The sequence below is a fragment of the Pinus tabuliformis genome, chromosome 8 (assembly GCF_031772625.1).
Source record: "Pinus tabuliformis cultivar Carrire ecotype Pingquan chromosome 8, CPIR1, whole genome shotgun sequence".
Lineage (NCBI taxonomy): Eukaryota > Viridiplantae > Streptophyta > Pinopsida > Pinales > Pinaceae > Pinus > Pinus tabuliformis.
The window spans coordinates 1,883,187,448-1,883,259,536 of record NC_142294.1 but is presented as its reverse complement, the minus strand read 5'-3'; the positions used below and the strand labels follow the sequence as shown (position 1 = coordinate 1,883,259,536).

The 72,089-nt window shown below is 37.7% G+C and overlaps 1 protein-coding gene across 1 annotated transcript; it reads left to right on the top strand.

Moving 5' to 3' along the window:
- Positions 1–23,199: 23,199 nt before the first annotated feature.
- On the top strand, positions 23,200–57,467 carry LOC149243920 (adagio protein 1-like). The gene is given in 3 exon segments (XM_089374660.1): positions 23,200–24,250; positions 55,406–55,911; positions 55,914–57,467. Coding segments are annotated over 3 exon segments (1,863 nt in total). The 5' UTR covers positions 23,200–24,002; the 3' UTR covers positions 57,023–57,467.
- Positions 57,468–72,089: the final 14,622 nt, after the last annotated feature.

The following is a 72,089-nucleotide window of genomic DNA, read 5'->3' as shown; positions in this document are numbered from 1 at the left end:
CTCTGCATTCACCATTGAACTCAGTTTGTAGGCCATACCACTAAATTCCAAGTATTCTTGGGAAAACCAGAATGACCCTTTAAATTGAAAGCATACAGTCCAATTGAAAGATTAATTAATTCAAATTAATTAATATATTTGCCTAAATTGAAGAGTAATTTACTTGTATACCCCAAACCCTTCATTTACATACTGTAACTACCAACCCATTGTTCCAAGGCTTCCAAACTTTACATCTACAGCCGCTACAAGCCTAATTCATACATCTACTCCTAAATATGGCTTCCCAGACCTCTCTGGATGTGAGACCTTTGTCAACCCCTCACCTGGACATTGACCACCTAGCATTAGCAGACAGGGATTTTCAAATAAAAGATATTGCTTCACCAACTTACCTCCTAAAGCTCCATTGCTCGAGTAAGGACAAATTCCTAAACTAGAATTATGACATCCACCTTTGGGAATCTATTTACCCAAATATTTGTTTCCAAAAGTGCACCCTTTCCCAGATATCATCCATTTTTGTCATGTCTGCTATATTCCTAGCCAAATAGCTATTGTTGCCCCTAACCAGCAGCTGTTATTTACCATCATTGCAGAGTCTATTAACCAAATGTTGCAGGTCCAACCAAGCCTTAGTGAGACCCCATTGTCTATTGGTGACTTGCTAGACCTCTATGTCAAGCTAGAACTGGCTAAAATAGCACAAATTTTCTAGACTTTCATCATAGAAGACCACCATACTCCCACAGATATTCCTCCTTATGCTACCACCATTTTTTTAGAGAGAGACAGATAGATTATCACCATGCTCTCTTGCATCCTAGGATATACCTCATATGAGCATGTGGATGAGGTTATCCTGGCCTTTCTTTCCATCTTCAGCCCAGGCAAACCTCCTATTGTCATGTACAACTATTCTCAATTCATTGCACACAAGATGCATGAACAGTTCACCAAACTGCCAACTGAGAGAGTCTTCAAGTACTCCTCTGTGTTATTTCATATGTTTTTATATTATTAATCAGATAAATTCCCTGTCAGCATCCTTAAGTTGGATACCAAGGGAAATCCAAGGTCAGTTATTTATTGGACACCCTTGATCCAGAAATACTCCACTGCATTCACCTGTAAGGATTTCATCGATTCATTTGTCCATCCAGTCATGAACATGCTGATCAGTAGCCCTCAGCCCATAATCAACCAAGAAATCAAAAGGGTGTTATAGTTGTCCAAGAACAATAAGGTGGGAGAATTGGTATCTATACCAGAACCACACATAAATCAGAGTTTATGGATGCCAACTTGCCCCTTATAAACTGCCCAAATACCTCCCTATGAGGATATTTGCACTGGAATATTTTAGGCAGATCATCGATTGAGATGAAGTCAACTTCCTAGCTGCTAGGAAGAAAACCCAATTTAAAATGAAAAACCAATTGGGCCTCTTCATTTGCAATAACGAAGAGGCTGGACCAGAGGCTGACAAGATATTGCAGGAAATGAAATTCAGGAATAGCTTTATGTGGCAGTATGACTCTGTTGAGGGCCAAAAATGTCTACCTCAACATTGGGGGATAACCACCCGGTCCGGACCTTAAAGCAGCTCCTTTTCCGTTTGGGGTAGTGGCTCCGACTGGTTTAACCAGTTCCAGTTACCTTCTCCCTATCGCTATTGGTTTATGATGTGTCTTTAACTACCAATAGACAGGGGTATTAGATCACTTCTTCTTGGTGATTAGGCAAGAGAATGACCCTTAAGCTAATGTGGGTTCAACCAAACCTCAACTAAGATTTTGCCTCTTTGAGAAGAGAACTTAAAAGAATGTATAAATTAATCTAAATGCAAACTTATTCTAAGATGCAAGCAAAAGAAACTTTTCCTAATCCTATCTCAATTAGGCAGATATAGATCTAACTCAACCAAGAGCAAGATATTTAAAGTATTGGGATTTAAATATGTCTTGTTTATAATGAATATCAAGTTAATGAAGTAGTTCAATTAAATGACATTATGGATACCAACACACCTCCTATTGAGACCTCTTAACTAAAATAATCAATCAACAACACTAAGGAAGAAATTCACAAAAATGATATTGATTGTTAAATCAGTAAATCCAATACTTAAACAATAATATGCAGAAATAGTTCACAACACATTACTATTTAATAAATCAGTTTTATAAAATAGATTTCTGAGTAAATAGTTACTCAGAGATCAGAATTTAATCCATAAGATCAGAGATATATAATAACAACGTTGAGACAAATTACCCATATTGACAAAAGTGCACAAACATGAATAAAATGACACATCCCTGTTATCAAAATGAAACTAATATTTGAAACAATAGTATTAGAAATACCAATTTATTGAATCCATTTCTTTGACCCTAGTCTTCAACAATCCTTTACATTGCTTGAACTTCTGCTTTCAAAGCTAGAGCCACATTAGTGCAAACTCTGCCCATCATACATAATTTAAGATACAAAAGAAAAAATCCTCAATAATCCCCAGATCTAAGATTTTCTCTCCTCCCTCCTACAACTCTAAATTCCTATTGCAGAAATGCGTTTAGAAGTCCAAAATTGCATAGGAAAGCAACCCTCTATTACATTCTGCAATCTGCCATTTATAATATTTCCAAAGGTATTTTTGAGAGGAGAGTTTGTTGAAGAAAAATTGACCAATCCAATTCTATTTGCTCAAAATTCCAATCTTTAATTGTTGGAGCATTCTCATTGATTAAGATCTTTTTCTCCACATCCCTTCTACTGCTTTCCTGCAAAAAGAAATCAAAATAAATTAAGATGCAACAATAAAATCAAAATATCATTTCTGGCATTAAAACAAATCCAATCAAATTCAATTTAAATAAATAATTGAAAAATAAAATATAAGATCTCTATTAATGCCTGGGATGGTTTAATTGGCCAAGGATATCGTTGATGAATGAATTTGCATTTAGAAGAGACTTGGGCAAATGAAAATGAAGAAAATAAAACTCAGAAATTTATTTTTTTATTTTTTTTATTTTTTTTTGTTCGGAACTAGATTTTCTGTTTGATTTTCAACCCAATAAATGACCAAATCTGTTAGTGAAAATTCCTCAGAAATGTTCTCCTTAATTTTATCTTTCCAATGAGTCGTCTTGGGCCTCATTTGGCCAAGTAAAACTCAATCTATAAGCCTCCAAAGTTGATGAGTCAAATTTGACATAAATCTTGAAATTTTGTTGCTAGGCAAAAAAATCAATTTTTTTAATTAAATTCTAATCTTAAATTAGTCTTTAATTAATTCTAATTTAATTATTAATCATAAATTAAATCAATTATTTAATAAACTATTTATTAATCTAACTAACTAATATAATTAACTATTTATGAACATATTATTCTAATTAATTAACACATTAAATATTTATAAACTATTTAATGTTAATCTAAATAATAATTTTACATATTAATTAATTTAATATTTAAATATTAAATATTTAAATCAATATTAAATTACCTACTCCATTACCTTTTAACTCATTCGTATGAATGAGTTTAAAACTCAAAAAACAAATGAGTTATGAAACTTTGGTTAACGCTTGAAGTCCTTTTCGCAATCGGCAATTGGGAGGTGAGGGAGTTGTCGAGGTTCTTTAAACTTGTTACATGCGAAAGCTCTGATCCTGTAATAAAATTTTATTTTATTATATATTTTACCATTTCACTTTATTCTACTCACGTATGAGTGAGTTTTGGAAACTTCAAACAAAACTTAAGTTAATGCCTTTATGTTTTTTCTTAATCGGGAGATCGGAGATCGGGAGGTGTCGAGGTTTTTTAAAATTTGTTGCGATTGAAATCTCTGATGTGATCTCCCAATAATGAATTTTAATATTTATATAATTTTTTGTTATATTTGTCTATTTTTTTGTTTTATTTTAATGAAGTTTAGTTATAAAATTATTTAAACTACAGTCACTTTGAAAATTAAAAAAAATAATAATAATAATAATAATAATAAAATAAAATAAAACTAACTACAACTACTTTGACATTTTGTTTTTTCGAGATCAGTGATTTATTTGAAATATTGGAGTAAATTACTAAAATCTCGTTGCTTCATAATTTGGTTGTGTAAGTAAAAAAATGAAAAATGTTAGTAGTAACTAACTAGGGGTTAATATTTAAAACAAATGCATTATTGAACTAATTTAATTAAAAAAATGAAATATTGTACATTGTACGCATTTTTAACTCCGGCGACATAAATGATTAGACTTCAAAGGAGTGCCATTTACAAACCAGTTGACCAAATGAGGTGAAACAAGTATCAATGGGAAGCTTATAAAAAAATTGATTTTAACAAAGCAATCAAAAACGAAAGTCTAAAAAATGAAAAATTAACAAAAGCGTAGGATAATCAATTAAATAAAAATCATAAAAGGTATTTAGCCAAAAAATTTATAGAAAGGGTCCTCATTATTTGAAGTGAACAAGTAAAAAATGGGGGGGTTGTGTCTTACCACAACAGACCCTCATGGGGCCATAAACAAGTTAAGCATCAAGGTCAAACTGGAACCTTTCATCAACCATCCTAGACCGGATATTGAGAGATTTTCCAACCAATCAGAATGGTTGGAAAACACATTAATTGACATGGATAACACAATAGTGGATGTAGAAAATACACTGATTGATGTAGAGAACTAGGGGAACCCATGAATATTCCTCCTGTCTTACAGATCCCAGCAAATGAGGAGATAAATCCAAAGAGAAACAGGGAGGAGGGTTTGAGTTCTGCTATGGAGACCACATATGAGCATTTTGAGCTCAAAAAAAGTCCCAAGCTGAATCCTGTGACTAAACAGGAGGAAACTATTGAATTAGTGGAAATCATTGACACTGAAACAATGGTGGAAAGAAGCAAAGCCACAGCTGCTTCAGGAGAAACACAGCAGCCATCAACATCTAACACTCAACTGATTGAGAGACAACTCAGTGTTGATGTTTCTTCTTTTACCAGGCCAGCATACAAGGAAAAAGATATCAAGGACAGGTACAAGGAGATCAAGATCAGAAATGAGAAGTTAAAGGCTAAAACATATGCCCAATAATTCAAGCACACACCAGCTAATCAGAGCAGGTTGATGTTAGCTTTTGATATCAAAGCAGGCAAAATGAAGGTGTCCTTTATGCAACCTACTGTTCAGCAGCCAAAAACATATGCTGACTACAGAAAAACTGATTTGAAGTGTTGGCAGGGATGTTCATCCCACTGACTAGATAGAATTTCATAAACAGGCTAGAGAGATAATCTACTCCACCCTAACAGGAAAGGCCATGGCTGCACACAAGTTGTAGAATTCACTAGACAACGTTACAGCCCAATACAAATTGGAAAAGGCCTCCTCACAGGCCAAAGACAACAGGATCAAGTCATTGGAGGACTTGGTAATTGAGTTGGGCCATGATCCAAATGACATCAAAGCTGTTGAAAAGTTGATTAAGAAGAAGAATGAGGATATAGCAGCTCTCAAGAAACAACTAAAGCTGCCTCATTTAGAACACCCACAAACAAAAGAGGTCCTGGAGAGCCAAACAAATCACGAGGAGATGATGGACCTGGTGCTACAATTGAATGATCAGCTGAAGGAAATGGAAAAGGAGTTGGATAGCTTGATATAGTTAAAGCAAGTTAGTCCGGAGACTGCCCTGCTACTATTATCCCAATAGTTACTACTGCAGTACCTTCCACTTTGGCAGCATCCTTAGCTCCTACAACTCCAATGGCTACAACACTGCCAACTTCTACACTGTCTACATCAGCAACAAGGTCAACAACAACAGGGTCAACAGGTGATGAGGCAAGCAGATTGGTCAAGGCAATGGAAGACATGTCCATTCAGACCACTGAAATGAACAAGCTCAAGGAAAAGGTGACTAGTCTAGAGACTGACTACAAGCTTGCCTAGATTATGCACAAGGAAGAAGTGCAGAAAGCCACCAGGATGAATGAAAGAATAAAAAACTTGGAGAAGGAATTAACTTTGAAGGAACCCCTTGGACAGGCTAAGGAACAATTGTGGGCCAATATCATTAACTCTGTAAATGATATTTGGCCATCCATCAAAGTAATTTTTGAGCAGGTTGACTTAATAAAATAGGCTACAAAAGTCATACAGAGAGTAAAAGCAGAACTGGGAGACATGCCAAAGGAAGCTGCAAGGATCATTCACTTCCTCAACTCCAAAAATAAGTATGAATTGCGGGAATTAGAGATACCTAATAGAACAGGTACAATATTGGAAGTAAAAAGGGTCCTCACCAAGAGGAATTTAATGTTAAACCTTGAAGATAAGTGTCAAACCATGCAGTTGGCTATACACAGATTCATGGTTAAGTTTGAAGTTTTGAGGCAAAAGGGTTCGCCCAATCCCTTGGTTATAAACGACAAGTTGATGACACAAGAGGACTACAACAGAAAAATCAAAGAAGTGGCCAAAGATCAAGTGAATACTTCATCTATGAAAGGAATGCCAACTGGCAAGGTCCTATACCAAACTTTTGAGAACTTGTTTTACCTTCAGCATGAGGTAAAACACCTTTTTGTGAATAAGCCTACTTTTTTTTTTTTTTTTTAACAGTAACAGTTAAGGGTTGATTATATTCATCTTGGCTTGAATGCCGATAGAACTATTACAATGGGAAGCTCATTGCCTTGTTGCTGCTTTCTGCAGAGACTAAGAGTACAATTGAAGCTTGCGGAATTCCTAATTGCTAAAGAGTCCATGAATTCCAAATCAGAAATTTCCCCCACTTGAAGATGCAGACAAATTTGTTTAATAACCAGCGATAAAACATGGCAGAGATCAGATTATGGGATTGGTTCCCAAGTTTCTTTTCCGTCCTTCAACTTAGTTCCGACAGGAAGGAGGACAGCTTTATTGGCTTCGCTGTCCACCTCTTTCTTATGAATTCACAACACATGATAATATCTCAAGTTCTGAAAGTGGCTTTCCAATCCTTTAATTCTGGTTATCATTCTTGCTAAATTGAGATCCAAGACTGGGGAATTGGAAACCATGGAGTTGATGATGATCTGGGAGTCTCCTATAATATTGGCATCTTTTATGTTTAATTCTTTGAGGATCTGGAGACCTTGAAGGAGGGCTAAAACCTCCGCTTGGATGCTGGAGGCATAGCCAAGGCCCCAGGAAAAGGACTGGACTTTTTCTCCTGATGGATTTAGAACGATTCCTCCTGCTCCCGCTTTGCCCGGGTTACTCTTTGCTGCCCCATCAAAAAAGAGGGAATGTCTCTCTTGCATTTTGATCCAGCTTTGCATATCATTTTCAGATTTCCTTAACTGCCAATGTTTAATAGTAGGGATGTTTTTGTCTGCTGGCCGGACTTGGAGGCCGAGAGTCAATGCCCAAGCAATGTCCTGCTGACTCAGATTAGAGTCATCTTTAGTATCCGCCAAGCATTCCTTAATTTGACATTTAATTTTATTTTCCAGAATCCTATGATTGTGCTTTGTATCCCTGAAAGTTCTTCTGTTACGCTCAAGCCAGATCTGCCAGCTTGTGATCTTGGGGAGAATTGCCCACGCTATTCTGATAACCTGGTTTTTAGGGGCAGGACCTGGATAATTGAGTGCCCAAGTAGAGAAGAGGCCTGTCGTGGTGCCAGGGAGCTTGAGACTTAGATGCGGGCTGAGGGAGGACCAGACTTTCTTGGAGTATGAACACTCGAGGAACAAATGAGCCGCTGTCTCAGTACTTTCTCTGCAAAGCTGGCAAATGGAGGGTTCGTTAATTCCTTTTTTCTGGAGGATATCGAATGTGGGTATTTTGGTGTGGCAGAGCTGCCATGCGAAGAAATCTATCTTCGGCAGAGATGGAATACACCAAACGCCGCGCCATGGAGCTGGATCAGGTGGTGCGTAAGGAATCTCATTTAGTTTGTTATACCCCTGATCAATTGTATATCCTTTGAGACTCATGCCCCATCCCTTCTGATCTCTTGTTCTCCTGTTGATGGGCGCCATTCCATGGAGACAGTCGAGGAGAGTGTCCCATTCTTTTACCAACTACGTCGGTCCGTTGAATTGAATCCAGCCTGCCCAGGAACCATTGTGCCACTTGGAAATGTCCCACATCGTGCGCAGAGAGTTACTGTCCATCCAGCTGCGCAACACGTTCAGGGAGGCTCTGGTTTCAATCGGCTCTTGATTCATTATACGATCGCTCAAGATCTTAATCTTTTTACTGCTACCTGGAATCCAAAATGAGTGATCAGTTATTAGATGAACAGCTTTTGCGTGGAGCTTCAAAAAGGTCGAATTGGGCATTTGGATGGCGTTTTCTAGACACCTGGTGCGGGGGCCCCTGAAGTATTTCTTCCAGATTGCAATTTCATCCCATCTCGGGTTGGGTGCAGTGATTTTCCAAAGGATCTTTGTTGCCATTGCCACGTTCTTTTGGCAGAGTTTTTTAAATTTTAAACCCCCCTCCCACAACGGCTTGGTTATGATCTCCCAGCTAATTAAAGGAATTTTTTTCCCATTATTTTTTCCTCCCTGCCAGAAGAATCTCCTGATGAATTCTTCCATTTTTTTGATGATAGTTACCGGAGGAAGGAGGGCAGTGAACTAGAATAGAGGGAGACTGTGTAGCACTGACTTGATTAATACTAATTTCCCAACAGTGTTTAACCTAGTGTAACCCCAGGCTTGGATTTTTTATTTGAATTTTTCCAACTGTGGAAGCCAGTGTTTACATGATAGTTTTTTGAGGTGCACAGGTAGTCCCAAGTATTTGAACGATGCCCAGGAAGAAGAGGCTGCAAAGCCCAAGCATCTTGAGATATCAGACAACGCCCTTGATGTAATGTTCCAACTGTATATATGACATTTGCTCTTATTTACAGCACAGCCTGTAGCTTTGCTAAGTTCATCTAAAACCCCTTTGAATTTTGATGCAGAGGAGAGCGTGGCAGGGCCCAGGAGTAGTGTGTCGTCCGCGAACAGTGCATGGTTTATATTTTTTGCCCCTCTTGCGATGCACAGTCCGTTGATATCTTGATCTTGCATTCTTTTGTTTAGCAGGAAACTGAGGACGGAAGCTTGGATGACAAAAAGCAGAGGGGATAGAGGGCACCCCTGCCTTAGTCCTCTTGAAGCTTTGAAGAAATCCGTGGCTCTTCCATTCACTAATGGGGCGATCCATGGCTCTGAGATGCATGCCCGGATCCATTTGATGAACTTTTCTCCAAACCCGAATTTATTCATAACATTTAACAAAAACCTATGATTTACTCTATTAAATGCATTGGCTAAGTCGAGTTTGATTGCCATACCTTTCTCTTTACGTCGAAGACTTGAGTGAATTTCCTCTTGGACGAGAAGGTAATTATCCACGATCTGCCTTCCTTGGATGAAGCCTCATTGATTCTCAGGGATTATTTTGGGAAGAATGGGCTTCAATCAATTTGCTATTATTCTGGTAATTAATTTGTATCCAATGTTACATAGAGAGATCGAGCGAAATCTGCTGAAGGTGTTGGCGCCTTTTTCCTTGGGAATAAGGGCTAAGAAAGCAGAATTTGTGCTGCCTCCTATCTTTTGAGTATTCTGAGATTTTTGCACCATTCTGAGCAAGTCCTTTTCTATAACCGGCCAGCAGACTTGAAGAAATCTAGCTGTGAAGCCATCCGGCCCCGGGGCCTTGTCCGGATCCATATCAAAAAGGGTTTTTTCCACTTCCTCTTTGGTGATTTTGGCCTCAAGAGATTCCTTTGTTTGCTAATTTATTATAGAGGGTACAACATCTAGCGGATCTGAGTTTTGATTCGGATCCTTGTCCTCACTATACAAGCTTTGGAAGCGTAAATACGTTGTTTTCTTTATATATTCAAAATCTTTATGAATAACATTATCTGCTTTGATCTCAGAAATAGAGTTATGGCATTTCCTTACCAGGGTTTGTTTATGAAAAAAGGCAGTATTCCTATCCCCAACTTTGAGCCAGAGATTGCGAGATTTCAGCCTCTAGAATTCTTCTTCAGCTAGGCAGGCCTTGTGATAGCTTTGCTGCAAATGAGATTCCTGTTCAATCACCTCCTTAGTAATAGTTCCCTTCTCCATGCTCTTTTGGTGGGAATCCAGCAAGATTTTCAAGGATTTTCTTTCTGTGGTCGGATTAGACAGAGTTTTTGCCCATCTTTTGAGATCCCCTTTTAATCTTCTGAGCTTTTCTTCCCATATATAGAAAGGCGAGCCTTTGACCGCCTGGTTCCAACTGTCCTTGACAATTTGCATAAAGGCTGGCTCCTTAATCCAAAGCGGGCTGAAGCGAAAAGGAATAGGGCCCAGGTCCAGATGGGCTAGAAGCTCAAGTTTAATGGGCTTGTGGTCCAAAATGCTATTAGGAAGAATGAGCATTCGAGGTTCTAGTCCTAGCAGCAAAAAGGAACTTTGAATAAAGAATCTATATAGCCTGGCAGCTATGTGGCCTGGGCCTAATCTTTTATTAGTCCAAGAGTACTTACCGGAAGAGGGTTTGATATCCAGCATGTCCCAATCCTGCAAGATATCCTCCGCCCATTCCCTTGCTGGATCTCGTACTATGCTGCCTCCCCTTTTTTCGAAAGAATGTAGAGTGAGATTGAGATCTCCAGCTATTATGATATTCTCCATGTTTACCAAATCAGCTTGTTGTCTTATGGAATCCCAAAACATTTTTTTTTCCCCAGCGATTGTTGGAGAGTAAAAATTAAAAAGACAAAAAATTTCCTTGGAGACTAAATTATGCATTTTCAGCAGTAACCAGTGGGTATTTCTAACCTCGAATATGACTGCAAATTTACTTATATTCCATACAGTGGCAATTCCTCCCAAGGCACCTCGGACAGAGATTGCTCTTGCTTCACTTTTATACTAGATTTTCTTACTTGATTGGATGAAGACAGTGTCTTCCAGCTTTGTCTCCTGGACCAGAAGAATGTTTGGGTTTTCTGTTCTGATTAAATTTCCGATTGCTTCTTCCTTAGTTTTGCTCCCCATACCTCTGCAGTTCCAGGAGATAATCTTCATTATTTGTGTTTCTGATGGGCTCCCTTGGAGCCTTGGATCTGACTTTTCAACATCTTTGACTTTGGTGCCAACAGTTTTTCCAATGTTGGTTGGCTGCCCTGTAGTTTTTCTCTGTAGGTTTCCTGCTCCCTTTTTTCTTTTTCTGTTTTCTGTCCTCTGGTAGATCTTCTTACTGAGGTTTGAGACTCACCTATTTCCCCTTCCTCTTATGATTCTTCTGTTTCAGGTTCTTCTTCCTCCCCTACTAGATTCTTGCCATTGGGATCTTTGATGGAGGGAGAGGGGTTACCTTTTTCTGGAGGAGCTGATTTATGGCCTTCAGTCTCCTGGACCATTTCTGTTTCTTTTTGGATCTCGATCTCCTGAGTGCCCTATGTTTGCGAACTTAGAGGGTCGAATTTGTTTTCTGACGCAGTCTTGGTTGGAATCTGGTGAGTAGAATTTCGATGGTTCCCTATGCCAGAAGGGCCTCCCTATTTTTGATTTTTTGGGTGAGCTTTGGATCTCTTGACTTGGTTCCATCCGTCCTCCTTCCCTTGCGCTGTCTCATTGATGGAAGGGCAATCTCTGGCGAAATGCCCATAGACATGGCATTTCCGACATTTGAAGGGCAACTGTTCATAATCTAATTTCTGAAGGTGCGTCCAACTTCTGACCTTTAAGGTAATGGCCTCCAGTAACCCTTCCTCTAGATCCACCTCTATGCAAATCCTAGCGCAGTCATATTGATCTTTGTTGTTAGCTCGGTCTATGAATTTCCCCAGGGCGCTGCCAATATGTCTTAATGAATCCCAGTTCCAACAGTGAACCAGGAGATTTGGGAGCCTGACCCATACCGGGACTGCTTTAGGCACGTCGACTGTCGGATCAAAGTCCGGGGTCCAGTTGTTTAGGTACAATCCCTGAGGACCCATGAAATAGGGGCCGCTTTGGAAGATTATGAAGCGAACAAAGTTCCTTCTTAAGATTAATTACTCCAAATGACTTGGAATATCAAATTATCCATTAAGGATATAAATATTATATATAAATATGTGAATAAGAATAAGAATGATGATTTACAAATGAGAACGAGAGACTTGCTTATATACCAAGCAAGTGTCTCTTCATGAAGAGTCATGTCCTATTAGACATGCCTCTTCAACCTAATTACTAGCTTAACTAGCTATTATTTATGATTATTATCTTTTACATTATATTTATATTATTTATATATTTTATTCGTTACATTGCCTCCTTCCTCAAAAAGCTTTGTCCTCAAAGCTTGTCGATGAAAAAAAGCTTGATCTCTTTTTCGGCTTTGAAAGTCTTTTCTCTCTTGGAACAGTCATCTTCGTCGATACAAGCTGATATGATCTTCTTAGTGACAAACAAAATTGTCGCACTGAGAAGGGATCAGACCATCCGAGATTAATCTTCTGTATAGCATTCTGATCACTGGAATTTTGTAACGACTTGTTAGCATAAGACTGGACTGATTTTACGTCATTATTCTCTGAAACATCAATTTGTTGTTTCTGGTCTGAATGGTACCGATACGTAGCATGGTTGATTGGTCTACTCTCGTGATTCGGATGTCGATATGGAGTTTTTAGATTTTCTTTTGGCGAAGATGTTGTTGAATTGGTTATGGAACATTCACCTGGGATGTCCATTGTCTGAACTGCAACATCTACGTGTGTCGTTTCTTCAACTAGCTTGTCTTCTTGAGTTGTCATATTCACTGGATCGGTATTCGTTCCCTTACTTTCAACTTGGACTGCTACGACTGGAGATTCCGATGCTTCTTCTTGAGCGAATTGTTCCAACTTATCTTTTAATGCTTTCTTATCATCCTTAAGCTTCTTAACTTGAGTGAGTAGACTTTGATTATGGTTTTTCAGTCGTAAAAGTTCTTTGATTTCTGATTTATCAACCTTATTTTCAGTGTTTTGAATTTTAAAATTTTCATCTTTTAGATTTTTGATTTGTTCTAATAAATTTTTACTAAGGTTCTTTAAACGCAAAGTTTCCTCTTCTTGTTCTGATAAGTGCTCCTTGAGTTCCTTCTTTGAGACTTTAGTCTTCTTGACTTGTTCGAGTAGCTTTTCCTGGTGACCTCTTAGGCTCGAAATTTCTGTGTCTCTGCTGCAGATGACTTCTTCAAGCTCTGTTTGCTTCTTTGATATAGTTTTTTCGTTACCTTGAAACATCAAATCTGAGATATCCTTAAGGTCTTCTAATGAAGATTTTATTGATTTTGATTTACTTGTTATGTCTCGAAACATGACCATCTTCCCTTTATAAGGAAACGTCAAAACTTGTTTCTTTATGTTTAACATGAATGTACCCAAATCCTTAAACCAGGGTTGACTAAGTATGATGTCAGTATTTCTATCCATCCTTACAACATGAAATTGAGATATGTAGTCATAATGACCTATTGTCACTTGTAGATCACTAATTTTATACTTGTTTTGGTCAAAAATATTTTTCTTTACACTAATGCTTAGCTCTGGAATTAATAATTGATTTGCCAAGTTGATGTTGATATAATTTTTATCATTGCTTGGGTTGATGGCGACATTAACTTCTCTTCCTTGGATATTTCCTTTTAGTGTAATTACTCTATGATCTGTAATTGAAAGACCATTATAGGAAAACCTTTCTTCCTTCATCATTTTAACTTTGTATGGAAATATTTTTTATTTTATTTTTTTAATAACTTATTTATCTCCCTTTATATATATATATATATATATATATATATATATATTTCAAATATTCTCTTCTTCTTCTTCTTCTTTTTTGTTCACTCTATTAATAAAATTTTATATAACAATAATTTGTTTTTTCATATATATAATTATAAATTATATATATTATATAATTTTAATTTATATATATTATAAAATTATAATTATATAAAACTATATATACTTTTTTGAGACCCACTTTTCCTTTTATATGTAACTATATAAGGCTTATATAGTATTTTTTTTATAATTATAATAATATTTTTTTTTCGAAAATTTGGATGAGTCGTGACTAATTTGGATGAGACGTGACTTTTAGTACGGTCACAATCTTTAGATTTGAACAATTAAAATTATTTAGATCACACCTTTTTTCTCCAATGCTTATCAAAATATCTTTCACTTTTAAAATACCATGGGCAATTACCATGGGTTGTTTTCTAAAACCTCGGTTAATGTTCTCCACGTAAAATGTAAAATGTAAAACTTACTACTGGTTTCTAAAACCACGGGCAATTACCATTGGTTTCTAAAATACCATGGGCAATTGTTTCTAAAACCTCGGTTAATGTTCTCCACGTAAAATGTAAAACTTACCATTGGTTTCTAAAACCACAGGCAATTACCATTGGTTTCTAAAACCACGGGCTTCTCCACGTAAATTTTTTTAAATATACTTCAAAAGATTCCCGCGTATATTTATTATGCACTTTTATCAATAATGTAAAACCCTTTATATATATATATATATATATATTTTTTTCAATTTTTTTGTTTGTTTGTTCAGAATATATTATTTCCTTTCCTCTTTTCTTTTTATATACCCTTCTTATTTATTCTTTATTATTTTTTTTAAATAATGGCCAAAGACCTAAAAAATGGAGAATCTCCCAATATGTAGCGAAACGCTTCAATTATGACAGCAACGAAGTTGATGATAGGTTGATAGCCAAAGGCCTGGTGATCAGCCAACGTGGCTCCGATACCACATGAAGCGAACAAAGTTCCTTCTTAAGATTAATTACTCCAAATGACTTGGAATATCAAATTATCCATTAAGGATATAAATATTATATATAAATATGTGAATAAGAATAAGAATGATGATTTACAAATGAGAACGAGAGGCTTGCTTATATACCAAGCAAGTGTCTCTTCATGAAGAGTCATGTCCTATTAGACATGCCTCTTCAACCTAATTACTAGCTTAACTAGCTATTATTTATGATTATTATCTTTTACATTATATTTATATTATTTATATATTTTATTCGTTACAGATTAGCTCCTTGTCTTCTTTAGATGTGGATTCAAACAGGAAAAATCCCCTTCCCAGAAAGTATGAGGTGACATTTTCTTTGATAATCGGCGCCCAGTTTCTATTAACCTAGTTCTAGGTGGATTTTGGAGATGGCCATAAACCCGTAAACTGGCCTATGAGAGCCCGTTCAGCTAACGACAATGCGACTTGGATTGGGGTTTCAGGAGGAAGAGAGATCACCGGATTTCATCTAATTTTTTAACAAACTTCGCTGCCTCTGAAGTCCTCTTCTTTGGGAGGCCAGCCAGGAGCTGGGAGAAGGCCTCAAACTGGCGATCTCGGCGGGGGAGGTGGGGACTGAGGGGAGCCCAACCCCTCCATTGAGAAAGCTGGGGGGTCAGGGCCCGGCAGCATCCATTAACCGCGGCATGCAGAGGCTCATGAACCAGGATGCGAGTCCGATCTGATGCGCTGGGCGATCCACGAGGTCAACCACTGCATGCAACGTAGGGAGGCCGAGAACGAGATTGATCTGGCGCGCAGGGGAATCCTTGAGCTCAGGCACCGAACCAATCCTGAGGCCAGTTGAGCAGTCCGATCTGCTGCACAAGGGGCCAGCCACTGCATGCAACGTAGGGAGGCCGAGGACGAGAACTGGGGCTGCACCGGGGATTCACAGTGAATAAGCCTACATTTACCAAGTACACGGAGGCAGATGAGATTTACAGGAAGATGATAAATATCCAATTACCAGATGCTGAAACATGGGAGAAATTAAATGATTTACTGTAGAAATACACAGTCAAAATGTAAAAATCTACAGTAAGATTGAAAAGCACAGTAAAAGGATAAATGACAGGCAACCCAGATGAAAGTGTATCAGTTGAAAGGTTAGAGTGAATAAAACATCCAACGTAAAGATCAAACATCAAAGCATAGATTAAAAGGCAAAATATCAAAGATTAAAGACAACACAACCTAATAAACAGGGACAACAAACAACAATTCAATAGATGTCTCTATCTTCTTGCATGAGGATATTTTTTTCTCCTAGATTAGTTCCCAAGACAGTTTGGGATATTTTGTAAATTATTTTTGTATAAATAATAAATTCAAAGTATTGAGTGTGGATTGCTATACATTTGTAAAGTTATTTTGATCATAAACCTAAGGGTTATTGTACCAATTTTTCGAGTCAACAGACTGGACCAAGTAATAAAGAGATTGCATTACATGATTCATGTGTTTAGCTATTATAGTGAAGTATTTTCTTTGTCAAATTTGTTATTTTCTTATGTTTTTCACAAACTTAAATGTTATCTAAAGTTGAATGAATTAACTGGAAGTTTATCTCAGAATTTTATTAAGTACACTCTATTTTGAACAGTTGATCATTTACATGTTTTCTTATGATATCCTGATCTGAGAATCCTTAATTGCTCTCCCATCCTGGTTGACCTCTTTCACTTTCTTCATAATCCAACCTTAGGAACCCTTAATTGCTCTTTGGATCCGATTGAAAACCACTTGACCATCCAACCTTGAGGTCTGAAGTAACTCTGCTATCTTGCCCTGTAGACACTATTTTTAGAACTTGATCCAGTCCTGTTTGCCTGACATTTGACCCCATAGCCCAATGGTAAAAGACACCCCTCTTTTCATCTAAGTAAGTAATCCCACCACCAAATCCAAATCAAAACCCAAGTACAATCATAACTAGCCTAAAATCAAATAACTAAACAAAGTTAAATAAAAAAGAGAGAGCCCTCTCTGAGAATTAGGAAGGCTAGATCCTAATCTCCAAAGTTGGTTTGTGGTTACCTCTAATTATTTCTTTCTCAAACACTCTAGAGAAATATTGGAGTGATAACAATATCATGATTACTTACACTTATGTAAGAATTGTCAACTCAAATAGAAGGTCCTTTTGGAATTACACACTTCTCTTGTAGAAGGATATTTAGGGTTCTTCAAAAAATACCATAGGATCAAGAAATCTATTTTTAGGGAAGGTATTAAAACGTAGATGTACAAAAGTTTGTGGTTGAATGTGTGGTATGCCAAGAGAATAAGGGGGGTACATTGAAGACCCCATGGCTCTTACAAGCATTAGCCATACTAAGCTAGCATTGGGAAGAAGCTTTAATGAATTTTATTACAGGTTTACCCAAATCTAAAGGAAAGAATGTCATTAAGGTAGCGGTATATCAAATGATAAAGTATTACCATTTTTTCTCTTCTTTTCATCTTTTCAAAGAAAGTATAGAAGTAGAAGCACTCATGGAAACAATCCAAAGCTACTTGGAATACCAAAGATTATTGTAAGTGATAGAGATATAATTTTCACTATAAATTTTTGGACTAAATTATTTTCTTTTTTTGGGTACTGAATTGGCTCATGGCTCATCTTACCATCCCTAATATGATGGGAAAACTAAGATTATGAATACATGTTTAGGAGGATATCTACATTGCTTTGCATCTGATAGATAGACACATTGCGTCAGGTGGTTTCCCTTAGCAAAATGGTGGTACAACACATTCTTCCATACTTCATTGATAATGTCCCCAATATAGCAATTTACAGATACTATCTTTCATCCATCACATCACCATTCAAAGGGACTATATAGGCTCAAGTAATGGAGACCACACAAAGCACCAATAAGGCTTTCAAACTATTGAAAGAAACTTGGTTATAACACAAAATAGGATGAAACAACATGTAAATCAATGTCACGTGAAAGGGAATTTGAAATGGGGAACCATGTAACCATATTTCCCTCAAGCAACAAAAGAAGGACAATAAATTAATGCTAAGGTATTATGGCCCTTAGAAAGTTTTTTAGAAGATGGAAGTATAACTTACAAATTGGAATTGCATCCATCTTCACATGTACATCTAGTCTTCTATGTTTCTTGCTTACAGAAGATAACCAATGATAAGAACCTAATCTAAACTTTTTAATAATAGATTAATGACAAAGGGGAAATCATACTAGAACCAAAAATAAAAATGGAAACAAGGATAAAGCAATTGAGAAATTGAGCAATTGTTGAGCACCTCATCTAATGGAAGAGCATACCGGTGGAAGAGGTGATATGGGAAGATGAGTTGTTCATGTAAGAACACCCCACAATTAGTCAAGTGTTAAGGACAACACTTGTTTGAAGGGAAGGGGCATGCTAAGCCCTATATAAGCCCCATGTAAACCCTAAAAGACCTAATTAAATCCTAGGTATTGAGTTATTACATTTTTATTAGTATATTGTTATGTCGCCTATAACCTTTAATTATAATTGTACCCTTTGTCTCCTATATATACTAAGGAGACCTAGTATTAGGATCATCAAATAATGTCTTATACATTGTATTCAATTTAAAAGGAGGTTTCCTCCTTGAAGTGAACTATAATTATTGGTTTCTTATCATTTTTAAGGCGCAAGGTTCATAACAAGGAGAAAGAGGTAATTAGGTTGTTCATCAAACAAAGGTTGTAATGTAACATTATTAAGGGCAATTTATTAACTCATCCTTTTAGTAACCAATGTTAAGTCTCTAATGATTTGTAATTGGGATACAACAAACTCTTGTGCTAGTTTCAAATTTAGCTTTAAAGCCACCATTTGGTAGAAATTATTGGTTTCCTGACTGATTCTATCTTTAAAAGGGATACTTTAATATGGAGATAAGTATAATATGCCTCATATAGGATAAAAGAAGCTTTTGTTATTTTTGTCATTCCATGGGGCAATATGTTGATTAATATGAAATGGTGAGTTCTTCTTAAGCTCAATTGTTTTAGTTACGACGTTGGCCAAGAAAGTCTCAAGGATATAACCTATGGCCTCATTGGAATTCCAATGGCTCTCGCTCTCTCGCTCTCTCTCTCTTCTTTAGGAAGACCATGAACTTTGCTAAATTTTGAATTTAATTGTAAGCATTAGTGTGGTGGTCTAACTTACATACAAAATTTTTAGACCCAAATGGAGGAGATTGTGTGGTGCATAAGTGATACATGTTTTCTTAGGTCTTGTCCTTAGTAAAATGTGATAGAATGTAGATAGGTTTTCAGATCTTTTCCTCTAGTAATTAGATATATTTTACTTAATTCAACTAAATAATGACAAAAGATATAATAAACTATATGTCTCTAGATAAATAATAGTCAAATCACCAAAAGGAGGCCGGGGCTAGGGATTTTAAGGACATAAATTTTGTGGAGGTGCTTTCATTAATAAGTAATGTGAGAGTACTTGGAGAATCCAACTTAGGTTGGAGATCCGTAGATTGTGATTCAAGAAATGTTCGAAGCATTGTTTCAAATAAAAACACATAAATGTGTGCACTTTGAATCTTGAATTGTTTTAGTCAATACTATTATAACATAATCAAAATATTGCATTGAAGGAGGCCAACATGCATCTTTTGTTATTACACACACAATGTCAACTTTCATCTATTGCGCATGGTGCATTTTAGTTATCTCTTTACAAATTATTTTCCAACATATCTTTTTAGTTGTTATATCATGTGTAATATTCGTTAATGTGTTTTCTTTCATTAATGAAAGAGTAAGTAGTTGACCTATTTACTATTCTCTCTAAAGATTGAGGTGAAGTAGGACCAATCGTTTTTTGGTTCAATGAAGTGCCATTACTATTGGTTTTGCAATGCATGTAGGCTTGACTTATTGGAAAGTAGGAAATCTTTTGAACCCAGATAGGTAATATATAAAGAGTAGAGAGGACCAAAGGCTTGTGAGGTATCATGAGATCTCTATCCTCAACTCTACCAAAAAAGTCCTCTTCTAGCAATCACTTCTCTCTACACTTCAGTGTACAAATTTTGAGGCATAAAAATACTCTATTGTTTAGGAGTGGGTTTGCAATAGAGGGAAAAAAGATCTCGTTGATAGTTAGATGAGGGAAAACCAATTATGGGTGAGGCACAATGTTAGAGCTCCACTAATAAAGGAGTGGATGCTTAAATATCATTAGATACAAATAGGAAGTGACACATGGGGTGTAAACATAATTTCAAGTTTGAGATTGTGTTAAAAGGCCCCCAAATCCTTCTTTCTATCATATATGGAAAGACTAACAAATGATGGGGGTATTATCAATGTTTCCTGAGGGATACTTGGATGAAATCCAACCCATAAATGTTGACCACCTAGTCCAAGTATAATAACATATCCAAGAGCTGTTCTTGCAAATGCTTGTTAACAAAGCTAGTTTAATTGTACTCCTCTTGCAATTTTCTCTTTCCATTGTAATATTTTCAAAATTTTCCCTAACCCCATGTACAATTACATACCAATAGTCCATTAATCCAATTATAATAATAAGCAAGCTCATAATTAACAAGATGTGTGTGTGTGTGTGAATTAATCACCAAAGATCCACTATATACACCTACAATTAGAGTAACAACCAATTATTTTTTTGAAAAACATGTGTATATACATATATACATATACGTCTGAATAATTGATTCATTTGTTTAGTTCGTGCACACACACACAAGTGTAGAAGCCAAACATTTAGATATATTGATTTGTATGTACATAAGTTTGAAAGGAAAATTGCAAGGACTTTGTAATTCATTCTAATTCATGACTTCTTGCCACACCTCTTAAGAAGGTGCTATGATGGCTAAAGGTAAATCAAAATTTGGAAGGTGAGATCTCTCATAAGCCATGTAACTTTATATTACGACATTTTTGGAAATGTCTACCTAATATATGAGTTGGAATTTTTGCCTTTGCCCACAAACTAGAACTCCTTGAATTGAACTGTCGTCTCTATAATGGGGTATATCACCTCCTCTGTGACTAACATGAGCCCTACGAGGAGCAAAAGGCAACAGAGAATGTCATTGCACATACTTTTAAGCTTGTATAGGTATCCTTATACAACTCTCCAATAACTGTTCACCAACTGTAAATGCTATATTAAGAACTTTAAGAACTCATAAACATTGTGATTGATAGATTTTGATGTGACAAAAGGTTTCAAGAAATACATCTCCATAAAGAAAAACCTTCCACCTAATTAAGATCTCAATTAAGTTGAATAACATAATAATCCATTTTTGAATTATTTGCAATGTGCGAGTATGTGTATACACTTATATTTTTCATTGGAATTTTTTGGGCATTAGGGTTTGTCCAAAAAACAAAATTTGTCTTTCTCTAACCTAAAAGTGAGAGTGAAAGTGCTAATACCTTATTAATGCCACATGAATATCCACAAAGAATAACTTGCTCATGTGCATGTACTCTAACTTCTCTAAATTTGAATTAGTCACCTCAGAGAGAAAAACACATTCTTCATCGTTAAGCCCACTCAAACTATATTATATATTTTTTGCCATTAAACTAGACACTCCACCCTCTAGCCTATAAATGATGATACAATTTTCCTCAAGGCTCAAGGCTATTCAACAATAAAGCTGAGAGTCATTACAACTATATCTATATTCCCCGAGGAAAGAAATCAACCTCCCTCTTAACCTGTGGGCTAAAATGAGGTTGCTGGTACCAGGCTAGCCCACAAGTATACTAACTTAAGAGTTCACAAGGCACGCGGCCAATACAACAATATTCATAGGCACGAAGTCATTACAAAAATGTTCATCATGTCACTAGTAGGGACTAGACCCTCGGTGGGGAAGATAATAACCATTCCACCCAATTTCCCAAAATAACCTCAATTAACATCATTACGACAATATAATTAACATAAATTTAACATATCATTTGTGAAAATTAAACATAAGTAAAAAAATAACAATCATTTCTCCCACCACTTAAAAATAAACTTAATTAACAACCATCAAATTATATATTAATACATATTTATATACATATACCTCCACACAAATATATCCTTTTTCTTAACCCATCAAATCAATATTTAGCTCCCCTAGTACACAAACTTAGTCCTTTCCATTTGAAATCATGTGTATGAAGCACTTCAAACTTAGTCCTTTCAATTGAAACCATTCACGAGGCCATTGAAGAGCCAATCAAATATTGGTGTACATAATCCAAAAGCTCGTACAAAAACACGATAACAATGTGTTGTACCTCCTTTGAACTATATTTACTCTCATACGTGATTCTCACCAAAAGAAACCACACCATAAAATTGGCCAACATAAAAACAATTCACGAAAGCACTAAAAAAGAAGTCTTATCTAAAATTTTGGAACACTTGCTTCGGTTCCACAAATTTCATGTGAAGTCTATAGTCATGCAAGAGTTCCACTTTATTCTCCTTCAAAATTATAAATGGTTTACTTTCTATATTCCAAAAGGTGCAAACTTTATTTTTCTTAATTTGAAACATTACTTAATAAAATTTATTTATTTTTCCCAACTTAAACATTACTTAATAAAATTTATTTATTTTGTATTAATTTTATTTTTCATTTTTTTATATATTACTTAATAAAATTTAAATTTATTCCTATTTATTCGTTTTGTAGTTTACTGAGTTCATAATTATGTTTAGAAAATAATGGAAATTTTAGCAAGTTTTTTAAAAATTTGATATAAATTTTTGGAAATCTCGGTTATAATTGTTAAGCTTCAGGATTTTGGGTGTCCGTCTTGGTTTTAGATGATACTGAATCCATTTCCACTTAAAAACGATTCAAACACTCCCAAAATTAGATTTTTTGAAAATTTTTCGACAAATTCCAACCAAAAATTTACTATCTAAAAAAATGTGACTTCAATAAACACCCCAATTTATTTTAATTTATAATAAATTAAACTTATTTTTTTTTTTATATTTATAGTGCAATAATACACAAAATTCAATCATTTTAAAAATTAACATATATTTTAAATTTTTTTATTAATTATCCAAACCACACCAACATATTTATTTTATTAATTATTAAAACCACACCACACTAAGAAAATCTCTCCCACTATAAAAATACCGAACTTCCAATAATCAAATATTTGCTTTCCATAACATGTATGGAGAATGTAAGGCCACGCTACTACCTACATGGAAAGCTAAAAATATCAAATGCAACTAAATATCTCCCTCTCACACTTGTAAATATCTTCACTAGTGGGAATTAAGTCTTCGGAGTTCCAAATCGGACACCCCCTCCTCTTTATTCTTTATCATGAGGTGGAGAAGCACCAAAAGTTAGTGTAGAAGGATAGAAGGATCAACCAATCTTAAATAGGGTCCAGGACCGAAAGTGGCTAGAATTGAAAGATATTCATTGAAAGATATTCATGCATGGTTCGAGAGAAATTGAGGGAGATGGAGTAAGTGGTCATTCCATCTGGGCTGTTTTCTTCTAGATCCTTGTGAAATACTCACTGGTGATTATGGTGGGGTGGAGGTAACTAAATTATTCTGCACACACGAGGATTTGGTTCACGTTTTGGTTCGATTTGTCAGTGTTCTTGTTCACTATAACAGGGGTTACATGCATATTTACCTCTGTTTATCCACTGAAGGGTTGCAGGATTAATTCAAGTGTTGGAGCTTATTGAAATACTGTGCATCTGTTATGGGGATTTACTGTATGTATTTGCTGCGAAATTATACTTGGGTTTTAGGGAAAGATGAAGGGGGCGTGTAACCTTTCAGATTTTGGCCTTAGGAGTTGAGGATAATGGTTTCTGAAGGTTTTGGTGGAAGGTAGGTGTTGTCTGGGGGCCTAAAAATTGGTTCATGAGGTCAATTTTTGAAGACTGGTTGCCTATCTGAGAGCAGTAGAGGTTGAATTTTGCTTGGAAAACAGGGTTTTTGTTATATGATTGAAGTTGGGTGTTAATATTTTGCTTCAAAATCGTTTTTTGGGAGATGGGTTTTGGGATACAGGTTGGGAGCTAAGAGGGTTTTTATCCGAGGGCGAACGAGAGGAGGAAAGATGGAATGGGACAGTGGTTCCGAGATGAGCATGGAGGATGAAGATCACATGCAAATATGTGAGGATGAAGGGTTTTTGATGAATGATGGAGGACCAGTTCCAATTGCTATGAATAACCTGCTTCATTCTACTCCATGTGGGTTTGCTGTAACAGATGCCCTTGAACCGGATCAGCCGATTATTTATGTAAACGCGGTGTTTGAGTATGTTACTGGTTACAAGGCCGAGGAGATTCTCGGAAGGAATTGGTAACTTTTAGTATCTGTTGACTCTCGCTATTTTTTTCGTTATTTTTTTTTATAGAGACGGGTGCAAGTCTAAGAAATTTGGGTATTTTAATAAGATTTTAGGCTATGAGAACTAGGCTTCCTTCCAAAGTCCTTTATTTTCAAATCTAAATCTGGATGATAGTTTTTGAGACCATTCACCTTTCATCCCATTCTTGGATCTACGCTAACATGATTTTGTGAGAGTTGACTCCCTGTAATAGATATGAAGTGGTATCGGAGAGATACTCATCCATATAGCATATGATAACAAGGTTACACAGAGAAGGAGATAGGTGCGAAGATGAAAATCATATCCTGAGATAAAACAATTTAATGATGTCCATGTCAGACTCGTTTGTCCTATTTATAAAAGGATAGAAAGTTGGACCATTTTATGATATTTTTTCCCCTAGTCTTCACTCTTTTCTGGCTTCTCAAAATACGAGAAGGGAAAATGGCATTTTTTTCCTGATATTTGGTATGAATTATTTTGTATCGATGGAATTGAAGATATCAATCATTAACATTGCAAAATTAAGTTGCAATAGGGGTATTTGAGGATGTTGAATTTATCTCTGTTTTAAAAACATTGATTTCAACACTTCAAAATTAAAAGCAATGATTTCAACGCTTCAAAATTGAAGTTCTAGCAAAGGTTTTATGGCTTGATTCTGGTGATGGCAAATCAGTGGAACGTGTAGCTTTCTTTATTTTATTTGATTAAAACCATCCTTTGGCTACTAATAAAACACCATGTATAGAGCTGCTATACTATAAAAGGGCTGGTCTGCCTGCAGCCTCCACAAAAAATGGGCTAGTTTATGCTGAAATGCACATTAGAACCAGCTGCAATTATGCTCAAGCCCAAAATAAGTATAAGTCTAGATAAACAAAAATCAGAAGAGTTGTGCTTGAGCATAAGCACTAGACAACAAGAACCAGGCTAGCAGTTGATGTGGTCATCATGATTATTTGGGGTTGGACCCAAAGCAGAAATTGGACGATAATTGTCAAGCACAAGCAGTTTCCAGCCATCATTGGCTGGCTTGACAGACTTTAGAGCCTTAGAAATGGTAGCGCGCCAAAATTAGTAACATGTTGTCATGTGTTAAAGGAGGTGGCGGCTTATGTTTGGATTTCCATACTCTCACAAACTTGTCGACGTAGCTTGTTTTGAGCCTTTCTGTCACCATAGAGAGCATGTTGATTGGGCATTGGAAGGACTAGATGGCTCCTTGCTTATATTGTAGAGGACCCCACCTTAGTGTTTTAAACCAATGTTGCGATAATCGCTCTCAGAATTATTTCGGCAAGGGTTTGAAAAAGAAAAATTGTAAAAATCGACAAAAAAATACAAAAAAAATCTTCTTTTTCAAATTTTTTAGTATCTAAAGCATCCACAACATAAAATAAATGCATTAACACATAAACATGAAAAGAGAAATAACACATAAGATGTATAATAGTGAATCATGTCATGAATCCTAAGTTGTGACTCAATCTCAAAATATCAACAAAAAATATAATAATGTATCTCATATCACGAGTCATATACAATGAAATGAACCACTAAGTAACTAATAATTTCCTCTGCCCCTCTTGTGAGAAAATGTAATAGCTTTCCCTCTAGATGAAGAAGGCCCTAAGGTTGGCATTAGACTCTGATGTCCTCTAGAAGCTAAAGAACTAGGAGCTAGAGGAGGTAGACCATGCCCTCTACTGGTGACCATGGTAGGTGGTGTCACCTCCTCCTCTTGTTGCTCCTCCTCCTCCTCTTCCTCTACTTCCTCTGTAATTGCTACCCCCTCCACTACCTCTTCAAACCAATCAGGGGTTGATTCCATGACAGGCCTCTTGACCTCAACCCTCCATGCATAAGTGGTGTCAATTCCACCCATTGAGATGGCCTCCATGTTAGGTATCCTCTCAAGTTGCCTCACCTACAATTAGAGATTGTAGTAGACGTTGACCATGTCGTTAAGGCGACGGGACTCCAACCTGCACGAGGGTCATAAATTATAAATTAATAGTTACAAAAATAATAAATTATATTTTTTATATTTTAATGAATTCAAAAAATTAATTCGAAATTTTTTAACCTGTTGCACTTCTTGGTGTGTATTTTTTCAAATACACTCCAGTTGCGCTCGAAATTACACGTTTTGTTGAGCACTCAAATGACAAACTTTTGGAGATTGGGTACTCTGCGACCATAACTTCTCCACTACGTATCTATAACAAATAAGAGAAACATAAGAAACAAATTGAAATTTGAAAGTTGAAACAAGGTATGAAGAGACAATGGAATTTGAAAATTGAAACAAACTAAAGCTTACTTGGCATTTTGGTAGTCCTATCATGGATAGCCATATCATAGCTAAATGTGTCACCTGCCATCCTGTATATCTCCATATCTTTAGAAATCTCTATGCATTATGCTGTAGATGACACCGTCTTGTAAACACAAGTGAAGAATCCATCCATGACTTTAGCATCAAATATGATACCACTAGAGTAAGAAAATGCGGGGTTCAGGTATATCTCTGCAGCATGAATGGGGCAATGGAATATATTGTTCCATCGCTCGTCAATCACTCTCCATATTAGTTTTTGTTTCTCAAATCCCTCATCCCCCTTATCATCATAATAGCCATAATATTCAAAACCGAAATCGGTGACTAGACCGATCGACCTAATAAACCGGGTTTCTAATCGGAACCGGTCAAACTGAGACTAGTTAGATCTCAATGAACTGGTTTTTAAAAAAATACATGAAATAATTAATTTTTAATGAATTTTTTTTTTAAGATTTAAACCATGATTCCAAACCAATAGGGACAAAATATGCAAAGTTTGCTTATCTATATACCATGTAAAGGTGAATATATCAAAATGGCACCGAGTAAGCAATGAGGTTTGTTACCCACCATTTTGTGGATGATATCCCCAGGAGATTTTTTTTTGTTTCCAAGATGGTCCCCAGCCGGCAACCAACAGTGCTTTGCAGCCACCAGCTAGCTCATTGTGCCATTTCTCCGCCACCTGAGCCAGCCAAGTGGTCCTTCGCCCATCTGCCATGATCGTATGTTTGAAGGTGGGCCTTCCGAACCTAAAGGTATGCCTTGTCATTTGGAAATTGAGTATTGTAGTTTGCTTATCATGGACACTTCTAGGCATGGATTAATGGGGGCATTCGATGGAAAGAATGGGCTAGCTCTGTGCTCTTGTCCCCTAGACTCCTTTTAGGTATTAACCTTGGATTCTAGTCCCGTGGGATCTCTTTTACTAATCATTTGGCTCCAGGTATGGTATTTCATGGGAAACCCCAATTTTGGTTGCGTGGTCCCGCTTCGTCATTTGCTTATATTATCCTCTTTCCATTCATTATTACCCCATTCATCATTTCTCCCACTCGAGGCCACATTCCTCCATCGGATCTGTTGACCACTCTGTGTCAACGACCCCATAGCAGTACACCCTTTTTTTCGCAAAAGGGATTTATCGTGTTTGAGTGTTCGAGCCTTTCAAATTTCATCTTCAATCGGCAATTTTGTAAAAATGTCAACTCAGTCTGCATATGTATAATGTAAAAAATCCTAGTATGACTACGTCTGTATGTAACAACCTAGGTAAACTTATTGTTTTGGTGACAATTTCTATTTTATGAGGTTTTTTGTTTCACTGATTCATTTGTGTCTCTAGACACAAATGATCGGCATAGTTTTTCCCTCCACTTTCACCCCTAAGTTAGGGTGGATTTTGTCATCAAGATCTTAGTGAGTCATAATGTTTTAGATTGAGTATTTGTAAAAGTGACTTGAGAATAATTTTAGCTAATTCGCTAAATTATTTTCTTACAAGTCTCTTGGTCTACTAGATTATATTTTTTGTGTCGCTGAAGTGGATAAATGTTGAGGGTCGATAACGAACGAGTTCCCCCCTTCATGTATTAAAATGGAAAATCTTCATGTCAAAATATTTAGTGCATGGTCCCTCATAATTAGACACCATGGCTAAATATTAGAGGGTTGGAAAAATTATTAATCAATGTTGCATTAATCGTTATCGGGATTAAATCGGCGCGGGGAAAAAATCGGAATTATCAGGAAATTGGAAATAATCGGAAATAATTGTTTGGTACAAAAATATTCATTTTTTTTTCAATTTTTTTAATATCTAAACCATCTACAACATAAAATAAATACATTGACACATACATATGATAAAAAAACCAATATATAAGATGTTTAATATCATTTCTAGCGCTAAAATCACACATAACATTGAATCATGTCCTAAATAGTAAGTCCTAACTCCTGAGTCCCAACTTAGCCTCAAAATATCAACAAAAAATATGATAATGTATCTCATCATGTCATAATGTCATATACAATAAAATGAAAGTCTAATCCTATTGATTTCCTTTGCCCCTCTTGTGAGAAAATGCCACAACTTTCCCTTTCCCTCTAGATGTACATGCTGGTGCCCGTGCTGGTGGAGATGGCAGTGGAGTCTGATGTGCTCTAGAAGTTGAAGAACTAGAAGTAGGAGCTATAGGAGGTAGACCACGTCCTCTACTGGTGGCAGTGGTAGCCCGGGTAGGCGGTGTCACCTCGTTCTCTTGTTCCTCTTCCTCCACCTGCTCCTCCTCCTGCACCTCCTCCTCTTCCCCCTCCATTACATCCTACACTAACCAATCATCAGCAGACTCCATGAGAGGCCTCTCGGCCTCAACCCTCCATGCAGCAGTGGTGTCAATCCCATCCAATGAGATGGCATCCACATCAGGTGTCCTCTCAAGTTGCCTCACCCACAATCGAAGATTGTAGTAGACGTAGACCATGTCATTAAGTCGCTGGGACTCCAACCTGTACAAAGATCATGAAATAATAATTAATAATTATAAAAAAAATATTGTTTAATGAATTCAAAAATTTATTTGGAAATTTGCAATATTTTAAATGTTTAAGTGTTAACCTATTGCACTTCTTGTTGTGTATTTTTTCAAATACACTCCAGTTGCGCTCACATCCTGAGGAGCTACATGTTTGGCTGAGGATGCGAATGGCAAGCTTTTACAGAAGGGGTACCCTGCCACCATACATTTTCCACCATGCATCTACAACAAAATTACAAATAAAATTTTAAATAAACATAAGAAAAAAATGGAATTTGAAGAGACAATGAAATTTGAAACAAAGTTACAAACTAAAAAATACCTGGCATTTTAATCATCCTATCATTGACAACCATCTCAAAGCCAAATGTGCCACCTGCCATCTTATATGTCTCAATTTGTTTAGAGATCTCTATACGTTGTTCTGGAGATCGCACCATCTTCTGGACACAGGATAAGAATCCATCCATGATCTCAGCATCAAAATCAAACCCACATACATAAGAAAATGCAGGGTTCAGGAAAAGCCCAGTAGCATGAATGGGATGATGGAGTGTGTTGTTCCATCGCTCATCAATCACTCCCCATAGAAGGAGTTGTTTTTGAAACCCATCATTTCCCTTATCATCATAGTAGGCCCGAATGGCTTCTTTGGCCCTGTCCATGGCTTCATACAAATAGCCCATTGCGGGCTTCTCACCATCAACCAACCGAAGAACCTTTACCAAAGGTTCAGTAATGGCGCGCACCTCCTGCACTCCCGCCCAGAAGTCTTCCTGGTATGAAACTAGTCTGCATACGGTCTCTCCTTCTGGTTTGCGGCTCATTGGCAAAGCACGCCACTCCTCTGAAAGAAACATTCTCTTCACATCCCACATAGAAATCAAGAGGGATTGAAGAGATATGAAACTGGTGGCAAAACGTGTAATGGCGGGGCGCACCAACTCTTTGTTGTTGGGAATCTTCTCATCAAGCTAAGCATAGATGTATGATTATATATAAATTTTGTAATGCTTTTTGATGAGTCAACAATATCTTTGACAAAGGAAATTTTCCCTATGTCCTCTAACATCAAATCAATACAATGGGCAGCACAAGGTGTCCAAAATAAAGTAGGATACCTGTCCATAAGCATTCTACCAGCAGCAACATAATTTGCAGCATTGTCCGTTATGACTTGGACAACATGTTGTTCACCCACCTCCAAAATAAACACATCCAGCAAATCACATAAAGTTCTTGCATCTTTGATTTGTGCAGATGCATCAACAGATTTGATAAACATAGTCCCCTTGGGACAACTAACCAAGAAGTTTATAAGGGTTCTCCCCTTTTGGTCAGTCCAACCATTTGACATAACAGTGCATCCTGTTTGTGCCCATGATGCCCTAAAATCCTCCAATCTTTGGGTGCAGTCATGCTTTTCATTTTGAAGAATCCGGCCTCCGAAATCATGATAAGAAGGGATTTTGTACCCCGGGCCAACACTGGCAATAGCATCAACAGTAGGTTGGAAAAATGGATTATTCCTTACAATGCTGAAAAGAATATCACTCCAGAGGAGAAATTTTGCCACCAACTTGTTAGCTTGTTTTTTCTCAGTTCTTTTTAGCATTGAACCGATAGATGGCTGTGAACCAGGTGTGGTTCGAGGAACAAAAAATGATGATGCAGCTACCGGATTGGTTGATGCTGCAGTAGAACCAGTGCCACTTGGCCCACTTCCTTCAGCTGACCTTTTTAGTTGCCTTTTGAGTTCTTCTTTGGCCTCTCTAGTCTGCTCTAAAGTTTCCAATGCTCTCATGGCTCTTTGGATAAGTTCAGGAGTTGTATTTGTACAAGGCCCCACATCATGTCCATGAATTTTTGCAAGGTGAAACTTCAACCTGTACACCCCCCGGACATAGGGTGGCCACACAACTTGCAACTCAAGTTTACTCTTATCATTCGGAGAATCAGGTACACCATATTCCCAAAAAGGATCCAATTTCCTTGGCATGTTTGTTTTTGAACTTTGAAGTTGCAAACTTGAAGTTTTGAATGGTGTTTTGGTGCAGCTGTGAACCTATGGGAAAATAAGGATTAAGATTACAATTTAGCATTTACAAAATTACAAGTTACAAATTTACAAATTACAATTTAGTATGCTAATTTTCAATTTTTACATTGATGATTGTACAATGAAAATCTAAGTTACCCGTAACCCAACCTAAAACAACCATTCCAAAGTTCAAAGTTTCAAACACAAATTACCCAACCATTCCAAACCCAAGTTACCCAACCAAATGGCAAAAACAATGAAAAAACATAAACAATGTTTAAAAAAAATGAAAAAAAAAATTGGTTCCCATAGTCATACGAAGTTACCCAACCCAAAACAATGAAGAAATACAAAAAAATATTTAAAAACAATGAAAACAAAAGAAAAATGGTGCCCATACCAAGTTTCACAACCAAAAACAATGAAAAACATACGAAAACAATGTTTTCAAACAATGAAAACAAAAAAAAAATAATCCACATACCGTTTCTATGGAGAAATCGGTGGTCTCCTCTTGATTTTCTCCTCTAAGCACTTAGATTTGGCAAAAAACCCTCTTCAGCTTGGTCTCCAAGAGCTCCTCCTCCCTCCGCGCGCGACTGTCCAAATGAGCTCATGAAAAAACCCAAAAAAAAGTTATAAAACTATGCTGTCGCGACCCCCGGCGATTTTTTAAGTTTTTATCGCGATTTTTTCGTTTTTATTGTGATTATTTCATAAAATCGCGATTTTTTCAATAAAAACCGGCAAAAAAAAATTCGGCGATTATTTCGTTTAATTATCGCGATATTTTCATTTTATCGCGATATTATCGCGATTTTCACAACACTGTTATTAATCCCCTCATAAGTCAATTAATTAAATTATATGGAAAAATTAAATTAAAATCCTAAGCCACAAAATTAATTAATTTTGTGCCGTAGGTAGAATTCAATTCTCCAAAGGTTAAATTCGTGGGTTTTAAAGAAATTAATTTTTGGAGTTCCCCGACCAAGGAAATATTGAAATTTTCAAGAGATTTTGGACCTTTGGGCCTTGGTAGTTAAGTCAAAGCCATTTTTTTTGGGGAAATTAACTCAAAATAATTATTTTTGAGTTAATTATAAATGAATTAAATGAAAAATTCGAAATTCCTCAAAAAATAAAATAATTTCAACAGAGGAGATTAAAAGATAATTAAATCTTTTTCAACGATCAAGATTACTTCGATGGGGATCAAATGAACTAGCTGTTGGAGAATTTATCTATAAATTAGAGGTCGGTGTCAGTGTATTATACCCGATATTTAAATCATGTACTAAGCTCTCAAGTTTTCTTGTATATTTTCTGGAATTAATGCAAAATTATTTGGGGTTTCAACTTGTGATGGTGTCCCTCTTCATGAATCTATGGTAACATCGTTTTAATTTCTGGAAATATTATTTGAAAATCGCAAACCAATAGGTCTCTTATAATAATCTGAATACAGGTATCTTATTCAGTTTGTTTCTTTAGAAGGTATCTCTATTTCTTCAGAATTTTATTGTTATTCTATATTTCTACTTGGTTTGATGGTTGATCTAGTGTTTGTAGAAGATATCTAAGGTTTTCAGTGAGAGTTTGGGAATAGTCCTTGGTTTGTCCAGCCAACTCTCAACATATATTTTCTGAAGAGCCTACCTCATACTAACTTCAAGATTTATTTAAAGATTAAATTTTTATGCATGAAGTTTTTGGGCTAGTACCTCTCTAAAAAACGAAAATCTTTTAAATATTTTTTGGTAAAATTGATAGATCTAGTTAGTAAGAGCCTTAGATTTTCAGATTTGGAAGCGGAGTTGGTCTCATACTCTTAAGATCTGACAGATCAACAACTCTTGTGCATAGATTTGTAGATATTTTGTATAGATCTGAAGGTTTTATAACTTGGGTTTTTGGGGTTTTGTTTATTTTTTGTATATATCGAGATCTAGATATTTTTGTATTCTATTTTGTAGGTGCGGATCTAAAAGAAAAATTTAATTTGGAGCCAGATCTAGATCTTGGAGGGCAAGATCTGGCCTCAACAAAAATTAGCAAGGAAGATTATTCAGAGATTTTTTTTAAAAGGTTTCAAATTTAGATCTGAGGATTCCATAATTTTTTCTGAGGACAAATCTAAAGTAGAAGTATATCAGTTTAAAATAGGAATTTTTGGGGAATTTTTTAAGGTTCTTGAGTTAACCATTCGTTTCTTTGAAACCCTTCAAATTCCGTTGCTGTCTTTTCCTGTGTTTTTCTTTTTGCAGATCCCTTTGTTTCTATGCAAACCCTCCTTCATCTCTACGTTTCTCCTCTCTCTGCTCGCAACTCTGTTATCCCTCAGCGCCACACCTCGCATTTTCTTTCTTTGCCTATTATTTTCTCAGCTCTGTGTGAGCCCTTCTCTCTTGCGTTGTTCTTCCTCGCTGCTCCAACCTGCATCCAAACGCGTCCCTTTCTCCCTCGCAGCTTCTCCTCATCTCCTTTGTCGTGCTTCCCTCCTTTCTGCGGTCTCTCTACGCTGCCATCCCTTTCTACGTTGGCCAACGCGTCGCTTTCTCCCTCACAACCTCCCCTATCCGCGCGATTGTCTCCCTTACGTTCCCTGCTTCCCTTCCTTTGCGTACTTCTCTCCTCACAGTTGACCCTTCTCCCTTGACTTGCATCCTTTCCTTTGCTGCCATCTCCCTGTCATCCCTCCTTCGACCTCTCTTCCACTGCTCCAACCTGCAAAGCTCACCCTTGACTTCGAATTGCTTTCATTTTTTTTATTTTCATTTCTCTTTAGGTTTAGTTTCAAAGCAGGGTAATAAAACAAAAGATCAAGTTTTTAATTTATTCGATTTTGTTTAGGTTTTAAAAGGAAAGAATTAAAATTTCTATTTGCAATTTTATGTGTGGTGTGGCTTTTGGCCCATATAAAACAAAAATTAAGGTTTGGCCATTCTAGAAAAAGTCAAAAGATTAAAAAAGGGTTTTACATTGATCCTTTAAAACAAAAAATTAAAATCTAACTTTTATGTTTCCTCATTTAAAATCTTTTTGGTTTATTGTTCACATGTTAGTTTCAAAAGATTTTTTAAGTGTAATAGGAACGAAAGTTCATCTTAAGTTAATTTTTAAATTTTTTGTGAAAGTTCATCTTAAGTTATTTTTAAATTTTTTTGTGAGAAAGGGTTTTGGGGCCTTAGGTCTTTGAAATAATTTTTGTGGGGTTAAATTTTTAAATTCTTCTATAGGCAAGGCACATTTTTTTTTAATATCTCTTAAGGTTTGACTATAGGAGGAAATTTTCTGGGTTTGGGTTACTTAAGAAAATCATTTTAAATCCGGAATTGCTTGAAGTATTTAGCATTTGAATTTCATGGTAACTAATTTTTGAAATTTAAGTGCTCAAGTCTTTTGCATGCTAAGTTTCATAATCATTGACATTGGGTTTTGAATATTTTTGTGCTTGACACCTATTGAGATTGATCGTCGTTTAATTAACTAAGCGTAGTTTATTTACTTGAATTATTGGATATTTATTGCGTATTAAATGTTGAGAATTTTTCAAGTAATTGTTAAGTACTCTTTCGTGGAATTATGGTAAATTGCATATCTTTCGTTTCCTAAATTGAGTATTTGAGCATCTATATAATTGGCATTTATCTTGAAGGTGATATTGAAGAATTGTGAAATTTTTTTGTTCTCTTTGAGTTACAATTGCATTGGAAAGGATTTAGATAAATTGAAGTGATAAGGTTGAGATTTAATTGGGCATTATATTGTGATATTTTTAGCATATTACTGAGAAGTGTCTAGTGAAGTGAATATTCTTTTGGGCGATTAAAGGCTTTGACATATAACTCAGAAATAAATCGCGACATAAACGCTTTCAACCGTTGAATCTAGCATCATCTCGCTCCATCTTCTATTCATCTCGTGCATTTGCATATTAAGTTAGTTTTGCATAATTAAAATTTTCTTCCAAGAATAAGCTTGGTGGATAGAAAGATAGGTACCTATCCATCTGTGCTTGAGAAGCCTGATTTTAATAGTATTTAAAACTGTGACCTTGCAGTTGTCAGAGCCACAACTCTCTGCAGTGCTGGAAGCACTTGGTATGTTAGATTTTCAGGAGAGGTATCGTTAATCACACCTTAGTGTGCTTCACCTTATCTTCTCTTTGCCACTTACTACGAAATCAGGCTCAATATAGAAATGATCGAAGGGTTAAAACTTAGACATTTAATTAAAATTAACCAAGATTCCGCGTCTCACATTAGTTTTAGGATCTGCATTTCATATAAGATAGTTATTCATCCAAGTTGTTCTTCAATTACTTGATCCTAAATTTCATAGCAAGATAGTTGACTCCATAAAGCATTGGTATCAATTGTTTAAATCTAATTGGATCCTATAGGTCTTGGTAAATCTAAAACAAGTACTTGGTCGCTTGACTATGTCTCCTGAACAGGTTGGTTCCCAACTAGTTCTCCTTCATTCCATTTCCGTATGGTCTACCCCTCTTAGCTTGTTGTTGGGAGACAACCCCCTATCTGAGTCGTTGTCGTGGTGCTTAGACATTCTGCGCGACAACAGGGTCCACATAGGGTCAGCTCGCCCCTTCCCCCTTGCCCACACCTTGGGTCATGGCTTGGAATGAAGCTCGGAGGTTGATGCAACTGAAAAGAAAGTTAAAAACATTTGTGGCCACATTCAACAGGAAAGTACCACAAAATGCAAAAGATGGTCGGGACATAAACATTTAACACGTGGGTAAAAGCCAATACATGAGTTCTAGCCCATCACCCTGGTTCCAACAGGTTCTATGAGCCTTCTTCATCATATAGGAACCCATGATTGTCCTAACCCTTGGTGGGCGGTTCCCAACTAGTTCTCCTTCATTCCATTTCCGTATGGTCTACCCCCCTTAGCCTGTTGTTGGGAGACAACCCCTGATCGGAGTCGTTGCCGCAGTGCCTAGACATTCTGTGCGACAACAGGTTCCACATAGGGTTAGTTCGCCCCTTCTCCTTGCCCACACCTTGGGTCAGGGCTTGGAATGAAGCTCGGAGGTTGATGCAACTGAAAAGAAAGTTAAAAACATATATGGCCACATTCAACAGGAAAGTACCACAAAATGCAAAAGATGGCCGGGACATAAACAATTAACACGTGGGCAAAAGCCAATACATAAGCTCTACCCCATCATCATGGCCATCACCCTGGTTCCAACAGGTTCTATGAGCCTTCTTCATCGTATAGGAACCCATGATTGTCCTAACCCCTAGTGGGCGATGAACCGCCCCACCTTAAAGGGGGGGAATTCACTACTATATCTTATACATCATGCTCTAACCCCTTGAGCCCCGAGCAGTTAATCAAAGAAAATCATAAAAGGGCAAAAGGCATATAAAAAAGGGTGGAAAAACCAAGGGCGAGGCACCTCATATACCACAATTGCTTCCTCCTACACTCTATAAACCCAAGTGTGGGCCTCCTTCTTATTAGCTACCCTTGCACCCCAGCATGTGACTCAGGGCTGCCCCTTCTCATCTCCTACTTCATTCACCTATCTGTCACATGCTACCACCTTTTGACAGATGTACCTTGACTATATTATCCCCTTTAGAGGTAGAAACCACCTAATAGGATGCTTGGTTAACCCCATTAGGAATTTAAGAGACATTGGCACATCTCAAAGCCCATTCTGGAAGGGCAGACCATTATGAAGTCCCCACATGTGGTCCATGATTAGGTAAGCTCATTTATTTGATTTCTCTAGCGACTTGTTGTACTAGAAGGCTAGGGGACACATTGGATCTTATGTAGGATTGTAGATGGTTTCCATTTGGGTTTGGTCTCCCTATATGGGGTCCTAATCCTCCAGAGGGCTACATTGACGCATGTAGGGTGAGCGTTGAGAGCCATGGGCCTCCACAACAACATATTGCACTTCATGGATTCCCACAACCATTCAAAGATTGCTCGTGGTTCACTTATTGGACGAGGAGGATGCACTTGATCCATCATGCCTAGCTGGTCCCAGATCTACACCATACACTTGGCAGATGATCCAGGACTTGTATGATGATGTGGCATCACCTACATTATCATCCTAGCCCTTGAGGGCAACTTACAGGCATCTTCGATTTGTTTGGAGACCCATGAGGACACTTGTGTGCCCCATGTCATTTGGGGCACCACAGGTTATTACAAGGGGACAACCCTTTGTCCATTGCTTTTGAGGGTCCTATTCTTCATTGTGGCACCCATGGACCTCATTAGGCCTTTGAGAGGACCCTACGACATGTATAGATTATTATTTGACCTCTTGAGAGACTTATTTTTTCATTTATGAGCTAGTTTGGTGGGCTTGTCACCAAAAGGTTGTATTATTAGCACATTATTTTATTTTTAGGGCTTATGTAGGCCAAGGATGCTAATTCAAACTTCTAGGATGTGTATAAATACAAGTGAGGTGAGATCATTTCTCATCATGACTTTGGTTTGGATCTCTTATCTCTCTTGAGATTTTCGCACTTTTTTTAAGGATGGATTGGAGCTTTATGGATGAGTTTTGATGTGTGGATATTGTCTATCTTCTCTTGGAGCTTCTTTATTGTCAATTGTGAATGGCTAGATATATTTTATTACATGTAAGTACGTATTTTTGATATTATTCTTGTTTACTTTTGTCATGTATGTTGGTTTGGGATTTTCGCTATTCTAGGGCTAATTGCTGCATGCATTTATTGTTTAATATTGTGGAATTTGTCTCTATAATAGCTTTCCTTCAATGTATGGGCCATGTAATGTGAGTGAAATCTCCTAGGGGTAAAATTTGACCTTAACAAGCCATTCCTCTTGCACATCAAAGTATGAAAGCTGCAAGGTTGCTTCTTCTTGACCTAGAAGGCAAAACAAAGTGATCTTGAGGCCTCCTTGACTGGGAACTAAGAAATCCTACTTTTAGTCAAGATAGACTCCATTCTTCCAAAGATTAAGGCATTGATCTACCAAGGGTGGTCACTAAAATCCATATTTTCTCACATCCTTTCAGGACTAGCCACATTGGCGTACCTAGGGCATCAATTTCTCGACAAGTTAGCCATCAAAAGAATTCGATCTCCTAGGGTCTCCTGCACTGGCCTTTCCTCTAGCTCTTCTCAAATTTTGAAGCCATTTTGACGGTGGAGTTGGGAGAAAAGTCAAGCCATAGCTCCAAGGTCAAACTTGCCATGCCATCACCAAGGCTAGTACCTCATAGGATCAAAACAACATCTTCAAGTGAAAATTATCTCTTTGATCCTTTACCCACCTTGTCTAGGGTAAGAATATCATTGGTTGCTACATTCTTTCTTCATACCCTACATTGGGTTCACTTGGCCTCGTGTGGTCCCGCTTCTTTGAAAGACTTTTCTTCAAGAACCATTCGAGATACCAATTCTAACAAGGATTTTAGGGATTGGGGAATTGAGAATTCCTTCACAAGTCATATCCCATAAAACCTAATCCTTAAATCATCCCTTCCTTCTCCTAGAAGACATTTTACCTTGCTTAGAGCGAAGAAGAAGGAAACCTTTGTCAAGCAAAAGGAAGCCGAATTTTCTCTTTCTATTGCCATAGGTGCGAAGTTTCTGGGTTGCAGGAGGGTCGAAAATTTCAGAATTGTAGGAAGGCCAAAAATCTAGGAGTTGGAGGGCTGAAATTTTGTGTAGCAGCTGGATTGAAGCTGGTTGACGAGAAGAGACTACTGAAGTTTGCATAATCATCTTGGAAGGCTAACTTGGTGGAGTGAGGAAGGTCTTTTGGTCTAGTCAAAGGTCTTGGTCTGTCTCAATTTGATTTGAATCTATTAGTGGAAGAGTTTGACTGGGTTTTCCCCTGCATAGGGGTTTTAGCCCTGGCTGAGTGCCTACTTCTGGTGTCATTGATCTTCATGCTTTTGATTTGATGATTGCTTGATGAGAAGAAGATAAAGAAAAACATAAAGAAAGTTAATAAGAATATAAGAATATCACAAGTAATTGTCAACATAAGAAAATATTTTTGCCTTTCTGATTTTCTAACAAGAGAAATCATTGAGTGTGCATATCAAGGCGTTTGGTTTGGTGTACGTATTGAACTTTTTGATGCATCATATTATTTAATTGAAGAAGCCTACTGGAAATGGATTTTTGCCTTGTACAAGAAAGGGAATAATATCATAAAATTCATCACCAACCATAGTGTCATCACCTACGTTTTTCGCACTTACTTTAAATTGGAGCTACTTAAGCTTGGAAAGAATGATTTGTTAGCTATTATGTGACATCTTTTGCTCCTTTTGAAGGTTAATGAGGGATTGATTGGTATGGTGGTGGGTGGAGTCCATTTTCTTGCTTCTTTTGTTCATTCCGAGGAGTCCATCTTCTTATTCTTTTAACATGCTTGTACTCTCCTTTATCATCTTCTTCTGTCATGGAGTTTGCATCTTCCTCTCTTCTTCTTCGTTCATCCTACTTTTTCAAATTCCGAATCTTTCATTAGAAATTTTTTGTCTACTTGCTTGGTTAAGGGTAAACCTATGTAAAATCTAGAGGATGTAATGGTTGACAGTGATCCATAAAACTCTAGAATGTGGCTATGGGTAAGCTAAAGAAAACCTAGGATAATTATTGATGAAGATGTAGGAGTAAAAGGTATAGGTATGAACTTGAAGATTTGTGATTCAAGAATGGTTGATGAACCATGTATGAGAAAAAGTTTCCCAGAGAACTAATAGATATAATGGCTGGCAAGTTGCAACCCATGTCTTTTAGTGGACTTCAACAAATATAATGTTTAAATTTTGCAGGTACAAGATGAACACTGAAGGAGTTCAAAGATTAAGAATGAAGAAGAGCGAAAGCGAAGATTGTAAAAGAAAGAAGAAAAAAAGGTTCAAGATAGAAATCATAGAAGATGAAAATGAAGATTGGACTAGTTCAAAAGATCAATTGAAGGGACAGAGGATGATGATTGAGTATAGAGATCACAAGTATTCATTAAGGGAGAGTATGAACGATTAAATCCCACTTGTGAATCATGAATAATGTCTAAATGATATGATGGCTTTGCAATAATGTAGAATAAACTTAAAAATCTATGTAAGAGAGAAGTTAGCGATGCAGATTAGTTGAGAGATTACTTAAAAGTCTAAGAGAGAAGTTAGATGCAGATTAGTTGAGAGTTTCATGGAGAGATTATGGGAGATAGTTATACATGTGGTTGAATTAAATACATTATGATCACCGATTGTTATATAAAGTGACCTAATTGTACAATAGAAATACACATGGGAATGGAATGATTAAATAGGATCTCCCCTTTGTCGGTTTCTTGAATGCAAACTCTTGTGCCCTTGAGTGCAAAAAGCTTGGTGTCTCTTGCTTGGTATCTGCTTGATATTATTTGCTACTGAATTCTATTTCTAACATAGTTGGGGTTGCTTGCATTTGATAGAGAGTTATCTTGACGATCAGTGTTGGACACAGGTTAGGTGTGTTAGTTCACAAAGCACACTTGTAATATGATTTGATTTGTAGATTGAGATCAACTAGTTGTCAGGGAGGTGAATAAATAGATGGATAACATACTAGGCCAAATCAAAGATATTATTGAGCCTAAAGATGCGATATTATATTATCATACTCGTAAAGAGGTGGTCAAACAAATGGATAATTTGAAGTACCACTCCGTGACTTGGCATGTGTCCTTCCACACCAAAATATTAGTTTCATTGTGGTTGGCTCAACCAATGCTTGGTGGTGGGGTGAACAGAATACTGCACATAGATCTTGAGGTTCACATCAAATATATGATTACAATAAACAAACTAGTTCACGATAAGGATGCTTTTGATATCATATGACAACAATTGGGCATGTACATCGATGCACATGAACCATTTGGTTTAGTCCATGCAACGAAAGATTGAGATAAGATGAATCCCCAATGGTGAAGCAAGTATGGGAGTTCTTTTTTGCAATTCTGATGTTTGGCAGTGAGCATGCTTTAACAGGGTGCAGACACTTCCTTTGCTGAGAGGTATTGGAGCACCTACTACAACATCCACAGTGGACAAGAAACATGCTGAATGTGTAAACTAGGCAAAAGGCATAGTTTATGTGCATTACAACTTGAGTTGGTGGTCCCATCATTGTTAGGTGGTGAAGAATAATTGAACATATAATACTTGAGATAACAATCCAAAAGAAGATAACTTGGAAGATGGAGCAATGGCTTTAGAGCACATGGAGGTTGAACATTTTGGTTATGGGACTCAAGTTGTTGATTTTGTTGAGATGCCACTCCCATCCACTGCTATTGTTAGCTGGATTCCAAGCGCATCATCTTCACAACCTGTACAGTTGCTTGGGGGCCATGTAGCTCGTAGTGTTGCTCATCCTAGTGTTTCACTTCCTACTGTTATTTGATTGCAAGCAAAAAAATTGGACATTGCATGTGGTGAAAGGAAAAAATGTATACTGTAGAATTGTGTCTTTTTAGTGAAACATAACACAATCCCAGACCCTGCTTTCAAAGTTCTGTAACAGGACAAAAGAATTGTGCCCACCAGTAGCAAATCCATGTGACATCTTTGGAAGATGACACAAGTTTCTGAAAGGAAGAAATCCTAGCCTTACAGGGACACAAATGTGTAGATCTATGAGATTGATGGCACACGAAAACGCATACCAGGGCGACAAAATTAGAGAACAAATCAAAGAAAGAAACAACCCCAACAAAATTTGATTGTAGAAAGATGCAGCAAACATGTCAGTACAGGAACATGAACCTTCAAATGTACTTGAGACTTGGGGCTGTCAGCTTGCAAATAACATAACCCAGGGAAGAACGAAAATACCCACACAAAACTTGGTTCAGTTGTCTTTAGACTACTGTGATAGCAGACACAGATAATGAGCTACAAGACTGATGCTGTCATTTGCATTCGCTGCAGTAGAAAAGAAACAAAAAATTGTACTTTCTCCTAGCACACAAACAAACCTGTAGGTAATTTCGTTATTCTGAAGTATTTTTTAAGTGTAACACAGGGCAGAAAAAATGATAGGGATTCTAGGAGATAATTTATTTTCTGAAGATTATTTCATGAATTTGCTTTCATAGAACAACTCTTTCTGCTGGCATGAAAAGAAACTTAAAATATATAACAGAAAGTGAACCATCAGAAGCCTTTACTATATACTGTTCATAATTTCTAGGTCAGTAAAAATAAATTTTTAATCGTCAGAATGTTGGAATTTACCCCTATTGTTCATGAAACAAAGAAGGACGAAGAGGGTCTATTTGAAACACATAAAAGAGACCGTTTTTAAATCAACTTGGTTTTCTAGCTGAGTAAATAAGTTGGATTACTTCACCTGTTAAATTAATTCAATCCTACTTGACTAAGAAGAGATGGCAAGATGATTGTTTAGGTGGGGATTTATTCTGCCTTTAAAAATTGGAGGATATGGCAGTTTGATGTATCTTCATAAGTCTGAGGATCTGGAGAGATGAGCAGTTGACAAACCTTTGAGTTTATGTGGAATCTGGTTTACCTTAGGTACCATCCTTGGAATGAGGGGAAGTGCCTGGCGGGTTTCCTCGGGATATGTATTTCATGGAATTTTTTTTCTAGGATTTTGAATATTTAATGTAAGGGTGGGTAGATGGTTAAATATAGTAATGTATAGTTGGGGGTGTTCGAAATTGTAACTAGGTTCAGTCTTCATAATTGTCATTTGTCTTATGTCATGATGTAATTCTTATGTATTGATCAAAAGAAGAAAGAAAAATGTAAAAAAAATATTTATAAAGCATGGGTTTCATGCTTATGTCATTTGGTCAATAGGGCAAGCATCCATTGTATGCTTTTAGGTTATTGACATGAGTCATGGTCATTATCATTATACACCCATTTGGGCTCTTGTAACAAAGAAAGAAAAATTACTTTTGTTCTAGGAAGTGTCTAAGTCAGCTCCCAAGAGCAAGTTGTCCAGCGAGTAGATGTCGGTCTAGAGAGGGCTCATGGACCCACTTGGAAGGCTATTTATAAGAGAAACTCTGTCCTTCTTGTAGACAGATCATCTGTGCATATACTTGAGGAATTGGTCTGCGGTTAGAGAAGCATGTGAAGGTTGCTAGAGGGCTAGAAGAGCGATATGAAGGAGCTGTTTTTGTCTAGAAGTCCTTGAGGTCTGAAGTGTACGAAGTCTAAGTTTTGCTCAGATCCGAATTTGCAGGAAGCTGATGAAGTCCATCTTTAAAGTTTGAGAAATGGATGTTTGGCTGGTTGGTTGACTTAGTTCTTGGTGAGAGCTAGAGGCCTTGTATTGGGTCTTGGAAGTCTCCTTTGAAGTTGATAAGAAGAGAAGTTCTGATGGGTTTTCCCCTTGGAGGGGTTTTGCCCTGGCGTGGATCCTATATCTTGTGTTCATGTGATCTCTATTGTTTTAGCATTTATTTGATGATGAGAAACATAAACATAATCAAGTTAAGAAGAATCTAAATCACAAGTAAATGTTAAAGAAGGAAAATGATAAGTTAAAAATGCTGCCCTAATCAGTTTTCCAACAGGCTAGGGGGAAAGGCGGAATGGTGTGGGTAATCCACACTCCAATACTAAAGGTCAACGTAGTAAAGTCATAAGTGACTTTAACAAAGAGTAGTTAGTTATAAGTTGTCATTAGTTAATAAAGTGGTTGTGTGAATTAAGTGGAACAACTATCTAATTGATGAAATGAAAGGGTATCCCCCTCATTATATCAAATGACTGCATTTATACTCAAATCATATTATGCAGCTCCTGTATATTTTGTATTCATCTTTTAATAAAATACACAATTGCATGACACTTGAATTGTGATTTCTTATGTCTGGGTTTTCATTATATTACAAAATTGTTTGGCTGACCAGTAACCACCAATCCAAAACTGAGTCTTGTTCATAGACAGGCCAAATACACTTGGAAACTAACCCCTTGGTTATTGGAGTGCGTGTTTTCTGTTCTGCAAAAAGGCACCAGAATAAATTGCCTGAATTGCCGTGATTTTTGCAGGCTGCAAAAATCAGCCTTGTTTAAATTGCAAATTTTTTTGTCTGGCTGCAAAAATCAGGGATTTTAATATCTAGGCACTTGCCTTGGAGCAGACTCACTGATTAATTAGAGACCTGCTGATTACTCAGTGATTTTTGCATCATTAGCTGTTTGATTTCTGTCCTTGCTTTTCGTTCATCAAGGTTTCCTTTCTAGCACTTTCATAAGCTTTTTTCATGGTGCAAAGTTGCAAACTGTGTATAGTAAGAAATCCCTTGTATAGATGTTTTAGTAATGCATAGCTGATTAAACCTTTGACTGCAACAAATTGTTGAAATTTCTAAGTATTACGCGTTAGAAATTTTCTCTGTATTCTCTGGTTTATTTCGCCTACTTGTTTAATTCCTAACAAGCTATTTAACCATATAAACACGGAAATAAACACAATACAATCTCAACCATCTATAGATCAACAAATGAAAGAAATAACAAACACACAAGTGACACCGTTATTTTTGGACAACTCGTCCTCAGAAAAACCCAACTTGGGAAAAGCGATGCAACAATTTTGAGGGTTATTTTATTATGTAGTCTTTCTGAGTACAACTGGGTGCCAAATTGGCTCACCCGACAGAGATACTAATCCAGCAGTAATACCTCTCTATCCGAAAGCAGATATTCAGAAATTCTGCACCACGAAACCCTCTCCAGCACAATCTGAAGCTCAGCGTTAGCCCACCTGGCCTCTGCGTTAGCTCGAAACCCTCTGCGTCAACCCTCTGAGGCACTGCGCAACCTCTGCAGCCCTTTGCGTCACTCCTGCAGCCTCTGCGTGGATGAGGCAGGCTCTTCTGGCCTCTGCGCAGTCCCTTCTGCTTCTGCATGGATGACGCAGGCCCTTCTGGCCTCTGTGCAGTCCCTTCTGCCACTTCGTGGCTCCCTCTGGCTTAGCGTCTGCCTCTCTCTGCTTCTGCCCTGGTCTATCGGCACTATCTCTGCCTCTCTGCCTTGTACTCACTGCCCCTCGCTGCAACTGATCACTGATTCGATTTCTCTTAGCAAACCCCGCTCTAGAAAATCGAATGACTGATCACTCTGGTGTATTCTCCAACTAACCCTCAAGTCTTCTCTTATACTTTTCTTATTGGTCCTTCAATGACCAAGATTACATCTCTAATCAACGACTAAGATTAGATTTCGCTGATCCATGTCATTTAGAACCTTCTAACCCAGTTTTAAATTAATACACCCATTAATATTTTATTTTTCCTAAGTTTAGACTTAGGAACTTCGTTAAAAATATTAATTATTTTAATATATCCTTAACCGGGTAGAATCTGCCCAAACCATTTCTGGGTCTCGGAGATTTCATGTGCTTTAGCCTCTCCACCAATTTTCATGGCTAGAGCACATCCGATGCTACCCCAAATCAACACTCCCTCTTAGCGAGGAATGTGCACTAGTAATACTCCACACTGAGCATCACTCTGATTATACGACACCGGTACTTGTGCTGATGCTAGGCCTCTTTGCCCAACATCCTCTGCACTGTTGCATCAGTACTGTTGCCCATGGCTCTGCCACTGCCACTGCTACATCCGTACGACAGCTCCCTCTGCATCCGTGTTGTTGCTGGTCCTTTCTCCCAACACTGCATCTGCAGTACAACCCCCTCTCATCATGTTGCATCGTGCTACTGCTAACTGCTACTACACTGCAACTCAATTACTGAGAGGTAAGTAATTGATCCACCCAACTACTGACATCCCTACTAGGCTAGAAACACTCCCGATGCTGAAGCTCCCTTTGCCGCTATCTCATGCTCCCTCGGTAATCTTTGTGTTGCTGCAACACCTCCGTGCCTCTTGCATTGCTGCAAACCCCTTTGTGCCATCCTGCACTGCTGCAAACCCCTTTGTGCCATCCTGCACTGCTGCAATATCCACCGTGCCTCTCGCATTGTTGCAAACCCCACTGCGTTGCTAGGGACTACTGCACTTCTAACATTCTTTGTTGCTTCATCCGCATCTGTTTCTACCAACATCCGCCATCTTGCTACTGTCACTTTGGGGTGCCCGTAGCTAGGGATGATCCAAGAGTTTGGGTACCTCAAGGATCCTACCCTCATTGCCTGTAGTTTTCTGACTACAACTCAATGTCTCCCCAGCTCTTCTCTAGAGGTACATGAGCGCTCATGGCACAATCGTCATCAATGACCATCTCCGCTACTCTCTTCGACTTCCTCTGAGTCTCTACTTCCCTCCTGGAAGTTTTCTCTTTGCAACTCCTCCTGAGTCTTGATTTCCCTCTTGGACATCCTCCTACCAATCGTTGAATCTCACCTCTCTGATCTCCCATGCACTTGCAACACTGATCTGGATTCCTTGGCTAGAAATCCGCCTAGGTAGCGACTCCCTCTACCTTGGTTTTGCCCTGTTATGTGTTGTTCTATCTCGGCAACAACAACACCCCACCAACTTCACTCATCGCAATTTGCCCACGACTTCCTATGCCCTAACAATTGAAAAACTAAGCCTCTAGGCTCTGCGCAATCCCGGGAAGGCTAATTTTCTCCCTTGGCCAACTGTGTCAACCCTCTTGGTCTCTGCATGGCTCTTCGTGAGCCTCTTCTGCTTTCTTCTGCCTTTGTGCTAGCCTCTCTCTGGCTCGAACTGATGACGTAGTCCCTCTGCGTCTACCCTTCTCTGCTGCTTTCTGCTAGGAACAACCTTTGTCACTCGGGACAACTGTTTCTGCTGCAAATGCTTTGATTCAACTGGTGCCTTCAACTCTCTCGTGCTCTGCAATGCTTTGATACCATGTTGAAATTTCTAAGTATTACCTCTTAGAAATTTTATTTGTATTCTCTGGTTTATTTCGCCTACTTGTTTAATTCCTAACAAGTTATTTAACCATATAAACACTGAAATAAACACAATACAGTCTCAACCATCTACAGATCAATAGTTGAAAGAAATAGCAAACACACAAGTGACATCGTTATTTTTGGACAACTCGTCCCTGGAAAAACCCAACTTGGGAAAACCGGTGCAACAATTCTGAGGGTTATTTTATTATGCAGTCTTTTTGAGTACAAATGGGTGCCAAACTGGCTCACCTGACAGAGAGATATTAATTCGGCAGTAATACCTCTCTATTCGGAAGCAGATATTCGGAAAGTCTGCCCCACGAAACCCTCTCTAGCACAATCTGAAGCTCAGTGTCAGCTCGATGAGGCACTGCGCAACCTCTACGGCCCTCTGCGTCACTACTGCAGCCTCTGCGTGGATGATGTAGGCCCTTCTGGCCTTTGCACAGTCCATTCTGCCTCTGCGTGGCTCCCTTTGGCTCACCATCTGCCTCTATCTGCTTTTGCGTTGGTCTCTCGCCACTATCTTTGCCTCTTTGCCTTGTACTCATTGCCCCTCGCTGCAACTGATCACTGATTCAATTTCTCTTAGCAAACCCCGCTCTAGAAAATCGAATCACTGATCACTTTGGTGTATTTCTTCAATTGACCTTCAAGCCTCCTCTTATACTTTTCTTGTTGGTCCTTCAACGGCCGAGATTACATCTCTAGTAAACGGCAAAGATTAGATTTGGCTTGATCCATGTCATTTAGAGCCTTCTAACCTAGTTTTATATTAATACCAATGTTGTGAAAATAGCGATCGGGATTAAATCGGCGCGGGGAACAAATCGGAAAAAATCGGAAAAATCGGGAAAAAATCGGAAAAAATCGGGAAAAAATCGTTTGGTACAAAAATATTCATTTTTTTTCATTTTTTTCAATTTTTTTAATATCTAAACCATCTACAACATAAAATAAATACATTGACACATAAATATGATAAAAAAACTAATATATAAGATGTTTTATATCATTTCTAGCGCTAAAATCACACATAACATTGAATCATGTCCTGAATAGTAAGTCCTGACTCCTGAGTCCCAACTCAGCCTCAAAATATCAACAAAAAATATGATAATGTATCTCATCATGTCATAATGTCATATACAATAAAATGAAAGTCTAATCCTATTGATTTCCTCTGCCCCTCTTGCGAGAAAATGCCACAGCTTTCCCTTTCCCTCTAGATGTAGATGCTGGTGCTTATGCTGGTGGAGATGGCAGTGGAGTCTAATGTGCTCTAGAAGCTGAAGAACTAGAAGTAGGAGCTATAGGAGGTAGACCACGTCCTCTACTGGTGGCAGGGGTAGCTCGGGCAGGTGGTGTCACCTGGAAACATTACAATCTCCCAATCCTGAAATCTTGAAAAACTGATAAGTCTGCTAGATTTTAAATGAAATCTAAAATTCTACTTTCTCCATATGAAATCCAATGAGGCTGGAACCACTCTCAAACATCCTGAGTCATTTCATGGTGTTGACCACTACCGGTCAACTACCCATGCAGTACACCCCCTTTTCTTTGCAAAAAAGGGGTAGCACTTGATCGACATGTCCGTGCCATCCTGCAGTCATCAGCAGCTTGATCAATTTAATTGTAAACCCAGTCTGCATGTATGAATTGTAAATAATCCTAGCAGATATGAGTCGTGTGTGTGTAAATTACCTAGGTGGACCTAACTTCCTAATGATAATCTACGTCCCGGAAGGTTTTTCGTCTCACCGATCCATGATCGGCAGAGTTTTCCTTCAGCCTGACCCCAAAGCCGGGATGGATTTTGTCATTAGAATTTTAGGAGAATCCTAGTGTGTTAATCTGCTAGATTATAGTTGTGTCGCAGAACTGGGTGGTTTATGAGGGTCTATGTTAAATGGGTTTTCCCCCTTAAGATGTAAAATTGTAAAAGTCATGATGTAAAGTGTCTTGAGGGTTAGAAAATGTTTTAATCCCCTCATAAGTCTTAAGTCCTAGGTCCTAGGTGATTTTTCCAAAGGCTAAGTTCGAGGATCCATCTTAAAATGAATTAAAAAATTAAAAAAATAAATATAATAATAAAAAATTTAAAAAATTATAAAAATAAAAAGAATAAAATAAAAAAAAAAAATAATAATTTTTTTTTTATAAAATAAAGCAAAAACCCTAAAATAATAAAATAATAATATTTTGAGTGAATGCATGCAAAATTTCATTTTTAAATGAATTAACAAATTCGACGGATGAGATTAAGAGATGTCTTGATCCTCATCGACGGTCGAGATCATTTCGACATGGATCACTCGAACTAGCCGTTGGGATCTTTTCCTTTAAATAGGGTGGTAGGGGTTAGTTGAGGGCAGATTGGATCTGTGAGTCTTGTGCTGAAGAAGCTCTCTTGTAGTTCATTTTTGGTGCAATAAAGAAGACTTTGGGGTTAAAAATCTTGCTGGTGTTACTCTTCTGAAAATGCTGTAAGATTGTTTTTTTTTTTTTTGCATAATTTTATTTTCAGCCATTGATGATAGCTTAATGAAGATTGATCTAGGCACAGGTATCTTGTCTAATCTTTGAGGTTTGAATAATAGTTTAGATTCTGAAATATAGTGGCAGGTATCTCCATTTGATCGGGGTTTCACTATTGTTTTCTCCCTCTATGTTAATGGTTGATTGTAAGCTGTGCAGGAAATCCTTTTTTCAAATTTCCGGGCGTTAGGGGAAGTTCTCGGCTGAACCAGCCAACTCCCGGGTTGTGTTTTCTGAAAGAGCCCAGCCAGTTCTTGATCCCGGGCTTATCATTCGAAATATTTTTTATGAATGCATGCAGGGTTTTCTGAAGCGTTTTACATTAAAATTAAATTTTAGATAATATTTCTGCTCTTATTGCTAAATCTGGCTGTTAAGGGGCCAAAATCTGTAAAATACTCAGCTGATCTGGGGTTCCAAATTTTGCTTTATACAGTTTTCATTAGGGTTTTGTTTCCTTGCAATTGCAGGCACAGGGTTTTTCTTCAGGGATTTTCGGAGCCGGAAAAAATTGAAAATCTTGTGATCAAGTTACTGGATTTTAATCCCTTCTACCACCATCTTCAGCTGCCCAACCTGCAAATCCATTTCCATACAGTGGTAACCCCACACGCAGTCATTCGTAAACCTGCATCTGATTTGAAGGATCTGCTGAACGTTTCGAAAAGGGGCAGCGTTTTGTTCATCCGCCATTTAAATTCTAGCAATAGATTGTGCAGCATTCTACCATTAAAGTCTGCACAGGGGAGCAAGGACGCAGATACGCGTTGTATGCTTTTGCATGCGTTGGTATCTGGATCATTTCATTGCTGTTTCAAAAAAACGCTGCCGTCACCAAGCCTGAGCAGTCAAAGACAAAAAAAAGGAAGAAAAAATCGAAAGTCTGCGCAGTCATTACAGTGCGGATGAACCTGCACTTGATAGCAACCTCAAAAAAATACTCACGCGTTTTATTAATCGCCACCATCACGTGGTCCTGTCAAAGGTTGCAACGCATACGCTGAATAATCCTGGGCATCGGTGTGTTGGCTGGACGAAGAAAACGTGTCACTGTATCCAGCGTGATAAGTTTTCAAGTAAACCAGCTGTGAGTATTTCGTGTGGAGGCTTCAAGATTAACCAGGTAACATCTGAAATCATAAACTATCCGCCATATTCACCGTCGGGCCAAGTATTCCCTTTGCAAGGTCTGCATAACGTTTTATCTTCTCAGCGTGAATGAAAACCGAGCATCCGTCTAGGGTTACGCTATCGTTTTGATATCAGTATTTTGGTAGATTTAATGTTTTAAATTTTGACAAATCGATTTTCATTTTGCATATGTCTGTTGGGCTCGTGGTCCTGGATCGTATGCGGTGGTCCATCATCGCGTTCTCTGTGGATTCATCTGCAAAAGACCGATCCAAACACGCCGCCGTCACCCCATTTTCACATTGAAATTTCATCTTACGCGTTCAGTCCTGTTCTGCTGTGCGATTTGATCAGGGTTACGATTTTTCCTGGTGTCCGATTTTTTCCGTCAGCGTATTTTCTTTAACGTAGGTTTGATTGCTTTTATGAGATGTATATTTGCGTACTCATGTGTTAGTTTTTTTTTTTTTTTTTTAATTAGGGTTTTGGTTTTATATTTAACTTTTAGATTTGAAGCTTTAGTCTCAGATTTAGATTAGATTTTGTAATTTTTTTGTTTTAAGTTTTAATTTAGTTTTAGATTTAATGTCAATTAGATCATTTTTAGATTTTTCCTTTTTTATTTAGCTCTAATTTTTGTTTTTTAAAAATAAAAAAATAAATTAGATTTAGATTTTATTTGGGTTTCAACTTAATTTTTTTTTTTTTTGTCAAAATTTGAAAAGCATAAAAAGCATCGTGGGAATTTTTGCCAGATTTAGTTGTTTTCCTCAGGAAATTATCATGTTATATCTTTTATGCTGAGATTTAAATTTTCAAGTCTGAATACGAATGTAATATCTGGTTAATGATTCATGATTTGAGTGGTTGTGTAAAGCATTCATCTCTTCAAAATTTTCAATTGCTTGATATCGTTTTTGAGCTTTGGCCATCATAAGAACTTTGTGGTTTTACTGGATATTTAGCATCGTTCAGGATATATGATGATAAATGATTGTTCTACATGGTTTATATTTCTGCAATATTCAATAAATAATCATTTAATCATTAGCTCCTTAAGGCATTGGTCTATTAACTTAATAAAATCAATTAAGTGTTGGTTTCCTTTCGTGTCTCCCAACCCAACTGGTTCACAGTTGGTCACCCATTTTCCTATAGGGTCTACCCCCCTTAGCCGTGGGAGACAGGCTTAAACGGAGAGATCGGGGATCAGGGTGACAGCCCCCGGTCTGAGCGTTGTCGTGTCAATCTGTGCGACAACACATGGTAATGTTAAAAATTCAAGTAAAAGTATGAAAATGAAGATTAAGGAGAATGTCACTTTTACTTTAAGAATTTAACATTACCATGAATAGCATATCCATACTAGGGCCTAGACTTGATCATTAAGCTGCCCCACTCAAATTATTTGTTTCCTTAAAAAAAAATTGCATGAAAAAACCCAAAAAACGTTATAAAACTATGCTGTCGCGACCCCCGGTGATTTTTTAAGTTTTTATCGCGATTTTTTCAGTAAAAATCGGCAAAAAAAAATACAGCGATTTTTTCGTATAAAAATCGCGATTTGATCGGCAGAAGGAAAAAATCGCGATTTAATCGCGATTTTCACAACACTGATTAATACCCATTAATATTTTATTTTTCTTAAGTTTAGACTTAGGAACTCCATTAAAAATATTAATTATTTTAATATCTCCTTAACCGGGTAGAATCTGCCCAAACCATTTCTGGGTCTTGGAGATCTCATGCGCTTTAGCCTCTCCACCAATTTTCATGGCTAGAGCACATCTGATGCTACCCCAAATCAACACAAATGTCTGGAAAGAGGTGAATTTTTTTGTATATTCATAGGAGTGCTCTCCAAAATGTTGGTTGCAATATAGTTATGAACCACAACAGAAACTAAGGGTTGATTTCAATAGTGGAAATGAAATAAATGTAAAAATAAGTGTTAATTTGATAGCAGTATTGAGCTTAGAAATGATTAGATTTCCAACATTAAATTGTTTACTGCCAGCAAAATTAAGCATATGCTTACAATTTGCCTAGAGAAATCATACTCTTCCCATCTTAGCATTAACAGTACAAGATCAAACTCCTCGGATTGACTGAGTAATCCTTAGATAAGAGAGTCAAAGCCTAGACAGTATGAAGTGAAGTGTTTTTAAATGAAGGTCTCAGTGGCTTATTTATAGTATATACACAACTTTCCACTTAAACCTTTTCTTATGACAAACTTTTAATCTTCAACAAGCCAGTTTTTTATGTTTCACTGATTTTTGAGGACGGTGGACGATCTTGAAGGATGGGGGAAAGGACCCCCAAAATTTATGGGGACAGCAATACAAAAATTATAAAACAATACAGAAAATATAAAAAAGTACAAATTTTAATATTTTATCCAATTTGAAATTCAATTAATCCAAACATCATATGACATACAATCCATACATCTGTTCGTCCATAAAAGTGAAATCACAAATTTTGAGAATTTGCTCAATCTTGTCTTTGAGGTTTCTGCGAGTTTCATCATTGTTTAGATTATCTTCCGGATCCATCGCATAAGGATTCTTTTTAGAATCCTTATGCGATGGATCCGGAAGATAATCTAAACAAATTTGCTCAATAATATTGTGGGGTAACCTTCAACTGTTATTAGCATGGTTATTTTCGACTATCAGTTAAATGTTAATTCACTTCCCTTTCAATGTTTCCATTGCTGTCTATATCATAGTTGCCAAGTTTGAGTTTGAATTTGGTATGGTACAGAAAATTTTTGGAAGGAAACGTTTAAAGTTGTGAAATATTCATGAATATACATCTTAAATTCTGGAAATGCAAGCAGTCTCCTCAAATACTATATAAATGCAAGCAGTTTCCTTTTTACACATTGAATAATATGGTATGCTACTTTGCTTGTATCCTTTTGCTTAAACGAATTCGCTCCTGACATTTTGACCAAGCCAGGGTTTTAAGACTCTTCGCTGCATCATGGAATAATATCTTTGCCTCCCCTTTCCGCAGGCAGGCCTAAGGTTGCCAGATTATTGTGGAACCAATTGAACACAAACATCATTAACCCTCAGGAAACTTTGCAGGAAGCTCAGAGAAAATAACCTAGATTGATTCCAATCCCAGATAAAATTCGAAAGACTGATTCTGGATAGAATGCAGAAGCCTGGTCCAAGACATTTCGCCTAAATGGTAAAATTCCAACCTGAAGCCAAAATTGAGGCATACAGATACAAAGATAACCAGCTGGAGGCCACAAAACCCTGGATTTGATTCAAAATGTGGCATTCAGATAAAGGTTCGAGTCGGGGAAGAAAGCAACAGAGGTTAATACTTCAAACTCACATGGTTCTTTTTGACTGAACCAAATGGCAAACCGTTTTTAAGTCAAATTTGGCTGGACTTAGTTATTACTGAATTTTCAAAATTTTTGGACGCTTTGGTCAAAATTTGTAACTGTGGTCTTTATTACAATTTTTTGCTGTGTTCGCCGGATTTTGTTTGTTCATACCCCTCTCCACCTTGGAGTATGGAAATATCGTTTTCTAGAGTATTATTGAATTGTGCAACTACCACCGACTCCAAGCAATGGTATGTTGCGAGACATTACTACATGATACTATCAAATTGGTTAAACATAACCAGTTGTGGAGTGCAGATAAAGTCTAGTATAATTTATTTCAGCAAACATATAATATTATTAAATTTCACACTGAGGGATATCAAGGTGTCTCCTACCTCATCGAGGGATGTCCTAGCATCCTCCAGAGTTGGGAAACGTCCACAGCAACAAGGGACATGCTGGTGATGGGAAACTGCTGTCCCATGTCCTGGGGAGAATGGGGGATGATTTTCAAATGCTCCATCCTCGGATGCATAATAAGCTCGACTGTTTCATACCTCTGTTGATATGGCATGCCCTCTAGACAAGATGGGCACAGTAGAATGGCCTCCTTTGTCAAGTAGCCTTCCATATAATTTGCAGAGAGAGCAATTTCTGTACTTTTTCTCATATTTGATAAAGTAGTACATGCTAATTGTGCATGGAGCATTAGTTAATGGACAATTTACATGTTTCCAAATTTTAGATACTGTACTTTTAAGTTTCTTCTTTTCTGCTTGCACTAATATCCATTTTAGTTTGCAAGCATTGTTCAGTTGAAATAATCGAGCCTCCATCTTGTGCAAGTTTGATGGTTTGAATGTGTTTGATATACATGTTTCAAGTCCACAAACTACTGCTCATGCTTTAGAGACATTGACAATTTAAAAAATTAGCAAGCTTCCCGGATCATAATGTTCAGATTACTGGTGAAATCATCTTGTGTGTTACTTTCAAATTCTTTGATTTATTGTCACGGCAGAATACAAACATCTGACTTATGTTATGCAGCCTTCTCAAGGACATCTATTCAAAGTTCAAACTGACTTCTGTTTGATAACCGATGGTCATTTGATTCATAGTTTTACACACTAACGTGCTAGTAATTTTGTTTTGTAACAAAATCAGAATCCATTTTGAACTTTAGCATCTGGCCTTGTGTAGGATATTAACAAAAAGAGTTGATCATTGTTGTTGCTGTCCCTTTCAGCCGGTTTCTACAGTACAGAGGCCCATTTGCACAGAGAAGGCATCCCCTGGTAGACTCCATGGTGGTTCAAGAAATCAGAAGGTGTCTTGATGAAGGTGTTGAATTTCAAGGTGAGCTATTGAACTTTAGGAAGGATGGGACTCCCCTGATGAATAGGCTCCGCTTGACTCCAATTCATGGTGATGATGGGATAATCACACACATTATAGGAATTCAGCTATTCACTGAAGCAAATATTGACTTGGGTCCTATGCCATTACCCTTTTACAAAGAGGCATCTACTAGATTTGCAGATCGGTCATTGTCCGATCCTTTCTTATACAGGCCAGCTGTAATTGGACAAGGACATTTCTGCCGTGAAATCTGTGGGATTTTCCAGCTGAGTGACGAGGTTCTAGCACAAAAAATTTTGTCACGGTTGACACCCAGAGATGTTGCATCTGTTGGATCAGCTTGCAAGCGTCTTTATCAGTTGACAAAAAATGAGGATCTGTGGCGAATGGTTTGCCAAATGCATGGGGCAGTGAAACAACACGTGTGTTAGAAACAGTTCCAGGTGCTAAAAGGCTAGGATGGGGTCGCCTTGCAAGGGAGCTGACTACACTTGAAGCTGCTGCATGGAGGAAACTTACAGTTGGAGGGGCAGTTGAACCTTCTCGTTGTAACTTTAGTGCATGTGCTGTTGGAAACAGACTTGTTCTATTTGGTGGGGAAGGGGTCAACATGCAGCCTATGAATGACACATTTGTACTGGATTTGAGTGCAGCAAATCCGGAATGGCGGCATGTAAAAGTGAGTTCTCCTCCTCCAGGTCGGTGGGGCCACACCTTATCGTGCTTGAATGGATCTTGGTTGGTGGTTTTTGGTGGTTGCGGCAGGCAGGGATTACTAAACGATGTTTTCATTCTGGATTTGGATGCCCAGCAGCCTACTTGGCGTGAAGTTTCAGGCTCTGCACCCCCTCTTCCACGATCATGGCATAGTTCCTGCACCCTGGATGGCACAAAACTGGTTGTCTCAGGTGGGTGTGCAGATTCTGGAGTGCTTCTCAGCGATACATTTTTACTGGATCTCACAATGGAGAAGCCTATATGGAAAGAGATACCGGTTTCATGGACTCCACCTTCTAGGTTGGGTCACTCTCTTACTGTCTATGGAGGCCGAAAGATTCTCATGTTTGGTGGCCTAGCCAAAAGTGGGCCTTTGAGGCTGAGGTCAAGTGATGTGTATACAATTGATCTCAGTGAAGAAGAGCCTAAATGGAGATACTTAACAGGAAGTGGGATGCCAGGTGCGGGGAATCCTGGGGGAAAAGCACCTCCACCCAGGCTTGATCACGTGGCTGTGAGTTTACCAGGTGGTAGAGTGCTTATCTTTGGAGGATCCGTGGCTGGTTTGCACTCAGCCTCACAATTATATCTTCTGGATCCTACTGAGGAGAAACCTACATGGAGAATGTTGAATGTTCCTGGACAACAACCAAGGTTTGCTTGGGGCCACAGTACCTGTGTAGTTGGAGGGACCAGGGCTCTAGTGCTGGGAGGCCATACTGGAGAAGAATGGATACTCAATGAATTACATGAGTTGTCCTTAGCAAGCAAACATGGGTTAGAGTAGCAGGCAAACTCACTTTCACCAGATCATTTCCAGAATGGGATGGACAGACAGTCACAGCAACTGTGATATCTTTATCATCGATCAGATCATCTATATCAACTGAAAGAAGACAGATTTCAGAGAGTTGCAGAGAGTGTCTTAGTTTAATATTTCATATGCTGCTCACACAGAGGATATGATTTGGTGGACAGCATATTGTGCTGCTTGATTACGTCCTTTCATGATTAATTAGTAAATTTTACCACCGAAAATCTAAGTTAAAATATGATAGCCATTTGTGCCTGCGTTGTAGGCAAGTGAGATTTATTCAGCAGTTCGTGATCTAGGTTATCTTAGGGATGATTGTATTTTTGTTGTCTGTTACTTTATAGATACTGGGGAACATGTAAGGCTGTATATGTTTGTTTGTTCTGTAGATTATGTCATTGCTAGCAATTGTGTACCATATCTTTCTTTTGCTAGATTGAAATCCTAGATTAGAGTAAGTAGCTCGCATGCATGCATAGAGTACTGATCCGACTTCTTTAAATTTTTAAATTTTTAAAGGAATACAAATGTTTCCCTGTATCCCAAAGTTGTCATATCTCAAGTTTCATGTCGTTATTGTGTGTTTCTGATATGTCTCAAATCCATTATACTCGATTAAACAGTAGAAACTCTTCATAGAGTTTTGTTGCTCCCAAAATTACTGCCACGTATGCCGGATTTTATGTTTGGAATATGCTTGGACTAGGTTGGTTTTTCTCTAAATTTTCTCCAGTCAGCTATAGACAGTATCACAATTCTTCCAATTCCTCAAGTGTGGCATGCTCTAATATTTTTCTAGATGTTTGAAATGGGAAATTTCCAACTTGAATTGCGATATGCCTTATCAGCTTACTCGGGAAGGAATGTTAGAAATGAATGTGCCCGTAATGTTTAATCTTGAATTACAAGAATTTTAGTGGCTGAATGGTAAAATTTATGCTCGTTGACTTTTTGGAATGAACCTTTGTGTGCTCGTATATGATCTTTTAGCAGGGGAAACCAAGAAACTCTGAGCAGAGGCTGTATCATCAGTCACGTTGTTGATTCTATCTATTATCGGGACATCTAGGTGACTTGTTGAAGTTAACGATTTTGTCTTTGACATTAGCTCTGGAGTTTTTCATTTCCATTTATAGATTTCTATGCATATAACAGGAGAATGTTTTTATGAGTAAGATCGTTACTATGTTGTTTGTTTTAGCCTCTAATGTCGTCATGGCAAAGCAAAACAGCAAACTGTGAATAAGATGGATAGGTGAGCTTTGTTTTAGTTTCATTATTTGCTTCCATAATAGAAACGTCAGTTAGAATTCACAAGTCACTGCATGTTTAATTTTCGAGAATGTAAAATCACCGACCATGAATAGAAACATCATTTAAGATTTACAGGTCACTAATGTTTAATTTTTGAGGATGTAAAATTAATTGAGTAAAATTTTTAGGAATATAAAATTGTTCGAGTATCTGTAACTTCAATTTTTGAGGATTTAAAATTAACTGAGTAAAATTTGTAGGATTATAAAATTAAGTAAAATTTGTGATTCTTTGATTAATCAGATTATCAGCGATTAATATGGAGTCTATTTTTGTCAATTGAGTTTATTTTTGGTGATTGGGAAGAATGATTGTTATTTTCTCCCACCAAGTTCAATTGTTGTAAATTACATGATGAGCATTATTGTAATGGTTTTGATCTTTGTGGTTGACTCTAAACAGACCCTCACTGACAGAAGCAAGCATATTCAGAAATACACATATTCATCATAAAAATATAAAAATATATTACATAAAAAAACCACATGGATTGTTCAATTTTGCAGTTTGTTGGGAATTATTCTCTTTTATGTCAAAATGGATTGATTACTTTATTATCAAAAAAAATATTTACGAGTGCCCTCGTACATTTAGCATAAGCAATGTTATCGATGTTTTTATTGGGTAAATTTTGATCATAACATTTTTCATTTCGCGAAGTGTATTATGAGACATATCTCTTGTGAATCATTGAACAAGTAACTTAAACATTTAGTGTTGGAGAATGAACATTTAAAATATTTGATATTTTGTTTCAGATTTAAAGTTTGATATGCTATTTTCAAGTTACAACCCATAGAAATTATTAGTGATTATTAAAAATACTTATAGCAAATAAATAATGACTAGGAAATAGATTCTCATGAAGAAAATAATGTGTTGAAAAACATAGTAAAAGTTTATAGGATATCAAAATTAAAATTGTTCCACATAACTATGCTTTCTCAACTCCAATTCACCTTTATCTAGACTTTGAAATTACATAAACAACCTCGCCATTGTTTCTCTACCATGATGACCACAAAAATGAATTGGGTGAGAGTTCCTTGTACACGAAAGAAAATATAGTTTGCAGAGCTAAAGAGAGCCAACAATTCTCTCCATTAGTTATGAAGTCCAAAAACGAGTTGTAGAGATTGAAATGAGCCTGCAATTTTCTCTTTTAACTAACTGCCAATTCAAATGGAAAGAAAACGGAGAGCCATATCCCACCCACCACAAAAGCGAGGGTGATAGTTTTGACTAATTGAGTGGAAGGAATGACTAGACTAGAAACTATGTAGATAGTGCTTTGTAATGGCAGAGCACTAAACAAGTTACCGCACTGGCTATCACATTGAATTAAAAAATTACATGAATATGTAAGGACAAAGTCTTTCTTGTTTAGGGTGGAGAGATTACTTCACTATTGGGTGTGAAAATAATTACATTGGAGAGGGAGATGCCTAGGCAAATATGTTGGATGGGTGAGAGATACAATGCAATAAAATCTAAATTCAATACCATAACCGTTCAACACAATTATCTTGTCACATGGATACTAATGTATGTCATGTTGTCTCATTCACTTGGGCCATTGGACTATGTAAAAGAGGGTGCACAACTATTGGTTCCTTCCTTAATCGTTGATATTGATATAATTGACAATTTTGCGTGACTTCCCTTCTGCGACATGGATGCTAACATGTCATGTTGTCTCATCCACTTGGGCAATTAGACTATGTAAAAGGGGGTGCATCTATTAATCTTTTCGCAGTGTTGATATCAATATAATTGAAAACTTTTTATCACTCCATCCCATTCTTAGTGTTTGTCGTCTTCATCTTTTTTAAGGATATCGCTGAACTCCTTCCCTATTCTATGTAAATTTGGACACTATTCATTGGAAGGAAATTTGATCTCTTATCTAACACTATTGTGAAGCAAAGTAGGTAACCATAGTAGGTGATGACACTAGAATTCCTTGCTCTTGAGAAAATATGAAGGTGGAAGATCATTTTATTTTTGCAATGGATAGTTGTTTTCTTTAAATTTTGATAGACTTCTCTTTATGAAATTTGAAATTGTTTTGTGAGAGTTTCAAATGGGTTGGTGGGTGAGATGTGCAATTTAGGAGGAAATTCTTAATAGTAAAATTGACATTTTATAACAAGTCTATGGTGGGTGTGAGGAGAAAAAGTTGAACTTTTGCGGTTGTTAAGACAAATTTATAACGAAAGAATCAATACAATTGTTACAATTCAATGTGGTAACGAATCATCATAATGGAATTAAACAATAATTAAAAGAAACTGGTCGACCCTAGAGGAAGGTCCACTATCAAGATAAAAGTGGCCGCTAATTTTAACAACAAATGAGAGAGCTTTTGTAATATAATTGTGACATAAAATATGTTCACAAGGAAGAGAATAAAAATATTATTAGTGATTTTTTTTTGAAAGATATTATTAAATACTTATTTAGCAATAGTGAACAAAATTCTTGCTTGATAAATCATAATAAAAATTTATTTGCAAAATTCAAGAAATTAAAGAATGAGAAAAAATGCCATTGAAAATCAAGATATAACTTGTTGATAAAGAATCTTGATATATTTGAATCAAGGAGTTTGTCAATGTTAGAGTTCAAATCATAGGAAGGGAGACTTAAAAAAATTAATTGAAAAGTAAAACCCTAACGTCGCTACTAATGAGTTTTATCATATGAAGAGCATCCATAAATTGAGATCAATAACAATTCAACAAGGCAAAGTCTATAGATTCAAAAATAGTTGGAGGTCGGATCAACTTATCAAATTGCCATATCATCACCCTAAATTAATATAACACAAGAATCGACATACTAAAGATCAACTTACCAAGTTGCCATATCATCACCCTGAATTAATATAACACAAGAATCAATCAACATACTAAGGATCAACTTATCAAATTGCCATATCATCACCCTAAATTAATATAACACAAGAATCGACATACTAAAGATCAACTTACCAAGTTGCCATATCATCACCCTAAATTAATATAACACAAGAATCACCACACTAACGTGCGAAGGTACCTAACTAATGCCAACATTTTAAAGTTTTCATATTAAAGAATCCAAATCCAAAAATCAATACAACTCAAACTCTAGAACAAAGAAGCTTAAATCAAGAATCTTATTAACATAAAATACTCTGAGGATAAAATGTTTTTTTTTTAACAAAATAGTAATTATGGCATTAAATTTGCACTAGGTTACAACCAAATACTCACAAAAATAAAAAAATCTTACATATGGTTCCAAGGTACAAGATCTTCAATAGAAATGATGAAAGGAAATTTAAAAACTTCATCTACATGCTACCCGGTACATACATAATAGTACTACAACTGTACGATACATACATATTGCTAATAGCACTACAACTGTAGGTATAGTAAAACTGAGCACAGAACAAAAACGCTAATAGTACTACAACTGTAGGTATGACAAAACTAAGCACACAACAAAACACTAATAGTATGACAAAACTAAGCACACAACAAAGCACTAATAGTACTACAACTGTAGGTATGGCAAAACTGAGCACACAACAAAACACTTTTACAAAATGCAATCATAAGTCATGGAGGGGGGTTGATTGACATCCTATTTGAGGGGCCACCAAGAGCGTTGCTGGCTGTGCTACGATGTTCCTCTGAGTTCCTCTGAAATTGTGATTCTGCAAATTGACGAATAACGTCGAGTTCATCTTCAAGTTGATTTACTTTTGCCCGGAGATTTTGCATTTCTTCTGTCAGAAAGAGGACAATAGTAGACTGCTGGGAAATCTGCTGACGAAGCTCACAATTCTCGGCTTGGAAACTGACATGGGGATGTCAAGTACAGAGATTGCAGTGGCTTGAATGACCTGAGGCAAAAGAAGTATGATATTTCTTTTCCACAGGGGACATAAATGGAGTGTTAGAATAAGTTTTCAGAAGCAAAGAGCTGCTAGGGATCACAAATAGGGATCACAAATAGGGATCTAAGTGAGCTTGGATATAGGGGGAAACGTATGAGCAGGGGAAGCAAATGACACGAGACAACGACCCTAAATTTATCAGCACGGGGAAGAGCACAAACTGCAAGGAAGGGAAGGCGCTGCCCAACTAAGGAAAAAAGAAAAATAGAGCTAAGAGCACCAAAGAAGTTGGACTTTACATAAGAGAAGTACCTATGGAGAAATCAAAGGACCAAGGTTGCATGAAGCTGCACGAGTGGAGACGCCTCAAACACCGAACCACCTTTTTCCATGACAAAGGCTGCAGGAAGCACATAGGGAGGCGGAAAGGCCCCGAATTCAAAGGCGAGAACTTCAACACTAGTTGGAAAAACCTCAAACCTGGCTACTTGAGAATTCAGAAGTCACTACGTACCAGAGGGGAGACATTCCCAAGTCTTAGTGCGCAGAAGAAGGAAACAAAGCCAAGTAAGGACAAGAGAATTCCTTGCATTTGCGCTATGAATGAGATTAGCTAGACGACATTCCCAACACCAAGTAGGAGTCTCACAAGATTGGAAGAATTCTCAGCATCGATGGAGTTTACGGGGGTGTGTGAAGCCCACTAGCCAGCAAAAAGGCTCTCACGACTCACAAGGACAAAACCTCAAACAAAAGCTTGACGCCTTATCATATACGCCTTATCATATTAACGCCCGCCATGAATGCCGTCTTTTGAGCAGAGTATTCCCTGTAACCATCAAAGACCTTGGAAAAAAGGCAAAGGAGGGAATTAAGGATTGTTTGACGGCATAAAATGCCACATGCAAGGAGTGAGTGGGCACATGGCTTACACACCCACAAACTGCCACCTTAGACTTAAGGACGAGACCCCATGCAATATTTGGTGCAAATAATTGCATATATAGGAGGATACTAGGGGCATAAAGAAGAGCGATTTGGAAATCATCAAAATATAATTCTCACGGTGCTTATATCCAACCTGACCTGCCATTGATCTCATACTGAGTTGCTTCAAGAAGGCAAGCTTGATTAGCTTGTATATCTGCGTTTTTGTTTTTCCTTCTTAAAATGTGACAATAAGCCTTTTGAGAGAAATATTCTAGGGTACTATTGATTCTGCTAAGAAAGAGGGATAGATGGTCGTTCTTTGGGAGAGAACCCTTTTGAAGGCGCTGGATAGTGATAAGGGTTTCTCCCATGATCATTAGCTTATAAACATCTTGGTCTTTATTGGAGGCCAAGAAGAAGTGCATACAATTCTGTGAGATTGTTCATTTTTTGGCCTAGCCCCCATGAATACTGTTATTTCCAGTATTCCATTGAGATTTAAGATAATCCCTCCCCCTCTTGCTACCCTAGGATTCTTGTTTGAGGCTCCATCAAAGAAAAGGATCTAGTTCTGTTGCGAGTTTTTCTAATTTTCGAATTCAACATCAGAGAGACAAAGCTTCCATGGAGCTCTAGCAGAGAGATACAAAGGCGCAGAAAAGGGAATTTTTCCCAAGGGATCAACCAAAAAATCCACCTATTGGCTCTCTTGATGATCCAAAGAAATATCACGATCATTTAATTTCGCTCTATTGAATTCCACACACAAAGAAAGAGCTTTAAGAGCTGTTACTCTGGGAGGGATGGAAACAATTTTGAAGATAGAGCTATTTTTGGATAACCAAATCTGCTAGCAGATGTAGTTTAGGAGAGAGATCCATATCCATTTGAAAAGGGGCTTACCAGAAAAAGAATCTGAGCACTGTCTGTGCCAACTGGAGGTAAGGACAGAGAGATATGTAGGCATATTCAAACGAATAAACAAGGGATACAAGGCAAAGGACCAGACCTGAGAAGTGAATGGACAAGATAAAAACAAATGGAGAACATATTCTTCTTCTTGATTGCAAAGGGAACATCACGATGGAGCACAAATCTCTCTTTTTTTTTTGAGATTTTTAGAGGTCAAAATCTTCTTGTGGATGAGGATTCAACATAATGTGTTAACTTTGGGAATGCCATTATTTGACTAGAGTTTTTTCCAAACAAAGAATTTAGGAGGATTTGAGTGGAGAAGAGCAATTCTTCATACCCAGCTTTGACAGTGTAAACACGAGACTTCCAACCCAACTTGTCTTCTGCATGTCGATTAAGGGGGGCACATCTTGTCAAACTATCTTTAAGCTTGTCTGTAAGTCGGGTAAGATTCTTGGGAATATTATCAAGCTTCCATCCTAACCATATACTTGAACTATTCCACTGGGAAATGTGAGCTAACAAAGTGATCCCTTGGCTGGTTAAGAAATGATGAGGCGGCCTTAAAGAATTAGAGTCTTGAAGATGGGGGTGGTTCATAATAGAATCAATCTAGGGACAAATGTTTTGTAGAAATTAATGTGTAGATTCAATACTGCTCATGAAATTTACTGAATCACAAGACTTGAAGCTACTCTACTGATCTGCGAAATTGAATTCACCATATAAAATAATAATCATAAACATGCAAAAGGAAACACCACACATGCACAAAGATTTATCTAGGAAAATTCAATTGCTCAAAACCCCTTACTATCTGTATTGCATTAATCATAGAATAGAGAAGAAATAGAATACTTGCTTAACCCTGAGAACACCCTACAAGTGCATAATCTATCCCTCTTCTTGAATGATTGAACCTGGACCAACACTTAGCCAATTTCAAGCCTTCCCAAGCTCCTATTTCCTTGTGTTGTTCCCTTGGGAAATTGCTCCTATTTGTTTATAGGAATTTCACACCATGGAATTGCGAAAGAGCCTTAGGTCAATCTATGATTGCATGCACCACCTGTACACATGGGAATATGCTACAACTGATAGTACACTGCCTTGGAATCTCCATCTCAACTGGGTAACTCGAATTCTCTACATGCAACAATTATTTTGCACTGATTGATCAGTTAATTGGTTGATAGCTGAGTGTGGTTGAAGTTTCACTTCCAGAACTTGACCTCCACTAGTTATTCTAACAGTTAGAACTAGTTAAACTGACAATAACTCAAATTAATTGCTACAAATTAGAAATCAGTAATGTAGAACTAAACTCAAGTGTCTCTAACTCGAATTTACTGATTTAATTGAGTAACAAGAGCCATGTCACCTTAGTTAACTACCTCCAAGTATTCTGCTGAAAGGGAAATTCAAATTTTAATCTAGTTTAACCAAGGCAAAGTCAAAAATAGATTTTCTCGCTGCATTTTCAACACTCCCTCTTAGAAAGAAAGGGATTATCAACCACCCCTATCCTGCACCCATGGAGATCGAATTTTCCTCTTGACAAAGCTTTTGTCAAAATGTCTGCATCTTGTTCCTTTGTCAGAATGTACTGAAACAACATAATCCACCTCTGCACACAATCTCGCAGATGGTGATATTATATATCAATATGCTTGGATCGATCATGAAATACATGATTCTCTGAGAGTTTGATACAACTTTGATTATCACATTAAATCACGGTAGGATCCATCATCTGACCAATTAACCCAACAAGAATCTTTCTCATCCAGATAGCCTCATATGCTGCTTGACTTGCAACCATGTACTCTTCTTTTATTAAGCTGAGTGCCACAGATCTCTGCTTCTTGCTGTACCAAGAAACCGTTGTTGACCTAACACTGAAAATTCCTCCTGATGTGCTCTTCCTCTCTAATGGACTCCCCATCCAATCTACATTTGTGAAGCCTTGCAACTTCACTCCTTCTGTTCGTCTGTACCAAAGACCAAAATGAGTAGTGCCTCTGAGGTATATCAACGCATGCTTTGCTGCCTTCCAATACAGTTTCGCTGGATTAGCCATTACTTGACTAAGCTGGTTAACTGCGTAACACATGTTTGGTCGTGTGTTCACCAAATACATAAGTGAACCCACAAGTTCCCTGTAAATGGTAGTCTCCACTACTTCACCTGAAGTAGCATCATCTTTCCTTCAATTTCCTACTAGAGAAGTCTCCATGGGTTTGCACCTGTCCATGTAGAACCTCTAAAGTATTTCGTTGGCATACTTTCCCTAAGAGACAAAAAGTGCCCCATCACCTTGCCATACTTCCAATCCAAAGAAGTAGTGCATGAAGCCCATGTCTTTCATCTCAAACTCTCTTGCAAGGTCCTCCTTGCAACATCTGATCAATTTCTCATCACCAATAAGGATCAAGTCATCAACATATCAAAGCAATAATCAATAATTTACCTTCTACCAAAATATGATAGAGGTTTTCATCTGCTTCACTTTTGGTGAGGCCCAAACCACGAGATAGCTAGTTATCCAGGTGTACCAAGCAAATGGTGGTTTCTTGAGTCCATACAATGCACACTTGAGTATGAACACATGCGACTTTCTGTCAAAGGTCTCATACCCCTCCGACTGCTCAATATACACCTCCTACTCAATAACTCCATTGAGGAATGCTTCCTTCACATCCACCTGGTGGACCTTCCACTCCATCTGCGATGGAAGTGATAGAATTGACCTGATGGATGAGTACCTTGCTATTGGAGGAAAGGTATCCTCATAGTCAATTCCTCAACATGAGAGAACCCCTTCACCATAAATCTGGTCTTGTATTTTTCTATGCTTCCATCTGCTGCATGCTTTACTTTGTAAATCCATGTCGAACCACCCATTGATTTTTTTGTTGGTCCTGGGACCACTTCCCAAACATTGTTTTTGATAATGGAATCATATTCCTCTACCATAACATCAACCCATATTTGTTTCTCTACAACTTCCTCGAATGAGGATGGCTCAGTATCTACAAGCTCACTTATTAGAGCCATGTAGCTAGTGTACCGATCTTGTGACCTCCTCTTCCTGTGCTGTGATGTGGGTGCTCCCACATTCTCTCTAGTGTCTTGCACTAATATGTCAACTTCCCTGGTTCACTTCCTTCCTTATCCGGATGTCTCTACTCGAGTGGATGTCTCCACTCTCTCCTCCTCTACTTGTGTCTACTCCACAAATTCCCGAGGTTCTTCCTTTGGAGCCAAAATCTCTTGATCAACTTCAACTGAAGCTCCCTCTCAAGAAAACACTTCATTGCCTTCTCCTCATCAAATTTCACATCCTTTTTGACCACTGTTACCTTGAGGGATGGCAAGTACACACGATAGTTGTGAGGTGTTTCTGTGTACCCAAAAAATATGTCCGACTCTACTGTTGGCTCTAGATTTTTCCTTGCTTCCTTGGAAACATGACAGTAAACTGATGATCTAAAGATCTTGAAGTGTGACACATCTGGTTTCTTTCCTAAAAATCTTCCTATGGTGTACTCATGCCAAGAACCCTATGAGGACTCATGTTCTGCAAATAAACCGTTGTGTTGCATGCTTCAACCCATAAGTGTTGTGGTAGGCTTTGGTCATGCAACATTGCCCGTGCTACTCCCACAATACTTATGTTCTTCCTCCCAGCCACCCCATTCTGTCGTGGGTCATGGGGTGTTGTCAACTCCTGCTGAATGCCTTCCTTTGCACAAAAGTTTTTAAACTCATTCGACACGTACTCACCTCCATTATTGCTCTTGAGAGCCTTCACTTTCTTTCCATTTTCTTTCTCAACAAGTGCTTTAAATTCAAAAAATTTGGAGAATGTCTGGTATTTCTTCTGCATGAAGTAGATCCAACACTTCCATGAGAAATAATCTACAAATATAACATAATACCTGTGCTTGGCAGTGGAGGCTGTCGAGAAAGTTCCACAAACATCAGAATGGATCCTTTCAAGGATTGCATGCACCTTGTTGTCCCAATCATTGAAGGTGGATTTTGTGTACTTCCCCAACGTACACCCTTTGCATGTATCCCGTTGCTTTAGTGCTCCTTTGGGGAGGCCTGTAGAAATCTATTGCATGATCTTCAAAGCGCCATGATGAAAATGGCCAAGTCTTCTATGCCATAATTCGTCGACATCTCGACTCTGCACCTTCTCTGCTTTTGTGCTTAATGGCACATAATATTCCACATCTAATTTGTAGAGGTTCTTCACTCGAACCGCGATCTGCTTCACTTGTCCCATGGCGGTGTATCTGAGGAAAGCCTTTCCTTTGCTTAATATCACATCGTAGCCACAATTTTCCAACATAGCTACAAAAACTAGATTCTTCTTTATACTTAGTACAAACATCACATCCTTGAGCATGAGAGGGGATCCAAACTCCCTCTGAAAAGTAACCGTACTGATATCAGTCGCGCTATACCTTCCATAATCTCCCATTTGGATGTACATATGGAGATCTTTCTCCTCTATGTCATTGAAAAATTCTTTGTTCCCTGTCACGTGGAACAAGGCACCACTATCCAGATACCAGACACTACCCATCACTATGCTTACCATGCATGAAATGAGGGTAAAATCAAGTTCGAACTGTGAAGCCAAGGCTTCACCTGTTGCTCCTCCTAAGGTCTTCTTGCTTTCCTTCTTGTGTTGACACTTCACTGCATACTACCCGAATTCATGACAGTGAAAGCACTTGATTCTGAAGAAGTATTTTTTCTTGCCCCCTTGACTAAAATCTGCTTTGGATTGGGATTTCTTCCCTTTCCCTTTCTTTACCTTTCCAACCAAGGGACATTTCTCCTCATCTTCACCCTTGGATGAGGTCCCGTCTCTGGTGCTCAACCTTATCTCCTCCTGTACCAAATCATACTACAAGTGCTCCCAATTTGGTAGCTTCTCTCTCCCATTCACCAAATCTTGGTAGCTGTGCCAACTCTTGGGAATGCCTAGAAGGGATAGGCTCACCAAATCATCCTCTGCTACAATAACACCAACTTGACCGAGTTCATCACAACACTGTGTGAAGCTGCTCAGGCACTATGGAATGGTCTCGTGCCTCTGCATCTTGATATTTCAGAGCTTGTCCTTGAGTGCCAATTTCTCGTGGTCACTACTATTCTAGAACAAATCTATCAACACTTATAAAATTGCATACAAAGTCTCTTTCCTGTGGAGATTGGAGACAATATAGTCTCTTTCTCCCTCCAATATTATCCTCCTTTCCTTAGCAACACACTTCTTCCAATCCGCTGCATGCTTTACCTTGTAAATCCATGTCGAACCAACCATTTATTTTTTTGCTGGTCTTGGGACCACTTCCCAAACATTATTTCTGATAATGGAATCATATTCCTCTACCATAACATCAACCCATACTGGTTTCTCTACAACTTCCTTGAATGAGGATGGCTCAGTATCTACAAGCTCACTCATTAGAGCCATGTAGCTAGTGTATCGATCTAGTGACCTCCCCTTTTTGTGCTGTGATGTGGGTGCTCCCACATTCTCTCTAGCGTCCTGCACTAATATGTCAACTTCCTTGGTTCACTTCCTTCCTTCTCTGGATGTCTCTACTTGAGTGGATGTCTCCACTCCCTCCTCCTTTGCTTGTCTCTACACAAATTCATGAGGTTCTTCCTTTGGAACCAAAAGCACTTGATCAACGTCAACTGAAGCTCCCTCTCAAGAAAACACTTCATTTCCTTATCCCCATCAAATTTCACATCCTTTCTGACCACTGTTATCTTGAGGGATGGAAAGTACACACGATAGTTGTGAGGTGTTTCTGTGTACCCAAAAAATATGCCCGACTCTGTTGTTGGCTCTAGATTTTTCCTTGCTTCCTTGGAAACATGTCAGTAAACTGATGATCCAAAGATCTTGGAGTGTGACACATCTTGTTTCCTCCCTAAAAAATCTTCCTATGGTGTACTCATGCCAAGAATCCTATGAGGACTCATGTTCTGCAAATAAACCGTTGTGTTGCATGCTTCAACCCATAAGTGTTGTGGTAGGCTTTGGTCATGCAACATTGTTCGTGCTAATCCCACAGTACTTATGTTCTTCCTCTCAACCACCCCATTCTGTTGTGGGTTATGGGGTGTTTCCAACTCTCATTGAATGCCTTCCTTTGCACAAAAGTTTTTAAACTCATTCGGCACATACTCACCTCCATTATTGCTCCTGAGAGCCTTCACTTTCTTTCCATTTTCTTTCTTAACAAGTGCTTTAAATTCAAAAAATTTGGAGAATGCCTGGTCTTTCTTTTGCATGAAGTAGATCAAACACTTCCACGAGATATAATCTACAAATATAACATAATACCTGTGCTTGGCAGTGGATGCTATCGAGAAAGATCCACAAACATCAGAATGGATCCTTTCAAGGATTGCATGCACCTTGTTGTCCCAATCATTGAAGGTGGATTTTGTGTACTTCCCCAACGTACACCCTTTGCATGTATCCCGTTGCTCTAGTACTCCTTTGGGGAGGCCTGTAGAAATCTATTGCATGATCTTCAAAGCGCCATGATGAAAATGGCCAAGTCTTCTATGCCATAATTCGCCGACATCTCGACTTTGCACCTTCTCTGCTTTTGTGCTTAATGCTGCATAATATTCCACATCTAATTTGTAGAGGTTCTTCACTCGAACCCCGATTTACTTCACTTGTCCCATGGCGATGTATCTGAGGAAAGGCTTTCCTTTGCTTAATATCACATCGTAGCCACAATTTTCCAACATAGCTACAAAAAATAGATTCTTCTTTATACCCAGTACAAACATCACATCCTTGAGCCTGAGAGGGGATCCAAACTCCCTCTGAAAAGTAACCGTACTGATACCAATCGCTCTATACCTTCCATCATCTCCCATATCGATGTGCATATGGAGATCCTTCTCCTCTATGTCATTGAAAAATTCTTTGTTCCTTGTCATGTGGAATAAGGCACCACTATCCAGATACCACTCACTACCCATCACTGTGCTTGCCATGCATGCAATGAGGGTAAATCAAGTTTAAACTATGAATCCAAGGCTTCACCCGCTGCTCCTCCTAGGGTCTTCTTGCTTTCCTTCTTGCGTTGATACTTCATTGCATAGTAATTGAATTCATGACAGTGAAAACACTTGATTTTGAAGAAGTATTTTTTCTTGCCTCCTTGACTAAAATCTGCTTTGGATTGGGATTTCTTCCCTTTCCCTTTCTTTGCCTTTCCAACCAAGGGACATTTCTCCTCATCCTCACCCTTGGATGAGGTCCCGTCTCTGGTGCTCAGCGTTATCTCCTCCTGTACCAAATCATACCACAAGTGCTCCCAATTTGGTAGCTTCTCCCTCCCGTTCACCGAATCTTGGTAGTTGTGCCAACTCTTGGGAATGCCTAGAAGGGCTAGGCTCACCAAACCGTCCACTGCTATAATAACACCAATCTTACCGAGTTCATCAGGACACTGTGTGAAGCTGCTCAGGTACTATGGAATGGTCTCGTTTCTCTGCATCTTGATATTTCAAAGCTTGTCCTTGAGTGCCAATTTCTCGTGGTCACTACTATTCTAGAACAAATCTATCAACGCTTATAAAATTGCATACAGAGTCTCTTTCTTGTGGAGATTGGAGACAATATGGTCTCTTTCTCCCTCCAATATGATCCTACTTTCCTTAGCAACACACTTCTTCCAATCTGCTGCATGCTTTACCTTGTAAATCCATGTCGAACCAACCATTGATTTTTTTGCTGGTCTTGGGACCACTTCCCAAACATTGTTTTTGATAATGGAATCATATTCCTCTACAATAACATCAATCCATACTGGTTTCTCTACAACTTCCTCGAATGAGGATGGCTCAGTATCTACAAGCTCACTCATCAGAGCCATGTAGCTAGTGTACCGATCTAATGACCTCCTCTTCTTGTGCTGTGATGTGGGTGCTCCC